This window comes from Micrasema longulum, unplaced genomic scaffold (genome assembly GCF_059751315.1).
Source record: "Micrasema longulum isolate JH-2025_06_02 unplaced genomic scaffold, ASM5975131v1 h1tg002132l, whole genome shotgun sequence".
Taxonomy (NCBI): Eukaryota; Metazoa; Arthropoda; class Insecta; order Trichoptera; family Brachycentridae; genus Micrasema; species Micrasema longulum.
The window spans coordinates 1-63,987 of NW_028279297.1; the positions used below are offsets into that span (position 1 = coordinate 1).

Below are 63,987 nucleotides of genomic sequence, written 5' to 3' on the forward strand. Positions count from 1 at the left end.
TGGGTCCTGTTCCTGCACTGGGGCTGGCGGAGCAGGGCAGCAGGAGCACTACAGCCTGCGCTGCAACAACAAGCGCCCCTCGGTTACTTTCCGGACCCGCGGCTGATGTGTTATTATTCGGGAAAGCCGCTGAAGAATGTACCGGCCGCGGCCTGATGGAATGTGGTCTCCGAACGATTAACAGTGGAAGTAGAATGGGTATGCTATCAATTTGTTTAATTCACCGAACGTATTTTTAATTGTACTTTTCTCACATTAAATTCGAGTTCATTGTTTTAAAAGTATTTTTGGTGATTGCTCGTGAAGTATTCGGAATGTTAAAACCTGAAAAGGTATCACAAACAGTTACGCCAAGTTTAATTTTATCGTCGAGTAATCCGTACGATTATTCAAAATAATCACTTTATCAAAAACCCCCCCGAATCCGTCGCGAAAAACTTTTTATTTTATTTAATGTTTACGAAAAACTCCGAAGTATGAACAGAGTTGAGAGTGAAAAGCGCGCGAAACGCCGACAAAACGTCAAACTTTCGGAGGCGACTTTGACAGATAGCGAAGCTTTCTGGCACCGTGAACTAGAGGCGGGAGTAACGCGTGCGGCTCCGTCGGCTGCCGCGATGCATCTGTCGGCCTTCCTCGGACTGCCAATGGACGCATAATTCCCGGATCCGACGTTAATGAATCCGATTAGACAAAGACGCAAGCGCCGCGACGGTCGTGACGCGAACACGCGCACCCGGCGTCGTCTGTCCCCCTCTACGGCGACCCGGTGGGAAAAGGATGATACTAAACAACCCCCGTCTGATTCTTGTTTTCCGTCTGGTTTTCCGTCTCTTTCGTTCGTACTGGGGTGTCCGAGTAAAAAAGAATCGTACGCGGAGTATCGGTAGGTTCTTGTGGGGGTGTGTCGGGCTAGCCGGCAGAGTGTATGTGGAAGGTGACGCGCGGCGGGCGAACGCGGGAAGGGGTAGGGGTGCAATTAGAAGGAGTGATACGAACCGCGAGGGTGAACTTAAAAATCTCTAAGATTTTGCATGCGTTTAAGAATAACGGAACTGTGGGGGTTCGAGGGGGGTTCGTGCCACCATCTGACAAGTCCAAAAACATCAAATAACAGAACTACCCGTTCTAGGTAAGGGGATGTAAACCGGCTTTGCACCTGCTTGTACGTTCGGTGCCAATAAATACATCACATACACAAAAATATTATCCCATTGTGAAAATTTATTTATTCATCTTTATTGTTGCGTCCACAGCGCGTTATTATTAATATTATTATTAACCTTGATTCATCAACACACAGAAGAGATATTTTCGATCAGATCCTGCTTTACAAAATTGTTAATAATAAATACGATTTCCCAGAACTAATTAATCTGCTTGCTTACCGTGTCCCTCTCCAGACCAACCTGACTGTCTGATATTTTCTGAATTCGTAACATTAAAGCTAATCATCGGAAACAGTCTACCATCCCTCGTAATACATAAAACATAAACCTAATACGTCACCAATTACGTACACTACACAGCATATAATACCAATTTCTAAAGAGGACCAGATGTAATGAGATAAGATGTATATGATTTTATTTGTCTTAATGTCGTTATTGTTTTTTGAAATCGGAATGTGGTGTGTGGATTGTGGTGTATAAAGTTTTATGTTATGGGAGTAGATTTCGTTTGAAAAAAGGGTAAACTCTGCCGTCATTAGCAAAAAAACAATTTTTTGACAAAGGTCACAAAATGAGTTAAATATGAGATAATGTTCTACAAGAAATCTCGGATTTTTTGATATACAGCAATGACCAAAAAAATATATTTCATGAGAAAAATAATCTAATGTTGTTTCTAAGTTAACTAAGCAATAGTAAAATATCTAGAGATTCATCATCAACAACTCAGTGTAGATATGACACACGCCGTTTGTATACTTTAGATACAATTGACATACCGTATTTTTACTTACGATTAATTTTTTATTTTTTTTATTTGCTTAAAGTTGATAATCACTAAAAAGCATTATATCCTAAAATATTACTTTTGCAAATAACTGTCTTTTTGTTTATTATGGCAGAATAAATGTCTATGAGACTCAGCTTTCGTTTCTTTCGGAGAGCTGAGTCGTTGTAAAAGTCCAAAAAGCACATCTTCTCATATTTAAAAAATAATACTAATTGGTCTTGTTAATGGAGATTTTTAAGCCGTTCTGGTGTTGCATTTGTGTCAAAAAAGAGCAACGACATTTATTTAAGAAAGCAAATCGGATAAATAAATAGCACGACTATTTTGACAAATTGTTATTAAGTCATTATTTATAAATACTATTAATGGTGTTGGTAAAATATTTTAACACATGTTAAACATATCCAATATGCCTTTATTACGATTCTTACTCCGCTCACAATGGTGCACAGGGCATTGGAAAAAAATCAACTTTTCGCTTTAAGGACTATAAAATATTGTAGTGTAAAAACATTATCTAAATACATATTTCGTGTCAAACATATGTGAAATCAAACCAGATACCTCTTGCACGGTAGGCAAGTGCTGACCATTAGACCGCGAGGCGGACTTAGGCTACATAAATACAGTTTTCGACGAGATAAAAAAAAATGAAACGTTTTCAAGTCTACTATATAAAAAATACACGAAGCTTTTCAACTTATAAAATACTAATAAAAATCCCTTTCCAGACGGTGATGTTATGTCGAGTTACAGTAAGCAAAAGACCAAATATCTTGAAAGACAGGTATTTAAAAATAAAAAAATAACGCATAATGTATTACATACTGTGTTATAATCTAATTTCCGTAACTTGTAATAATAATAATAAATTTAGCGCTGTTATAGTCAAATACGACTTCGTTATTGAAAAAAAATTAGAGATATTATATCAAGTCTTGTATTCTTTCTTATCTGATATCTAAGAGTAAAAAACCATACATGTAGATATTTTTGGGGGGATTTATTTATTGAAATGTGCTGAGAAGTAACTATGTTTGTATACTGTATAAACAAATTGAAACGTGTCCATTTCACAAAAATGTTAAGATTTTTTTATAATTAGTTCAATTAAAGCATGGCAGATACTCTTAAAATTAATTCTGAAAAAAATCTGAAAAAAATTGACCATTGAACTATTGATTAATCAAAAGTGGCTTAATTAATACAAAAAGAAATATCTGATTTGTGTGTATTAAATTATAAAGACATAATTTAAGCTCGTAAAATTATTATTATTATTATAGTTTCATATAAAAAATGACTTATTCAAATAAATTCAATGAATACATTTACGAAAAGTGATGAAGACTTCGTATATTGCGTAACTACATTAGTGAACAACAGATGGCGCTAGTAATCAACTCACAATGTTCAATAATTCACAATTTATTTAGAAAACTTGTAATGGTATCCGATAGATAAGGTGAATACATTATTTCTAAATATATGATATACGTTTAAAAATGTGTTTTTAGGCATAATAAGTTATTAAAATTGTTGGTATATTCGAGTAAAGCTTAAATAGCCTAGAGCTGGTAATAAATATTTATTACCTACGCCTACGTTAAGGGAGGATTATGATTTTTTATCTTGTTATAAAAGTAAGGGTCGCAGTGAACTTTCGAGAATTGCAATAAAAGATTTTAACGCACAATAAAAGCATATAGATTTTAAATGTTCTTCATACGCCTATGAGCATATTATTATGAATGGTTCCCTTTTACTGAAATCTAGTATTAAGATGTTTATTTATCTATTTATTCATTTACAAATAATTAATTAACTTACATTAAATTAAGACACAAGTTCCAACACTATGGGACTTAAGTCCAGGGTTGAGTTGAGACAAAAATATACTACTATAATATAACATAAATACAGAAAGAACAAAAAAAACAAACATTTTATATACATGAAATAATCAATTCTAATAGTAGGAACTTCATTAATATTATAAATATGGTCATATTTATTGCAGGGTAATATAATAATTTAGCGCGGGAATTTATTCACTATTTTTGGATTACTTATATTGAACACGGCTTGTCATTTTTTGGTGAACAATAAAATGTTGGAATTCGAAAAAATCGTGAGGATGAAAAGTAAAAATATTCTACTTGTATTTAAATAAAAATATTAATAAATTAGAAAGAAATACATAGCTTTAATTTATTATACAATCATTTTGTCTGTCTGCACCCAGAGGTGCAAACGACACTGCATTGGAACTTGTTGTTTATAATAATTTTTTTTATACTTGATAAAAAAATTAAGAATTAAGTGTAAATAAATACAGTAAAATATTGTTTTCAGACAGCCATACAAAATATCTACGATAAAAAAGTATTATGCATATAATTAATTTCTGAAATATTTTTTAAAAAAGGTACAAAATTATGTTTTTTTATGATATGCATCAATTTGAAATTTTTGCTGTTATTGTGACAAGGAAACATGGCATAAAATGGAAATACACGTTATTCGTAAATGTTTGTTTTAATTAAGGGTACTTAGTAAGGGGAAAGGGGAAAAGATTAATTGAAAAACGCGCTCATGGTGTAGGTACTTGTTTCCTAAAACGTTTGAATTATATATGTAATCTACATTGAAAGGATTGTCTTAAAATGCATCCTCGCGAACGGTGCTACCCTAGGGAAAAATCGAGCTATTTGGAAATGAGTGATAAAAAATGACTGTTTTTTAATCCATCGGATATTTTAGTACGAAGTAGGGTGTGATATCTTTCTATTAAACAATTACTGATTTAGAGCAGTGCTTACCTTGACGTATTTTTTACTGTATGATTTGCATTAATCCTCAGAGTTGAATAATTCGTTTTTTTTTTGTATGTATGAAATACACCTATGAAATGACCTTTCAATAGGTGGAATTATAATGTTTTAATCCAACTTTCAAAAAGAGGTAAATACAATAATTATACTTCAGTTATATGCGTATACTTAATCTTCACAGAGGTTATCTATTATTCAAATGTAACTTCTTATTATAAAAAATGTACCGTCTTCCACGTTTTTTTAAATCCCAGAACTATACAATTGACATTACTGCCAAAATACATATTTAAAAAAATATGTATCCTGATTTGTCAAAAAAGGTATTATTTCGATAAATAATTTAAGAGGATATTATAATACCCCCTCCTGCATGTGCAGGCAGTACAGTTTACAAGCACAGTGCGGAAGATATATAGTTATTTGGTAATTCACTAAGGGAGTCCGAAAGTAGTTTATTATCTATCGGCCTGCTTTCGTGTTTTATAATTAAATCATTTTTCCCTGCGCGTTCCGTATCTTTTTTATTCGTTTCTTATTATTTTTTTACAATTTTTACTTAAGCTTTCTTTTTATAAAAAAATACACTTATATTATTTTTGAACTAGTAAATTTTAGACTTGATTATTGTTTTTATTAAATTATGTTTGCCACACATTGCATGCTGTGAACAATTATAAAGAGTGGCGGGTCTGGCTACATGGTAAAATATATTGTACCTATACTGATGTAATATGTATTTACAGTTGTCTGTAATTGTTTCATTGGAAAAAATGTAAAAAACCTAGACTTCAAGGGAATTTTGTGTTTGCCTTATTGGTTTTGGTTGTAATTTTTTTTACAATTTATAATATATAGTTATAATTATAATACACATTACAATAAAAATTAAATTACGGCAACAATTTATAACAAAACTAAAATATAAATAAAGCATTTCTCCTAGTATTACCTCAGTTTAGTATTTGCGGATTTATGTACATTATGTTATTATCGATCATAAATACAATATATTTTCACTTTTTATGACTGAGCTTTCTAGAAATCGTCAAACATCGTGTCAATTAATCACAATGAATTCTTTTCACTCAAAGTTTAATTTGATTACTAGTGATATTAATGGTACAGAATGCGTTAATAAATGGCGTTTGTAAGACTATTGATAAAAGCAATGTTAAAATTCTAAATAAAAGTGTACCGGCGGCATGTAAGATGGAATGTGTGATAGTATAAGAAATTGAGGCAAATCGTACTAGGTTCGGGAATGTCGTTCTGTAGAAGCGGTGAGCCGAAGTACGGCGTGTAACGAATATAGTGCATGTACAACGCCGTATAACTTTGTGAAGTAAAAACATCCCAAACTAAATACTTGCACAGGTACAAAGAATGCATGGAGGCATTAAGCTATTGTAGTATCTTGTATGATATATTCAGTCTACGTGACTCATTCTGAGGAAGAAAAACCCAATATGTTAGAGTGGATATCTTTCACAAGAAAAAGGATATACTTCGAGGTAAAGGCATAAAATAATGTGAATATGAATACGTGGAACACTTGGTACATTATTTACAAATTCAATAAGTTTAGTAATCTGAAGCAATTCAGTTATTATTGGTAACATCATATTTTATCTGTAATACTTGTATATATTTAAAACATTTAAGTTTGTAAGTGAAAATTCTTGATGGAAGTTCATTGTAATTTATTATATAAATAAAACACGAGTGATACTTTAATTCACAAATTTGGAATCTAGGTCCCTATTTAATATATAAACAAGAAATAGTATTTGTTTTTCAATACAATTTTCAATGCCTGTGAAATTGAAAGTAAGAGAGACGAATTTGGTGACAGACGAAATTGAGTAAAACAAATCAAACGTGTTTAAAAATTATTAATGTATCCAGACAATGATTGTTTTTTTACTATGGAGAACTCATGTTTCGCCATTTTTGGAATTTAATAACACTGATTTAAATTGGCAAAAAAAAGTATTGCGATTTGTTTTGTCATCACATGCAACGGATTATATCGGAATTTCAAATGATTTAATAGTTAATTTTGGTGGCCAAGGAAAGAAAAAAAAAGACTAATAATTAAGATTTTTGTGTAATAGCCCGATGACAGGAATTCACTTCAAAACAAACAAATAAGCCAGAAGTCAAACTAAAAAAAAAACTTTCCTGTGAAATACCGATTAACAAAATAAGTAGAAAAAAGAGTTGGAGGGATACCAGTAATTAATAAACTAGCTACTTTTTAACTTCGGTATATACGTTAGTGAACAAATCTTAAATTTTGTGAATATTTGTATAAACGAATGAAATATTTATAATGGCGAAAATCTTAAGAAGTCCTTGAACCTGATACTTATATTAAAAATTGCTCGTTTGCCTTGGGTTGTTTGGTTTTAATGTCATATATATTATCACGTATTTTTGTAAAAAAATAGATAAACAAGCAAGAGTAGAAACAGTAAAACTGAAATGCTTTTAAAAATATTTTTTCTCAATATTACAATAATACCAGAAAATATATTTTTTTTTAAGAAAAGGAATTTTGGTAATTACACTAAAATCTAAATTGTTACTTGCACACACGTAATAATTTCCATTTGGTTAGCGCGTTTGCCAACCATACAAGAGTGTCAACTATTTATAAATCTAATACACATTGAAGTGTATAAGGTTTATCTACGCACTTCTATATTAATTCAGTTTAATCAGACCCTGTTAAATTTATAAAATAGGATTATATTCATTTCTAAATTACACCTTGATAAAAGAGCACGTAAAACTTCGAAACAGGTCGATAATTAGATAAATAACAGGTGGTTAAAAACAAAGTTTACTTTTATTTTGATAATATAATTTTCCGTTTTGAATAAATCATTACGGTATCTTTTACTCGAAAATATTGTCAAAATTAATGAAAAAATGATACACCCATATGCATAAATGTTAAATGTAAAAAAAAAAAATAAGCATTGTAATAGTGACATTGCCATAGTTTAATATAATTTTTTCTACTTACGTGGGAAAAGTGCGCAATTAACATCGCATTAGTGGCGAACAATGACTCGGAATGCTTTTAATTATGGTATTCAAACTTATTAAATAACACTAAAGACTTTGTAATAACAGAAATCAGAACTGAATTTTTAACATGTCGGTTTATTTTTTTAACATAATATGGTAAATTAAAATGAATGTTTTGTGGGTAATATTTGTAAAAACGTCCTGCAGATTTTAATAATTAAATTAAATAACTGTTTTACAAATTTGATTTGATTTATTTATATTATTAAGATTTTAGTCTCGGTGATAAATTAAATTTATTTATTTAAATATCACTCTTCTTTTATTTCTATAATAAATAACAATGAGCTCCTTCTGTTGAAAATTTTCAGCTATATAATTGATTTTAAAGAATTTTTAATATTTTTAGGGAGACTAATAAACTTGTCGCCTTCTACTTTTCCGATTTGTTACCTGCATGAGCGTTTTATTGATCGACAAGATTTAATCGTATTTTGACGATATATTTGAATAGTTTAATTATAAGCCAATCATTAATTAATCAATCGTCATGTATTATTAGTCGGGATCTCAGAGTAAAAACGCATCACAGCTGTAGAGGTGCCCATACTTACTAATATTTAGACACGTTTGTGCAACCCCCTAAAATATGGATAAAATATTCATAATAATAATAATAACAATTAAGTTGAAAGATAAAATTTTTCATGTATTTTTCGCAATGTTTTGAAATCAGATCTATTTCATTGGTATGTTCATGCTTCGTTAATTAAAAAAAAACGATCAGACTAAATTAATGTCATTCATGATCCTTTCCTTTCCTAACTAGAATAATATGTAATATGCTATATGGAATGGTCCATCGGAAACTACAATGTATTTAATTGAGTTGGTTTTATTAATGTGTTTTTTTAACTAAAATTAATTACAGTTACTTTTTTATAAATTAGTATATTTCACTACAATTTTTAGTTAAACGCCACTAGTTTCGAGATTACTAACTCATCATCAGGACACTACTAACTACTAACTTAGAATCACTCGCGACACTATTTATCCTATAAAATATTAAGAGAGAAAAAATAAATAAAGGGAAAAATGTAATATGGATAGACCTGGTTTTAGAAGAGGAGTTGAAGTGAGATTTCATTGATTATTTATTATGGGAAGTTTTTGGTTAATGGCTTTTCTTGTTTTTTATCTTTCAAGGTTATTTAAACACTACATTAATATTTAAAATTTCAATACACAATTCTTTTTGAACAAAAATGTCACACAACTAAGTAAATAATGATTTTGATTCAACTAAAAAAAATACATTAAAATGTAAGATACAAATAATGTAAAATATTATCAAAATAACAAATGCAAAAAGACCACGCAGACATCAAATACTTGTACCTATTCATAGACGTTTATTTAGATTTTATACTTTTAAAGAATACAATTAGGAGCAAAAATAGAAAATCGATTGGAAACATTATGCATACAAAATTTGTGAATAAAAAAAGTTACGCCTGTTTTTTTTCTGATTAAACTTAAAAAACCAAACCAAAAAAAATCGTTTTATATATTGTACATTATTTTAATAACACTGTTAAAATGTACTCTTTAATTAAGTTAAAGTGGCACATTTTAAATTGTGTTTTTATGTTAAAACATCCATAGAAAAAATAAATTATAAGTTTGACGTAACAATACATCATTGAAAATTATAAATATATCATCAGAAAGCTGGACAGAATATATAGATTATAAAAAGGAGACTTGTAGGCAAGTATAACTTGTTTTGTTACATTGTTTTGAGTACTAAGCAATGTATTTTATGAAGGTATTTAAAAGGAGATGCTGAAAAAGTGAAAAATGCAAAAAAAATACCACTTTTTAAAAAATTAATTAGAGCTTACATGTTGGAAAAGTACAACGTAAAATTATGTCTTTTTACATGGTTTAAAACGCAGTTAAGAAATGTCCTAGTAAGAGATGAAATATAAATATATTATATTATTTTTTCTCAAATAATAATAGATGTTTTAAGTCAAATTTATCTGAAAAGCTCAACCACCTGAATCTGGTACGGCTTGTTGTACGTATGTGTTGTATTGGGTGAAATGCTCTATTTTAATTATTTTTTTATAACATTTCGTTTTAGTCATTTTTAACATTTAATTTTTATTTTAATGTGCATAATAAACCTGTATACAATAAAATCTAAAAATATTACAACTAAATTAAAGATAGATCAAATCATTACATTACCAAAAATACAAATCGAGATCTCGTCAGCTTTTATTAAATGGGTACAATTAACAAATACGTAATTGCGTATGTTATATCAGCGCTATTACATTAAGTAATGCTTTTCAATATGAAAACGATTAAAGGTGGGCACAAAAAATAATCGACATGACATGATAATAATCTGAAATTTTTAATTGACAACTTCGTTTAGATAGAGAAGCCATGTTATGGTATTTGTTGTCCTGATTTTAAATTATTGATTACACAGTACTATTTGATATTTAATTATAATGTGCGATACCGTTTTTTTTCTTTCTTTAACATGGGTGCAGCTGATTATTGTTACAAATCCATAAACAAATTCATATTATTTAACAGTTATTGTTTATCTAGTTGTATATAGTTAGTTTTATAATATTTTTTTAGCAATTTTATATTCTGTAAATTTAAGTTTTCAAAGTGAATCGGTGAACGAATATATCAAAATTTCTACAAGTAATTCTCTTCTGACACCATTACAAAATAAATAATGTTTGTATTTTTTTATTTCAACATTCACGCTTATGTTGTTGTATTGTTTTTAATTGTGAGCTCATTCAATTAATTTTGACAAATGAGTATATCAGCAAAGGGTTCGATCAATTAATAATTACCGTCAAAATTAAAAAACATAAAAATGTTTGCATACATAACGATACTTCTTATGATTCGGTTGGAAGAAACGTAAAAAAAAAGTTGAGTCGTTTTTTTATCTAACTAACTTAGCATGTCGATTTTTGTTTCAATTCAACCGGTAATTGATATGGACTGTGAAAATTCCAGAATGTTGTAAAGTCAGCTGACTTATCAGATCAGCGTCAGTGGCAAAGCCGGCGACTTGTTCCCCAGTTCGCGTCCAGTCGCTGCCCGGGTCCGGGGGGTATCTGGAGCGTTTCCTCGCAAAACAGGTTTCCTTTGCCTATATTTGTTATATTTAGTTCCGTTTATATATTCTACGCGTGGGAGATATTCAGATTACCCACTACAATTCCACTTTGCATTCTGCACATCGAGATGCAAGAACGATCTCGGAACGACTATTTAAAAGAGAAAAAAGTGTTTTTATTTTTAAAATATCGCCTATCTAGATCGCAACTGATTGTCATGTTTCGTGAGTTGACACGGCATTATTTATAGGTCAAAAGATTAACCGCTCGTTTAATCATAAAAAGGTTTTACATTTTTTTACACAATTATTAATGATAAGGACATTGTTAACAGTTACATAATAATTTATAGCGTTTTTTTCTTGTATTACAACGTCGAAAGAGTAAATTACAAACATGCAACGAGTTGGGAATGAATAATAACTTATCTTAATTGATAGCGTAATTAAACGTTACGTGAAGTATAACAATAAAGCTCATTAGCAAGATGTCTGAAGAGAAAGGTGTTAATATTTTTAAACAATTCTAACGCAAAATTTGCATGCGAGAGTAGAGAGGTCGGATTCGTGTATCGTTAATCGTTAGCAGACCTTTCCTTATTTCTTGTCGTTCTCTATGTAGTCTAGCGGTGTATAATTACGCGATGTAACAAACGAAAACACTCATTGTTCCCATCTGACATTCACATGGAATTTCGGCTCTTGTGACAGTACGTTGTAATTATAAATTATTAACGAAAAAATTACCTCTCTTTCCGACTTTTTAATGGGCGAAACACCTTTGTTTAGATACAGCTCTGTTCGAATTGCCGCTTCTTTGGGGGAGGATGCAAATTCCTCAATTAATTTCTGTCGCGTAAACACACGTACATCACTCGAGTATCTTCGCACGGCACTCGGTAATTTGGACACAGGTCAGTATTTATTTACATCCTCGAGTCTCGAATCACAAAAATAAATCTAACACTTATAAAATCTGACGAAGTCGATAACACGTGTGATAACAAAATGTTCACTGCGTAAATGTCACTTCGATTGTCGGTGGCGCACTTTCGAAAAAGGAACGAAAAATAACACGCTGGGCGCGTAGGGTGGTATTGACACTTGTTAGCGGAACTTCGTATCGTGCGCGCGGGGAACGCGGCGGCGGCGAGTGACGCGGTGCAGGCCCTCTGACCACCGGACAGCGTTTGGCGAAGGCGACCGGAGAGCGAGTCTCGGGTCTGTAGTCTGCAGCCTGTAGTCCGTAGGCTCTAGGCTCTAGTCTCTAGTCTCCGGCCGGGCCGGCCCGCGGAGGGGTGTCCGGCGGCGCGGCCAATGGCGGGCCGGCCCCGCGGGGAGGGCCCCCCCGCCACGGCGCGGGTGGAGATGGACAGATGAATGTCGCGAGTGAACGTGTCGCCGCCGCCGCCCCCCGCGCCCCCGACGAAAGAAAATCGCGGACAAGACGTTTTTCTTCGAAAGTTTCAAACTTTTTTCTAGGTTACTCAACTAAATGAATGCATTACCATCGCCAGTATACTAGTTATTAGTAGTGGGGACAGTTGAATCAATGATTACCGAAATTTATGAAATTTATCTAGTAGCTCTTAGTGAAGATAAACATATTTTTAATAGTAGTCTAATGGTTAAGATGCTTGCCTCCGCTCAAGAGAAAATATTTTATCATGCCTGGCCGTACTGCGCTATATTTCGCCAATGATGTAATTGGGATTCTTGAATTGCTGTTGAGTGTAAAATTAAGTGAAAATTGATACATTGCAGATCATTTTTAGCTTGTATGTATTAGGCCGGGATGTTTAATCATTAGTAATAGTTAAAAATTACATGTAACAGTAAAGTTTTAAAAAAACTGTTTCTTTTATCTCGCAAAAAAATTTAGTTTTTAAAATTATTACTATTGATTTCATTATTCTCGGTTTTTTACTATTACTAACGATCAAACAACCCAGCCTTAGTATTATTTAAATTTTTATGAAAAATGTAGAAATAATGAATCTTAATAACTATATTCTTTGGTGAATTTATAATACTGGATAGGTTTATCTAATACCTGATTTGTATAGTGGCGTTTGCATACAAATTCGACAAAATCATGGACAAAACATAATATCATAACACATTTAAAACGTTTTAAGGAAATTGAGGTTTTATGTTTTTGATGTTTTTTTATTTACCGAATATTTATCAAAACTGTTTATTTGTGATATTTCGAGGTAATTATTAGATTAAATTGAGTAGAAGGATTACAATTATTTATAAGGTGGCATTAAAAAACACACAGCTTTTATTTTTTGCTAGATACTGGATCTTTGCTTGAAATGGCAGTGTAGTTGTTTCTACATTCAAAATATTGAAAAAATTACAATAAATATGTATATTTAACTAGTCTTGTGGCAAATGTTAAAATGTCATTTTAATACATACAACTATATTTAAAATCTAAAACAATAATGATTTATTTTTAAAGTACAATATGATAAAATAGGAGATCTTTGTGACCTTTTTAAATGCAGCTATGTTAACATTGCTGATTTTGCCCTTAGTTAGCGATCTTTATAGGGACAGCGACTAATAATTATCGTTCGCCATACTAATTATATACCATACTGCTCTTTTACTGTCAACATTATGTTTTATTCATTATTCACTAATAGAAAACGTTCTGAAAAATTTATATTGGATACCCATTACATAACTATTCTTTTTCATAAATAATATATTATCGTGTTCGTCTACCATTTTTAAGGTCCCGGGTTTGATTCCTGGCAGTATGAACGCAAATTATTGATTTAATTATTTTTTTAAACTGCAATATTTTATTGTTCCTGGACTGGCACCTGAAGCGTAAGACTGATCACCTTACCTTAGAGTGACATATGATCTAACTACGCTGCATTTAGTTTACTAATGCAGGGCCATATGTACTACTGGATGCGAAAAAGGCAATGATGGTATATTTTTACACTGAGCATATTTATGCATTTAAAAAACATTTTATTTACTAATATAAAAAAAACACTAGCAACAATTTTCTCATAATAAATGTTTCGTTTAATTCATAGGCGATTATTTTAAAAATTTAAACAAAAACGTATACCACGTGGATAATTAAAAGTAATTACCATAAGCAAGTTGGTATTATACATTTTTTTTAGTTTAGATGGAAGGTATGCACGATATACCTAAAAATACAGCAGGTACCTTTACCTACCTGTCTGTATTTGCCAAAAAAGTCTAGGTAGATAGATAATAACTTTCTTATCTTTTATACATTTTTAACTGGTAACTACTCTTTTGGAATTTTCCTACGATAATTATTTAAAAAAAAAAAAATCTTACATGTCTTTAGGTTCTTAGAACGTCTAGGTCCTTTCTTGTGTTTTTTTAGTTCTTTGATTTGATTTAGCTTATTTTTATCATTGTAATTAAATCAAATGAATATAAAATTTTATATTAGAATGCACTAACTGTGGCTGTAGTCTGCGATTAAATTATAAAAGTAAATAATATGGTATAAATTAATTAGTATTACTAAATTGTGCATTGATAAGGAAGCTTGAGAAGCTTCAAAACTGGTCGGTAATAAGATATAAAATAAATGGTTAAAAACTAAGTTGTCTGATTATAATTTTATGAATATTATTTTGTTTAGTTTTTCCACCATTACAGGCCGAGAGGCAAGCTTAGCCATTGCACCACGCGGAATATTTTTGTATTATATGTTATATACCAACAAAACCATTCATTGATACCGAGATTGCGTATGTAAGGTAACACTTATGGAACGGCTGCAGATATTCTGTCCAATTCTTTATTATCTTATAAGTCCACAATATCAAGTTTATTTGTAGTTGCTCGTCAAACTATTATTGACAATTCAATTCCATAAATTGAAAAAAATACCTACTTGTTTATTTTTATTACCATATACTCGTTTTTTAATTTTTTACTGTTATATCAAATTGGATTGTAGTATTGGCAAATACGCATTTCAAACATAAATATTTTTATTTCTTCTTTTTTCGCGATAATACATATATGCTAGCTTGTTTATTAATTTGACTTAAATTTGTCTTTCTTGCTTACCGTAACACTTTATTAACTTTGTTTGCTTTACAGAATTTATTTCACAAGCTTATATCTTTGCATTTTTTTGTTAATATGCTTACTGGTTTTTCTTGCATTCCTTTGTTATTGTTGTTTTTTTTTACTTTGCAAAACTTTTTATTATATCCTTTCTAACTAATTTCACACATTTTTTCTTTATATTCAGTGTTTATTCTTTAGTATGTTAGCATGTATTTTATTTTTATTTTTTTAAAATGCCTTTTAGGCGTTAAAGAAAAAAAAATAAAAAAATCCTTGTATAATATTTGTACCTTAAGGAATAAACCACGGAAGTCACATTTAATGAAAAAATCAGAAAACAAGCTTTTGTTTTTGAGCGATTTTCAAAACATCATATCTTTGAACCGAATGAGATAATTTCATATTTAAATTTATTTCAACAGAGAGGGAAAAAGTTTTCGAGGAGAAATTTGGAAGTCTAGGCATTTACAGGGCTTATGACCTGTCATTGGCTGGTTTAAGTGGCCACTTTACACACTGTGTAACATTCACCATTCTGCCCATGTTTGAACATCCACATTTCCTCAACTCTTCCATCTGTTGACTTTTGTGAAGTTTTCCCTCTCTGTTGAAATAAATTTAAATATGAACAACTCCCTAGGGAGGAAATCCAGCCAGTCTGCAAGCATTTGGACATAATCAAACATTGTTGAGATAATTTCAATTTACAAAGATCTTTGAATGAAATATATTTATTATTGAGATTATAATAGTGTTTATTAAAGTAGCGTATCAGGGACTACTGGTGTTTTTTGCATTAAAACAATGTGGACCTCAGATTTTTATTTCAACTTAAAAAAAGCATTGATATGACGAAAGTGGACTTCCGGTTACGGATTAAAAAAAAAAAACGTTTTTATATCATATTTGATACAAGATTTTTTCGATGTTTTGTTATTATAGAATAACAATTTAATTCGTTATTCGCAATAAATTATTTACACATGTAATTGCTGATGGGTACGATACAGTGAGTTTGAATGTTCAAGATGCCTATGTTAATGTGTTGGTGCCTATCGGTAAATATTCAAATTTCGTTTGCGTTAGTAAGCAAACTAGAATACCTTTATCATTTAAAAACCGTCTGCCACGCACACATAAGCATAGTTTATTAAAGATTTGAACGGAATTTACTAACTCGTACCATATGACTTTTGGTGTGTTTTATGAAAAAACTTATTAATTTTACAAATTATATAAATAATGCGTATTTGTATTGTCAAGCCACAAAATCGGAAAAAATGAGTTAATGTCAGAATCATGAGTAAAAATATATATTCTTTCTTTATAAAATAATTTGATTAGTCCTAATCTACAAATTCTCTGTAATACCTCGATGTTTTAACCAAAGACCACGCAAGTGGACTTAACATAATGTAGGCTGCTTTAAGATGCTTAACGTATTTTTGCGAATTAAGATCAATGTGTGACTAACATGATAACAATATTTAAAATATGTATTAACACCGCAAAATACGATTTATTCGAGAAAATTGCCGACATGTTTTTTATAACAAACGGATATTTTCTAATTTGTAGCTTCACATTAGAAGTGAATCGGGTTGTCTTGCGGACTCACGATTCTGTGGTCTGGAGGTACGAACCCCACTCTACCCCAACCTAATTTCCTTTTTTTTAGTAGTGAGTTATTTACAACTCGTTGAAAACGGCCACAAAAATTAAAATATTTCGGTAAATTACAAGAACGCTAATATTTAATTTTATATAATTTTTTTAATATTTTTTTATTTATGTCAATTTTTTTGGAGAAGAAACGTTGTTTAAAATATTTTTGCGTTATTATTATTTCAAAGCTAATACTTTTTAAGGTGTTATGTAAGAATGTGTTATGCCACTTTTTTGTTAATTTTTTGTAGGAAAAAATAATAAATATATTTTTCTTATCGCCAATTTTTGTTCTTTTCAGTACTATTTATCTAGTAAACTTAACAGCGAAGGAAAAAAATGATTATCTTTTTAAAAAAACATCTTTCGTTTGAGGTTGGCTTGGATTAACACATTTTTGAAAAACACCATCCATTAATATGGTTGTAGAAATATTATTATTTTAATTTGATTTGGATCGGAATAAATTCAAATTAGTAATTTATTCAACAATATTTTGAGAACTGGATTTTACTTCTCTAAAACTCCTCTTAAAATCCTCTATGCATTCTTCGTTAAGGTGTCATCTATCTATCAGGATTTATTATTTTTGAAATTTGACGTTATCTATACACATGTTTTTTCGTCAATATTATCATAACACAAAGGTCTATTAAGAAAAAAAGGAGAAAAAAGAACAAGAAAGTTTGGTTCGACCATGGTGGGCTTTAAAGTGTATGTGTTGGAAGTTGACGTGTGTGTATTCCGTATGCATGTGATACATTACACTAATATATTTTTAGCGAGCACCCGACGCAATAAAACGTTGATTTAAAATAACGATCCGCCTTGTAAAATAGTTGAAACGATTAAACGTTAGCGCCGAGTCGTGGATTTCGTGGCTTGGGGTGGAAATATAGCTTCTTTTTGATTACTCACGAACCCTCTTAATTTCCTACATACAACCCCCTTCATTTCCTAAGACCCCCCCAAAGTCACCCCAAACAACACACATGCTGAAAACTTTACAACGGTTAAAGAAGATCGATAAAGAACACCAGTACTTACCTACATACAGTCCGACTTATTAATCACTACTTACTCGTACTTCGTAGACAAAAAATATTGTATCGACGCAACTCAGCTAAAATACGCTATGCCAGCATAAATATGCTTATATAAATACACTACAACTGCATTTTGTATTCCTTAAAAAAGTTAGGTTATGTAATAAATAATGTTAAAATACTCTACAAGAATGTTTACACCATTATTCGTCGGCTTATTATATTCGCAAATAATTCAAATAAATATTATCCTCACACTTGAACATCAAGAGTTAAGGATATAAAGGATTAATGTACATTTTTTTGTGTTTTAAATTAATAATGGCAACTGACGGCAGTTTGCATGATCTACATTTATGTTGAATAAAATTTTACTTTACGGCTCTATTTTCCAAGATACCTGAACAAAAATGAAAACAAATATTGGAAACAAAGCGACAATTTAATATCAATGTTGAGGAAGTTCTTTTGTGTTATTTATAAGTTTATTTAAATGTCCACCAGGTTTGAAAACTTTTATCTTAAAACCTCAGAAATTCATATTTTATATATTGTACCCTTCACATAATGGTGTTTTTTGAATCCTTGCGATAACACAATTATTTCAACAATGTTTTGAGTTTTTCCGAATTTTTGTAGACATGGACTGGATTCAACTCCCTGCGGAGCTGTTTTTATTAACATATTACACACACACAAACAGAGATAAAGAACATTTAAGAGAAGGTAATATAGAAGTTTAGGCATCTACAGGGCATATGACCTTAGGGCCTATGACCTTAAGGAATAAACCACGGAAGTCACATTTAATGAAAAGTTTAGAAAACAAGCTTTTGTGTTTATATGATTTCCAAAATATCATATCTTTGAACCGAATGAGATAATTTCAATCTATAAAGATCTTTAAATTTAAAATATTGATTTTTGGGATAATAAAAGTATTATTAATATTTAAAGCATTAACTTTGTGGTCAAAAATTTTACTAAATGTTATTAAATATTTGTATATAACCACTTACCGACTTTTCTACGTCTACCGGTTCCAACCAACATGCAAACCGACATGCAAAACCCACTATACACGTTAACCTAATCAGTGCATGTGCTGATTAAAATGCATGCCGTGTTGGTTTTATATTTTTGTGCAACAACTATGGTGGAGGTGTATAGTGGGTTTTGCATGTTGGTTTAATTGGTGTCCTGACGAAGAGGCGGGTACGTCTCGAAACCAGTAGACATAGAAAAGTCGGTAAGTGGTTATATAAAAATATTTAATAACATTTAGTAATAATAGTACCCATTAAAGTAGCGTATCGGGGACTACTGATGTTTTTGCACTAAAACAATGTGGACCTCTGATTTTTGTTTCATACGTAATCATAGTTCATTAAAAGTTTGAATGGAATTTACTAACTCGTACTATTTGATTTTTGGTGTGTTTTATAGGCCTATGACCTTAGGGCCTATGCCTTAGGGCTTATGAACAGGGCTTATGACTTCTATATTACCTTCTCTTAAATGTTCTTCATCTCTGTTGTAATAAGTTAACAATTATTTCAGTTTATTTGGAAACAAACTGTTATATTTTTTGCGTAAAAAAAATGTATTGACTCAGAACAACTAATACAGGATGCCAAAAATTATACAATATAGTCTTAGTGAAGATATGTAATACGTCATAGTCACATAATAAAATAGAGGCATAATACATATTTGTACCTGTAAACCGAAGGTAATAAGACGAAGAGTCCCCATTGTGTCGATTTAAGAAGTAGAATAATTTAGCATTCATTTAAAATGTTGCTTGTTGTTTCAAAGACGGTGTACGCACTTCTTTAAAATATGAAGCAAACATAATAAAAAACCCAAATTAATAATTTTATTTAGAATAGGAAAAAATCCACTGAAAATCCGACGTTATATTCCACTTAAAGGTATGCGCAAAACCCACGAAAATTTTTAATTCGGTGTCCCGACCGGCTGAAGAACCACCCTAAATATAACCCTCCCTCGCACCCCATTGCATGTGTGCCCTTAATGAAGGAATCAGACAGAGCACGTGATTCTCGATGTAAGAAACATAGATAAGTCATACATAGCAAGGGGACGAGGACGGGTCTGGCCACATGCAAAGGAAAAATATCGCAGATGAATTTAAATTGCTTCAAAATTTCTGAATTTTAGGGTTTCGTAAGTCGTTCTGTGAGTGATGGGTATATGTTTCAAGTTGTAGCGTGTGCAGTAGGTTATATGAATAAATTTTCTTTGAACTTTGAGGAAACATTTTTGATAAATAAGAATATGACACCTGATAAAGAATTTACTTTTTTATGGCGAAATGTGAGAAGGCAAAACAATAAGACTGGTTCTAATAATTGAATGCAAATAAGTTCATTGTTCTATCGTTCTTTCCTCAGAACAGAGAACTGAATTAAATTAAAATATTCGAGTTTGTCAGTCAACAATATTAGGAAAAATTCATAATAATTTATTATTGAAATTAAATACTCGTACGATCGATATTTTAATCCGCAAATACGTGAATTCCGCAAATAATTTTATTGATTTATAATAATAATTAAGATATAATTTGGATATTATATTTTAAGATTTCTATGGGTACATTTTAAATTTTAATATACTACAATATTTTTGTTGTTGATGCTGTACCTCTCCAAAAAGGGACAAGCCCTTTGCTTGGCGAATTTATAAAAAATATGGAATTTTTGTAATTTTTCTATTGTTCTTTATATCATATTTAGTTTACTCGAACAGGAATCGATCACTATGTTAGCATGTGGAATAACTGGTGAACGACTATTATGTATGCATAAATGTAAAGTGAAATAAAGATGGAATAGGTAACATAATATAAATGAATGATATGTACAAACTTAATATAAATGTATAAAATATAATATGTAAATGTATGCGCGAATATAATAATGTATGTGTGTGCATTTGTATGTATGTTTATGAATGCATTACAAGTGCTCCGACTCAACACGAATTTTCTAGCGAGTCGGAGCAAGTTCACAGACATGAGTTGTTCCTGATTGTATCACTATAAACTGTCTCTCTATCCCTAATAAGTGTATGGTCAAAATTTAGAAAGAAAACTAATGTATTATAAATGCTGTTGTTTTTTTTTCAAGTGTTCCTTAAAATGAATTTTTAATTTCTATCTCTTATTTCTTTAATTACTTCCTTTTATATAATTTTAAGTTCTCAATTCTTATTGTTTTTGTAAAAACACATTTAATTTTATAGTAAAGATATCAGTCTCGAAGATGTCGCGAAAGAGATGAAACCGGTTAGCGTTAGTCCATAATTTTTAGACTAAAGTAATGACTTTGATTTCTCAAGCGAAATGTTTTTTTAAATATTTATGTACGCCTTACAATGTAAATAGTGCCTAACAGCGAGTTCTTAAAAATAAAATCAATAATGCAAAATTTTATTCATCTCAATTATCTGTCAATAGGTAGGGTAAAACAATCTCAACATTTTTTATAGATCGCTGATCGTCTTGTCGCGTTGTCTGAAAAAAAAAAGTTTTTCGCCATACTAATTAATTTCAAATTAAGATGAAGTCGTATTATGCTGCAATTTGTAAGCGAGGTAAAGACTTGGTCCATTTTTTAATCCTAAATCTCGGTAAAAAAATATTTTATCGATAGTAACATTTCTATTGATTGATACGTACAATATTATTTTACACATAAATCTAATGAAAGTAGGTAGATATACAAGGTGTTTTTTAAACTCTGTCACATCCGAAACCACGATGATCAGTATGAGCAAGAAAACATATTGGCACATTGAAATATTTTTTTAGAACGACTAAAAACTTAAAAATAAAATATAGAAAAAAACAAATGGTTGTTTACTTCTGCAAAGGAGAAGCGAGGAGAGGGGATGGGGGAGTCTGATACACCGTCAACAACATGGCCACGCCCTCCTCGCTTCTCCCCTGCAGAAGTAAGCAACCATTTGTTTTTTTAAATATTTTATTTAAAAAAAAATCTGCGTTCTAAATATTGTTTTAAATATGCTAATATGTCTTCTTGCCCATACTGATCATCGTGGTTTCGGATGTGACAGGGCTTAAAAAACACCCTGTATAGCTAATTTTCAAATCACTGTTTACGTTCAGCTTAAGATACTTAATAACCCGTCATTGGAGTATAGACGACATCTTAGAAAATAGAAAACAAGTTGTGGTAGAGCGGGGCTCAAATTCTGCGACACTACTGTAGAATCACAACCTGTCTCATTACAGACGGAATTATAATATCAGGTAGATAACAATACTCGTGCCAGATTTGTTACTATACTAAGATTAATTGGTGACAGCTTACCGTTCTTTGGTAGGCACACGTACTTTAAAGGTTTTCCCAACTGCCCAAGTAATGGAACGCGGGTGGAAAACGATATGGTACTATAATTTTCAAAGATAGCTATGATTTTCTCTAATACAATTTCTCACTGGAAGAATTGATCCCTTTACATTTAATCTAAAGGTAAAATCGGTCACACTTATCCAAAAGTATTTTAGATTAAAGGTAGGTGCACGCCGTACACGCTTATCACCATAATGTAGGATGTCAAAAGAAAATATTTTCTTTACATTTGAATATAAATAGGTTTGAATCAAAACTGAAATAAAAATATCTCACACCATATCAATGTTAAAAATTCCCCAGTAAAAAGTGGAGCCATCCACAATTTCAATACCTGTTTGTTATCACGCACGTAATATTTTTAATCAACCCCAGAATAAGTTGATTCGAGATTGTGAAGTCGGGGAGGGTGGGTCCTGTCAAGGGTGGCGGGTGTTGAGAGGTGCTGTAGGGAGACGGGGAGTAGGGGTAGTTTCGTGTATGACGACCGGTGTCTGTAATAATTCTATACCCACGAGTCATGAAGATTTCCACGTATGCACAGTAGATTACTAGCCACGCAATCAAAACGCAAGGCAGTATCCTAATGTCCCACCTTGGTTAGTTTATTATAATTATTTTTTAAAAGTAATCACAAATTTATACTACTAACACTACGTATGGTAGTCATTTCTTCGCACGACTTAGGGTCAGTTGTAAGTTGAAAAATGGTAAAGGTCAGGGTTAGTTGAAAAATCTTTAATGTTAAAAAAAATATTGTGTCCTTATCAAACCCGCGGGCTCACGTCTTCTTCGTAGGTTTGGAGAGTTTTTCGGCTACAAAAGAACTAAGAGACGCACGGTTGACGTGGAAAGAGGCAAGAGTGCCTGCTGGGGATATGGTCTCCTGGAGACGTCTGATGATGCCCACATGCTCTAATTCTTAGGAGCGGATGTGCAAAAGAAGAATAAGTAATGTTGGGTTTCCATGAAAAAAGAAAAAAAAAAAAGTGTTCTTATAATTTAACCATTAAAAAAAAAAAAAATGGGGGCTATTTTCAACGAGTTGTACGTTCCACTGTTGTAGAACCACGTTCTGCTACCAGTCGGCCTCGTAGTGTAATGGTCAGCGCATTTGTCTACCATGCAAGAGGTCTCGGGTTCAATTCCCGACATGTTTGTTACGAAATATTTATTTAACAGAGTGTTTTCACACTGGAATATTTCATAGTCCCTGGACTGGTACTTGAAGCGTAAGACTGATCATCCTACTTTCATGAAACAAAAATAATCCAGATACGCTGCGATTGATGTACCGACGCAGTTCCCTATGCACCATTTGGTTCGAAAAGGGAATGATGATGATGAAAATAGCTCACTCTTAAAAATGGGAATCAAGTTGTGGTAGAGGGGAATTTGAGTAAGGTGAAAGTAAAGTTTTATTATTTTTGTTTGTTATACTAAGTATAATAATAGCATCTAGTGGTAGTGTCACGAATTCACAGATCAGACATCCTAAGTTCGAATCCCGATCTACCACAATGTATTACAATTTTGCTAATTTATTTACGACTAACGGAAAATGGCTTCAAAATAGAATTATTTTTTAAAACCATGAATACTAAAATACAACTTTTATTTATCAAAAATAATCTAACGATTGGATGATATAAATTAAGTGTTTTATTTTGCTTGATTACAGAACATCTAAGCTAAAAAAATAAATTATTTTACTACCAGGAAACGAACTCTCTTAGAGATAAAGAAGCGTCTTAGCTAGGTCAAAACGGGGTGTTTCTTAAGTTAAGCTGTGGCATTAATGCAGTGGTGATGTAATTTTAGAATGACAGTGCCTTAGAGGTTAATATGTAAATATTCTTTCTTATACCTGTAACTGTCTGCACGCTACGCGGCCACGTGTGATGTGTGTGTGTGTGTTCTTTACACGTGTCTTGCAAGCTACACACACATGGAACCCGCTATCTACAGTATAAAATATATGATTCTCACACGTGATATTTTGTAATTTAGCGTTTTTGTACGATTCGTTATAAACAAATTTATGATCTTAAAAGATAAAATATATTGCGAAACGTAAAACGTTAAGTTAAAAAAGTTCAAATATAAATAATTTACTGATGCGTTTTTAAAAAAAAACAAAACAAAATGCGTTGTTTAAGAATATTTTTTTTGTAACCAGCTTTGGTCATTTCAATGAAATAACGACTTACAAAGATACCTGATGTAAAGTTACGACTAGGAACAGTGGCAGAATAAGTATGGGAATACCGCAGGGGCGAATCGTTTATATAAGCGATTATGCGGAGTTATCATTGTAGTTTACTGTATATAATATTTTTTTATGGTAACTATATTTATGGGAGACAAAAATAATATTTTTATTTATTATTAATCACCGCCATCGCTTATATATTCCTCCAAAAATATAAATATTTATAAAGCACACCCAGCACCAAAAAGTTCTCAGTGTATGAAGTAACTAGCCGATTATTTAAGCTAATTTTATAAAAAAATCTATTCTTTATTTTACATCTTAACTCATTTGCAGTATTTTTGTACTAAAACAAGCTTGCAGATTATAAGAATATTTTTTGAAGATTCTCTATTTCGAAAATATTATATCCTTTGGACTATTTTCCTTTGATATGCTGCAGTTGATATATGGCATTTGACATTTCACTAAAAATAGAAATTTGTATACTCAATGTCATTTTGTTAATATATTTTATATTAACTTTTTGTACTTTGTGTAGAATATATATACCTGATATCGAGAAGTCAATGATAATTGCTGTTTGATTTTATTTGATAAATTATTGGTAATAGTCGTCTGTTTTCAATAGTTGAAATAGACACACGATGTTCATAAAACTACAGCAAAAATCGCCATTAATATGCAGGTACAAATTTATGAACATTTTTTGTAGCTTACCAATAGAAAACTCACCGTTCGTTACTGGAATACTATGTGCCACTATGCCCAGACGTAACTTCTATGCCCAGGCGTAAATTTATACTAGGTTTATCTTTAAACTTTCAACATGTTTTTGGACGCATTTTCAAAATATAGGTTACAATATTTTTTTATTTTTTTTAGTCATGTTTGAAGGCTTAAGTAAGCCCTAATAGATTGGATTAATCTAAACAGTCTTAAAATCTACTGAAATTTACAAAATGTATAATTAACAAAAGATATAAAATATTAAATTAAATTAATTCTCACATGGCTACATAAACTTTTTAACTTGTGTCTCAAGGAGGAAAGGACTCCACCTGATTGGAGGAGGGCAGTTGTTATGCCGTTATACAAGGGAAAGGGTTCTAAGGTGGAGTGTGGGAATTACAGAGCTATCAGTCTTCTGAGCGTTGTCGGCAAAATGTATGGAAGAATACTGATAGAAAGAGTAAGAAACGTGACCAAGGAGAAAGTATGGGATGTACAGAGTGGATTTATGAATGGTAGAGGATGTATGGATCAAATATTTGCATTACGCAATATGACAGAAAAGTTTGTGGCGAAAAACCAGAAGCTTTTTTGCGCTTTTGTTGATTTGCAAAAAGCATTTGATCGAGTTGATAGGAAAAAATTATGGATGGTTCTATCGGAGTATGGAGTGAGTGACAACCTTGTCCGCGCTATTGCTTCCTTGTACAAAGATAGTGTAGCGTGTGTAAGGGTAAATGGGTCATTAACTTCCTGGTTTGACATCCCTAAAGGAGTCAAACAGGGATGTGTAATGTCACCGTGGTTATTCAACATATACATGGATAAATGTATGAGAGAATTGAAAAGTATGGATGTGGGAGCGAAAATGAGTAATCTTACTGTCAGTTGCCTTCTGTACGCCGATGACGCAGTCCTCCTAGCTGACAGCGAAGAGGAACTGCAATCCTTGGTTACAAAGGTTTACGAAGTGTGCAAGGAGAGTGATTTGCTAATGAATGTGCAAAAGTCGAACGTCATGGTCTTTGAAAGAAATGTAACTATGACTGAATGTAAGATTGTAGTAAATGGAGATAGTTTGAAACAGGTCGAAGAATTTGTATATCTGGGTAGTATGTTTACTAGAGATGGAAATATGGACAAGGATATTGAAAGGAGGGTTAGTGCCGGTAACAGAGTTAATGGTGCCTTAAAGTCTGTCGTAGCAAATAAGTGTCTATCGCAAGAGGCTAAATTAGCAGTTCATAATGGAGTTCTGGTACCAACCCTAATGTATGGAAGCGAAGCATGGAGTTGGAAAAAAAGGGACGAAAGTAGACTGAATGCTGTTGAAATGCGATCCCTCAGGCGAATGTGCGGAAAAACAATGTATGATAGGTGCCCTAATGTCGAAATTAGAGCAGAATGCAAGGCTGAGTTAAGCATTATCGACAAAATTAAGAAAGGTCTTTTGCGATGGTTCGGTCATGTGGAGCGAATGAATGATGAAAGAACGGCTAAAAAGATTTATGATGCAAATGTGTCTGGTTGTAGAAGTTGAGGAAGGCCGAGAAAGACATGGCATGATCAAGTACAACAAATTCTTGAAAGTGGTCATGTGAAAAGTCGGAATAATCGACGTGCGTGCATGAGAAGATGTATGAATGTGAAGGAAGCAAAGGAAGTGTGCCAGGACAGAGTGGTGTGGCGTTCTATCCTCTCTGCCTACCCCTCTGGGGAAATGGCGTGATGGTTAGTTAGTTAGTTAGTTATAAAATATGGCATAGTCTAGGCGGAAAAGGCAAGTTTATTTAAATAACAATATCTTTTTTTTGCATTGATAATTTTATTATCTGATAAATTCATTTTTGCCAACCAAGTTAATATTTTAACAATAAAAATACTATATAGTTGTAAATTTGTTGCAACAGAGAAGGAAAACAAACATTAAACAGGTCATAAGCCCTGTAAATGCCTAGACTCCCATGTTCCCTTTTCAAAAATGTTTTCCCTCTCCGTTGCAACAAATTTAAATATGCACAACTTCCTAGGGAGATAATCCAGCCAGTCTGCAAGCATTTCTACATACTCATAACATTGTTTTATAGTTTTTGCCAGTGACCGGGTTTCGTCGTGACCGACATCATTAGACTGGTGAGAGACTAAACAAATGTTTGTATTACATAAATATTTTTAGTATTAAGGAAAAATAATTGTACGACTTTAAGTTATTAAAGTTAAAGTTAAAAGTCAAAGTATTTAAACATATTTTTAAAAATTAAATACTTAAGTTTATTTTAATAATAATGTTATTTAAATTAATAAAGTAACCCCTGCTTGCACTTGTATATAACATTTGTTTAGTCTCTCACCAGTCTGACGATGTCGGTCACAACGAAACCCGGTCACTGGTACAAATTATAAATAAAAGTAGAATAAAATTTTATATGTATTTTTATTATTATAATAAAGATATACACCAATAAATGTCAGCAGAAAAACACAATCTATCAAGTAAATAATCGTTTGAACTTAAATAATATATTTACAAAACTGTCATAAACATTCATATTGATAACATGTGCGTGGTTCAAGAACTGAGGTCGAGAGTTTTGCAAAACATCAATAAATTAAAAATCGTATTTATTAAAAATGCCTTATTTATAATGGATTAAAACTGTACAATGAGGTTCTGTAAAATATGCGATTTTAAGAATATTGGAAGAACTCAATCACCAATTTTTTGTAATTGATAATATTTTGTATAATCTTTAAGTAATCAATAATCTTTTGAGTAATCAATAATATTATTAGTAATCAATAATATTTTTATTAATCACTAATATTTTTAGTGATCAATAATATTTTTAGTAATCAGTAATATTTTAAGTAGATAATCGTCAATATTTTGAGTAATCAATAATGTTTTTAATAATCAATAATATTTTTAGACTTCCATAATATTTTTAGTCTTTAACAATAATAATTAAACGATTTAACACTGTTTTCAGTACATAACCATATTTTGAGTAATCAAAAATGTTTTGAATAATCAATAACAATTTCAATAGGCAACAACATTTTGAGTACCAAATCAACAATATTTTGAGTAAATAATAAACTTTTAAATAATCAACAATATATGCTCTTATGTATAAAACAATCATACGTCCACACATAAATTACTGTTCTTCTATTCTTTTTTTATGTAATGAAGAAGAAATTGAAAATATACAAATTCTTCAAAATAAGACGATGAGGATTTTTCTCAAACAAATATCTATTCTAATGTAGAAAGAATTCATAAAGGAACTGGCTTGCTCGCAGTAAAGCAGCAAATAAAATATAATGTAGCAATTTTTATACATTAAATATTTAAAGGGATGCATAAAATAAAAACAATGATAAAATTTAACTAACAATACCATAAATATGAAACAAGAGATAAAAAAAGATAGATTACCAATGAGGAGAAAAACAGAATCTCAAAACTCATTGTACACGGGATTGAAGCTGTACAGTGAGTAACCTGAAGAAATGAAGGAGATAGAAAAGATCGAAATATTTAAAAATTAATTTGAAAAATATTTTATTGGAAAATTTTGATAAAAAAATTGCAACGTTATAAAAAGTTCATATTAGTTCTTAAGATGTTATGAACTAACTTAATAAAGCATAAATAAATATAACTGATTTGTATTTTTAAAAAAAAGTATTCGTGTTCTAATGATTTACACAAATATTTTAATTGTGGGGGCATTTTCAAAGAGTTTCAAATAACTCACTATTAGAAAATTGGAATCTACTTGGGGAAGAGTGAGGTTCAAATCATGGACCTCTGATCCGTGAGTCTGCGACAATAGTTGCGGGACCGCAACCCAATTCCAGTAGATTAAATTTTCTAAAAACACACACTCAACATTTGTCGAATTGAGTTGTTGAACGCAAGTTCACACATTTTACAGTTATTTTTGTAATAAAGTACAATTTTAATTAGCATTTTAATTTGAACGTCACTGACTTAGATACGAATAAACATGCAATTAGCGAGTTACTAAAATGAATATATAATCACTACGTTTTATCAATATTTTGTCATATCATCAGTGAATAAAGACAGTACGAGAAGCTTTATAATACAAACATCCATTAAAGGTAAAATAACGCATTTCTTCATACTCATTTAATTTGGAAATCATAATATCTTAAACCTCCTTTAGATTTTTAAAATTGCACGGTATTCATTAATATTTTTCATTTGTTTAAAACCAATATAAACGAGCATAAGCTCAAAATGTAATGTTTCAATTAAGATTAATTAAAAAAATATAACATCATAATTAAGTAACTAAACATCATATTTTCCTTTTTAAACCCAATTGTTAAGGGTTCACCAAATGCAGCGCGTCAATAAATAATCGACAATAATATATATTTTTTAATGAATTGTTGAGAAATTCACTAGCGCGGGTCGTTTCTGGTCATCGTATCAAGTCTTTGAATACAAATTTCAAGCCAGACTTTTCGTGGATTAAACCTGGGACCTCATGCATGGTAGCCAAATGTGGTAGTTTCAACGTAACAGGCGGACGAACAGAGGGTCAGCTAATTTAAATTTTCACGTTTTTTTACAACAATGTAACAAAACATTACCGGGTTCAGAGTTTTAGGTGAAATAATATTTCCTCTTTACCTTTTTCATAAGGCAAAACAAATCATTTAAAGACAAATTTTACCAAGAGGTATGATTTTAAATTAGTATCAATACAAAATCATCAATACTATGCAGTAAAATATCTTAATTACAGTTTTGGATGATAAACTAATTGGTCCATATTTGAAGAATGCTTTGTTTAAGATCTTATTTAATCCCTTATCATCGATGAAGTCTTATTTGATGATGCTTACCTAAAATCATATTTTATATCATTAAACTTCTAAGTGCTGTTTTCTGAATGCAGATGTTGTCCCTGGACATTTTGGACGTATCTCTAATTCTGGTCGGGATTTGTAAGTCTTGTGTTACTGTTCGACAAGTGGGAAGATGGTTATTTTAAGCGGAGAGGAATAAAAAGTCCCCCTTGTGGTATTATCCCGTTCGCGGGAAATCTCACGGACTGTCTTATAGGGCGAAAACATTATAAAGACATAATTCAACATTTCTACGATATGTTTCCAGATGAAAAGTAAGTACAGAAGACTTTTCAAAATATTACCAATACAATAACTAGAAAAAACTTCAGGTATACAGTATACATTAGGAGTGAATTTTAATCCTGTACCTAATAGCTAAGTACTCTTCTTCTTATGTTTTCTCTCCTCGATGGAGGTTGAAAAATATTGCTGCAATTATAACATTGTTGGCAGCTGCTTTGAACATGAACTGAGTGCTGCAATGAAACTAGCCAAGCAAGTTCTTTAGCTAAGAGATACGCCTTCTATCTGCACTGCGTCTTCCTTCAATCCTTCCCTGTAGAATATATTTTTTGTTTCTCATCACATGCCAGAGTACTCAAGTTTTCTTTCCTTTATTGTCTTCAGTACCTCTTTATCTTTTTGCGTCCGTCAGAAAACGTCATTGTTTAGAACTCTGTCCACCCAGGATATTATTAATGTCCTTCTGTAACACCACATTTCAAAGGTTTCGATCTTTTTTGAAGTGGTTTGGGTGAGTGTCCAAGTTTTGACGCGTTAAAAAAAGTATCGAGTCAAAACATCGTACAATGCGTATTCGGAAGGTTAACATTGAAGTTTTTAGTGCAAAAGAGGTCTTGCATCCTGAAAAAGCAGCTGGTTCCGCCACATTTACTTTGTTGTATTTATTTGCTGCATACTGGGCCCTGGTAAAATGTTGCGTTTCTTACTGTGAGTAGGTACCATATTTTTGTCTCCGGCCCAACATGTTCAATATTTAAAATTACACAAATGCATTTAACAAAAGTACAATTGTTAAAATAATAGAACTGTAAGGATTCATGAGTTTAGATATCTTTTCTTCTTCTCACCGCGATCGCGAACTAGTTATCCACTGTATCGTGAAATAATTATAATCAAGAAACCATCTCAAGTGCCTCTCCTTCATGACCCCACGTTCTAATTTGATCCTGACTGCCGCAAGACAAGTTACAAACAATAAGATACCAGAACCCCAGTGGAAGGTAAGAATTGCATTAATTATATTTAGGGTTCAGTTGGCAAAGTAAATAAAGGATAACACATCCCGCGAACCAGCAACTTCGAGCGTGCATCTGCTAACGGGCAAGTGGCGCGATCAGCTGTTTCGCGCCCTCTCTATTCTGACTGTGATCTCTTGTGAGTGACCCTATTAATCATTCAGCCAGCATACTGAGTATTTATATTGATGGATTTGCTCAATAACCTGAGATTCATTTTTTATAGCCACTCGGAAAGTTTGTGGCTTTTTCCGAATAACCATACATTTGGTGTAGGAAATATTTATTTCTAGCCCTTTTTTCAAACTAGTCTTGTATACTTTATCCAACAATAGCTGTAAACTTTCCATACTATCTGCTATAAGGACTGTATCATCCGCGTATCCACGTATCTGATATTATTTATTATTTGATCATTTATGCTAATGCCGTCAATTAATTTAAATGCATATTTAAATAAGGTACTGTACCTAGTAGATATAGCTCGTTTTTAGGATAATGACTAAGAAGCTTTTCTCACTCACTCGCTACGGGGCTTCGAGTATCATTCCCAAATAGATTACAATTATTGGATTGAATAATTTCGCGTTTATTGTAAATATTTCCAGATGAGCTGATCAATTTGATACCAGTGACAAAAAAGTAACATGATGGGAGAGGTATGTTTTGAGTGTTTTGTGTCATAACTCACCAACGTGATTGGGTCTTTAAAAAGTGATTTGTAAATCATGTTTACATAATCAAATTGCAACTTTTTACAGATATTTTGGACTAAAGAATTTTCGTAGTCCTCTGATAGTTATCAAAGACTTAGAATTAATAAAGAAAATAACAATTAAAGACTTTGAATATTTCTCTGAGCATTTGGTTTTCCTGAATTGGGACACAGATCCGCTCTTTGGTCAAAATTTGTTTCAACTTGGAGGTAAGAAAAACTTTAATATATTAAACCATTATAAGTGGTATCATTCTAATCTTTAAATCAAAGACTGATTTCAGTTTACTAATTTCATTAACTTATTTTTTTAACATGAAACTGGATAGTTGTTTCGCTTTGTAAGGGCATTTTCAAACGAATGTTTGGATTTGAATACAACAATTACGATATAGAGTTCTACAAAATAAACGCCAACTAAATAAATAATTGTTACAGCTGAGTGTTTCTATGTTTTCAATTTTAACCCTGATTGGACTCCTGACTTGCCATCGTAGACGTATTATTTGTAACTTATTTTGGGATTGGTTAGCACTAAACACCCGCATCTCAATCTCCATTAATCGCGGTACTCAAAATTCAATCAAATTCATATTATAGTTTGTCTATCAATGATTTAGTGCCAATACCACAAATTATGTCTAGTATTTTATTACTTGTAATGAGATCTCTTTACTATTAAATGTCAATATATTTTTTGTAAAATCTAGGAGAAATACACTATTGACTAATGTTTCGTATTTTTTTTTTATTGTGTCGTCTTCTTGTTCTCTTTGTTTTGAGAAAAATGGACACAACTATATTAATAAAAACAAATAAGTCAATAATTTATAGTAGCTTCACCGTAGACTACGCGAATGTCGCGAGCAGCATTGGCAGCTTTGCTCCCTCGATTGAACATGGACAAAAAGAGGTGTCGAAAATGTTTAATTTTGAAGGCTTGTAATCATCAATAAAATAAAATAATATTAACTGTTAGTTTTCCGAAATAAAATGGAATAAAACAAAATAAAATAAAATAAAATAAAATACAATAAAATAAAATAAAATAAAATAAAATAAAATAAAATAAAATAAAATAAAATAAAATAAAATAAAATAAAATAAAATAAAATAAAATAAAATAAAATAAAATAAAATAAAATAAATAAATAAAATAAAATAAAATAAAATAAAATAAAATAAAATAAAATAAAATAAAATAAAATAAAATAAAATAAAATAAAATAAAATAAAATAAAATAAATAAAATAAAATAAAATAAAATAAAATAAAATAAAATAAAATAAAATAAAATAAAATAAAATAAAATAAAATAAAATTAAATAAAATTAAATAAAATTAAATAAAATTAAATAAAATTAAATAATATAAAATACAATATAAAAATATCTTGTAAAACAGAAATTTTTATTTTGAATGACGTGTAACTCTTATCATATATTCAGATTCACTTGACATTAACACCCAATACAATATTTTAATTCCAAATTTTTCTCCCTGATCGTGTAATATCTATGACGCTTGCCTAACGCACCGGGTATGGGTTTATTTTTAATCACTATGAGTTGATATTTGACTAATTAAGTATGACTTTCATTTTAATAAGACAATCTTGTGTTTGCTATTCCAGAAAAGAAATGGCGAGAGATGAGACCTACTTTGAGTCCAGCTTTTACTAGCTCCAAAATGAAAGGAATGTTCAACTTTGTTACTGAGTGTGCGGAGCTATTGGCTGATTTCTACCAACAAGATATAAATAAATTCCCCGATAAAGGTATTATTAAAATTTTCAATTAAAATAGTTTAGAGATATACAATTTCCGTGATTATTGATATTTGATTATTTCAGTAACTGGCGAGGCAGGTTTGAAAAGAAAAGTTTCAAAATCTGCGTTTAAATTCCGTACATCATAAGTTCTTTGCATGGGTTTTTTTCTTTTAACAATAAACATTACAAAAACAAAATACAGTAGAACTCAAGTCATACGGATCACCAAATATCTAAATTGTTATCAGGAAATAAACAAATAAAGGTTGCCTCGATGCTCATAAACGAGTTTCTTCAACTTTGCGGGACATGTTTCAGTAATTCGCTGTATTATTTCAAAAGCAATATAAAAGTGATATTAGAGTATTTTTTTGCGCTTCCTTTCAAAACATTGCTGTAATTTAATGGTTAGTCCAATTATCCAGATTTCTGCATATCCGGATAAGGTTAGGCACTAATCAATCCAGATACTTGGAGTTTTATTGTACACTATTACATTAAAAATAAAACAAAGAAAATCTTCTTCTTCGTCTATTTTCTCTAGGACTGCGTCCTGTTACTGCTCGGAGCCTGCTCCTAGGATGCGGACGTCCAACTGTCCCGCCATCTTTTTTGGCCTTTTTTGGCCTTTGGTCTGCTGCCAGCTGGTATTGCACCTGCCACTATATTCACCACTCTCTGAATCTACTCTCTCCTGAAACGTTTTCTTGATCTTCTCCATCGCACAACATATTCGACGTCGCGGATCCCTCATATTTCGGAGTTTCTAACTCTGTCTCGGATTGTCGATTCCGCAGAGGGTCGGAGAGTTTTCATTTCACTCGTTCTTACGAGGCTTTTTGTTATAGTGATGTCGGCCCTTGTGTCAATGCCGTATGTCATGATAGGTCTAATGCAGGTTTTAAAAATCCGTATTTTGCTCTCCTTCGGCATATGTTTGTTTTTTCCATACAGCATTTCTTAAACATCCAGCCACAATGCCAAATATCAAAAATTTAAATTTAAATATAAAAAATAAAAATAATCTTTATATTATATACCTACAACCTACAAATTAAAATTAAGATTTGTGAGTGATAATGATTTGAAAAATTACTACGGTACAAAATTTGCGTAGATGTGTATAAAAACGATTTTTTTCGTCCATTTTTAAGGTTTTTCTCTAGTTTTGCTCTAAAAATAATGTTTGAATTGTAATTATGTCCAAAAAAAGATTCGTAAAATCCAGTTCAATCTAGTCTAACTCATTCTGAAATGCAATATTACTCGTATTACTACTGCAGTAAAATATTACGATATTTCTACACCTACTCGTAAAATAGTAATATTATCTATCACCGGGGTCAATGATATTGATCTTGTATTAATATTAACATTAGGGTTTAACTGGTAAACGACATTTTTCCTTCAAGAAAAATATCACTCATGTATATATAAAAACTGTCCGTTCATTATCTAATGCTCAGCGCATTTGCCTACCATGCAAGAGGTCTCGAGTTCGAAAAAAAAAAATCAGGGAAGTAAAATTTTAATATTTAAGTACGTAATTTAGCCTTCATGGTTTTGTAATATTGTACATGTCAACGTGTACATACATTATGGGGGAACTTTGGCCAAATTTTAAAAAAACTAACGTTTTTATTTATTTAATTAATTATTTCTTTCTTCTTCCTCTTGGTCTAAGTCGTCTTACCAGTTTGTGACGGTGGGCTGTCCTGGGACGATGACCAGCGATCCAGCTGTCTTTCCATCTTTTTGGCGGCCTTCCTGGTAGTCTTCTGCTGCAGGAGCTTTCACAGATAATAATTTAAGCAAGCTGCTTCCATCTTTTTTGGTTCAGTGAACAGGGGTTTAAACTGTCAGAAGGGGCGCAGTGAGTCACATCTTGCTTGAGGATGTGATTCTTTTAAATGATGCGAACGCCTAGTTGCATTCCACCTGCAACACTACTGACTAGTCTAACTCGTTAGCGTCCACGTCGCAAACTCTGGGCAATCGGATCACACTCATAACGGTGTGATCACATCAGATAACGAGAGGAAGAAAGGCGAGTTTTTGGCTCCTCAAAACCAAAACCAACCAGCTAAGGGAAGATAACCCCAACAGAAAAGTCCCTGGATTGGCACCGGAAGCGTAATACTAATTATCTTACCTTTATGTCACAACAATAATCAAGATACTTTACAGTTGGTGTAACAATGTAGTGCCATAGGGCACCATAAGGTGTAGAAAAGGAACGATGATGATATATATGTCGCCGCTAAACAGTTAAATCAGCTGTTTATCAAATGACGGAATTCAACTGAATACCTATGCTATTCATTGAATGAACGATTAACGAAAGAGAAACTCAGCATCTTTAATTTATAAACAATTATAATAATAATTTGATTTATTTTTTAGTTTATTTTGTCATGTGAAGTTAGGTTAGTTTAAGATAGGTTGGGTTACGTTTAGTAGTAATGAAAAATAGTTATCATACTTACCTTTATCCTTAACTACACAGTTAGTCCTGAACTGAACTTAACTTAATAATTCATTCTAAACTTTACCGAATAGGTTAGGAAAAAAAATATAAAAATATTGTTTTAATTATTAAACTTAACTTAACCAATCCTAACTTACCTATCCTAGCTTTTAGTTCGGTCATTTGAGCCAACTCGTTGAACCGTCTTGAGCTATCTTAATTTATTCAACGAACGGCCTAGTAATTCAGTTGAATGCTGGCATTTGATAAACAGTCTAGCCGCTTTGTTGAGTGGCTAATTGAACTATTTGGTGGCCACAAATATACAATAAATTCAACCATTTCATTTATATTATTTCAGAAAATGCAGTTATTGAAATCGAACTTAAAGACTTATTTTCAAGATACGCTAATGACGTCATAGCTACTTGTGCATTTGGTATAAAAGTAGATTCATTAAGAGAAAGAAATAATGATTTTTACAGACATGGATTAAACTTGGTCAATTTCAACTCGATTGAAATGTTACGAGTATATTTTATTTCCTCCTTCCGTCAAATTGCCAAGGTAAATATAGTAAATTATATAAAAAAATACAATATTTGGTAAGCCTCATTTACTATGGATGATACTTAAAATCTTTTGCTGTACGTTTCTGCGAAGCAATTTAGAATTTACATCACAGATATTTATTTCCATATATAAGTTTATTGTACATTATTTGAGACCATAAGTCCCAACTCCTGTGTTGAGATGGGACGAGCAATTATATGACACAGATACATGAGTATATCAGTACAAATATAGGATAAGAAACAAAAAATAATTACAAAAAATAAAAATAATAAATATATATGGCACGTCAATATGGTACACAGTAAACTTAAGCATTCGGAAAATCATCAAGAAGATTCCTACTGAAATCCCTCCCACTAAGGAAAATCCAGTCCTTAACTCCTTTCTTGAAAATAATTTTTGTCCCTGAGAGCTTAATACGCTCTTCCAAAATATTGAACACACTCGGTGCGATAAATGAGAGATGTTTCAGAGCAAAAGTCGTACGGAATATGGAATTCTATGTACATTGTGCAGATATCACGCATTGAAAATAAAAAAATAATATTGCCAAGTACGTGTGTTTTTGGTTGAAACATGATTTTAAATCAGATCAATATGTAAATGTAAATGTAAAAAACATATATCTCGCGTCAGAACGTGAACGTCGCGAAATAGCTGACAAAATTTATTTATTGAAAATTGCACCTTGTTCAATTGACTGCCCTGAATTACTATCCAAGCTTTCTATTAACGTTCCCCCTAAAGTTTTTAGGAATAACCCTGTTCTTCACGCTTCTCTTGTTTCATGTAGTTTAAGGCAAAATTTTAATACAATGGTTCTCCATTGTATTTCTATACTGCCCTGGGAAATTAAATATAAAAAAATATTTTCTCGATGCGGTAAAAATTAGGGCATTTAATTGTACGGCGAAGATACTGGAAGATGTAAGAACAAATAAAAGTGTAAAGTGGCCACTTAAACCAACCAATAATAGTTCATAAGCCCTGTCTAGACTTCCATATTCCCTTCTTCAAAGTATTCTCCATCCCCATAGTAATTTGTTAAAATAAAATAATTTTTACAAAAATAAGCTGTTTTGAACTACGTCATAAGTTCTTCCGAATCAGCTTTTGATAGAGAATTGTGATAGATTTACGGTTTACAGGAAGCCAAATCACCAATCATCAGAACTCATCGTCTAGAACTTGTGACGTCAGACGCGGAGTAATTTCAAAAATACAAAACTTAAAAAAATCATAGCGCCGATGCATTAAAATATTTTTTTTTTAATTGACTTTGGTAGTATACTAACAAATGAAAAAAAAACTGAATTTCTTCATTACTACATTTTAATTGCTTATGAAAACTTGTGATTTCGTTTTTTCTTGCTATTTATATTTAGTAATTGTAGCTATTAATTGTCCAAATAAAGAATGAAAGCTTGTGGAGCAATATTTAAATCTCTTTGCACCTAGATATTGATTTCAAAATACTCATTGATTTTCAGCTGATTAAACTACCAGTGATAAATGAAGACACAAGAAAGTTCTTTAAATCAATTGTATTATCTTGTATCGACACTAGAGAGAAAGATAATATATTTAGACCAGATATGATACAGTTGCTGATTGAAGCCAAGAAAGGAAAATTGAACTTCACGGATAGTGATGATGAAGAACAAGATACAGGGTTTTCTACGGTAAAGGAATCTACCTGGGGAAAAGACAGCTCAAGTTCCATAAAAAGTTAGAAGTTTTTACTTAATAATTGTCTGTATCCGGGCGAATGAAGAATAGAGGGTCCAAAGGAAATAATTTGTTTAAAAGATGCTTTAACCCTGCAAAATTTTACTTTCCCTTCTCAACTGGAATGCACATGTTATCTTGTATTCTTGCTTTGCGGAAGTGGTCTTCGGATTCTCTGCCTCTATTCGCATAGGGAGTCCTTCTTAATTCAAGGCCGTTCTCTCACTCTAAATAATCATTTTTTGTTATTGTTTGTTGTAATTTGTAAAAATACGCACCTTCATCTTGTTTATTTGTAAATCTGAAATATGTTTAATTTCTGTTTATGTATTGATGTTTTTGTATTTTTTTTAACAGTACGGTATGTTATGCTGATTTGTTTTTTTTTCAATGCATTTGTTTTATTTATCAAAACATGTTTTTACTGTGTCCTTTGTTACTGTGGCCTTGAGTCATTATTATTTTATAGGTTTATTTTTGAAAATTATTTGTAAATTTTTTGCACACTTTATTTTTTAATAAGACATTGAAGGGATCCTGACGGGTGAAGATAACGTGTTGGCCTCTGTCAATTCATCCACTTATTTATCTGCATAGAGTTTTCATTCCTAGGGAATATTTTTGAAAACATTCTTCGGGTTCCCCGGGAGTTCCCCGGGACTCTATAATCGGCTCTAAATAGTGGACTTCAGGATCCTCTTAATGCAAATTTAACGGTCCCTGAATTAGTACCTGAACCGTAAGATTGATGACCTTACCTTCCAGTAATACAAAATCTCGATGAACTTAATGTAAATGTTCTATGGATCATCAGGTGCCGATAAGGGTTAGATGATGATGATTTTTTTTATGGTAGTGAAAGTATACGTAATAAACAGAACTGAGAAAAAAGTAATGTAAAGGTATGTGCGTATGTATTCATGCTATGAAGCAAATGTATGGTGAAAAAACAGCTTAAATATTAGGATCATGCTTTTTTGGTCTGAGTTTTCTTCACTTAAACGTATTCCCCAATTTTCTTCATGATTAATGGCACTAAATCAGTTATTATTCACACTATACATAATATGTATTTACCATCGGCGTGTCCCAATCATTTTATTTTTTGATACATTATTTACAATGATAAATAGGACCACCCAAAAAAACCTTAAAAGCGTTTAGTTTTATCTGCCATCTTCGGATGTACAGTTTACAAATATGATTACTATTTTTGGAAAACGCAAAAGGATACCGACACAGTAAATTTCATTCTGATTCGGTTTCTTAAAAAAACAACCAAACCGTTTAGTTTTGGGATGTAAAAAGCGGGACAACGAAACGTCGATTTTAGTTAGGCATCGCCAGTCTGACGTGCGTTGTTATTTTTGATCAGTATTGGGGAGGCATTTGCATGAGAACGACAAAAAACAATGTTCAAATACCTGTTCATCAAAATTACCAGCACCGCAAATCCTCTTAACAATGCGAATATCGATAGATGCAAAAGCTCAGAAAGATCGAGAAAGATACGGCACGATTATGTCTCAGAGATTCTTGTGAGTGAGTATGTCGAAAATTTGAATATTGGCATGCTTTCGTGATGCATAAATATGCCTATGAAAGATGCGCGCATATTATGTTGAGCTACAGTTGATTGGTTCTATGCTCTAGCCTCTCTGCCTATTGCTGCAGAGTGTGTCGTGATGCTTACTTAATCAAAAATTTTGGTAATATTTTACTATGTATTGCACATTATTCGTGTTATTTTCGGATGTTTTTTTGCACCACAACAGGCTAAGAGGCTTGAGTGAAAATAACATTTTATTTTTTTAAAGCGTCGGTGATCCCGCGTAACTAGTTTAAAAAAAATGTAGTAAAACAAATTCGTCATATGGACAAAAAGCCATTACATTTTAAGTATTGCTCTTTTCACTCTTAATGATAGTCTTTCTGATACTCCAAAAGCATTTTTGGTTGATTTAAATCACTGAAGAGATAATTTAAATCGTAAGTAATATACAACTGATAATAATAACTACAACCATTTAACTTTTAAATCAGCATTTATAGTGGGTAATTCGAAAACGCTGATTTTGAAATTACGTAGTTCTGGTAATTACTTATCGATAATATAATTACGGAAGTATTTGTTTTGTGCAAAATCAATCAATTAAAATCAATATGACGCCTGGTTCCGGAACCAGACCGTTTCTTAAATCTAAAAACTAACGGGTTTAATTATTTTCACAATGAAATTTATTATTTTTATACAAAATACACTGTTTAATTTTTATAGATTGGTCGGACGATACCTTAGTGGCCCAAGCTTTGGTTTTTGTGCTAGCTGGATTAGATACATCTTCTGCAGTTCAATCTTTCTTGGCGTATGAGCTGATCGCCAACCCAGGTGTACAAAGGATATTACAGAAGGAAGTCGATGAGTTGTTGGAGAAGAAAAATGGGAAAGCAACCTACACGGATATTCACTCCATGAAATATATGGACATGGTAGTTTCTGGTAAAACTAAACAACAATCAATATAAGCGTTGGTATTATATATCCATTGGAAGAGTATCCGCATTATATATCCCTGGGTTTTTACATAAATTATGACAGTTTTTTTTTAAATGAAAGGAATAAGAAAAAAACTAAAAAAAACTATTCCCTAGATTGAACGGGAACAAAATGAGGTATCGAAAATCATCTACTTGACACTCTATTTTGGAGGCTTGTAATAAAATAAAAAAATATCGATAACGTAGAAGCAAACACATTATCTTGTAGATGAGGAAATTCTTCTTCTGGATGATGAATAACCTTTGAACAAATGCAAGTCTATTTTCAAATATCTTGTATGTATTCGTCCAGTTTTTCTCACGAAAAAAAAACATCCGGGTTCAATTCACGGCGAGTTCACAAAAAATAAAAATTTGATTTTTCTGAAGCCCGGATGTTCTGTTATTAAAACAGTATCATCTACAAACTTAAAAATATTTCCTTTTGTCTGTAAGCTCTGCATAGATCGTTAACATACGTTAGAAATAATATTGGTCCCTACACACTAACTTGAGGTACACCATAAGTGATTTGACGAGTGAACTTGTGTGGTTACCAATTTTTACACATTGTTGACGTTCAGTCATACAGTTTTTAAATGGCTTAAGTGTTTAATTGGATATCCCTTTTTTTGCCGATTTGGAGAATACAATATTATGAATACCATTTTGTTGTACTTTTGGTGTTCATTTTTAAATTTGGAAAAAAACAGACACAGCTTATGTTAAGACCTAAAATTTTTTTTGGAATGTATATTTAATGAAATGTATGTTTAATGATTGAATGAATGTAAACTATTAATGTTTAAAGCATTAACTTTGTGTTCAAACATTTCAGTAAATGTTACTAAAGATTTGTATATGACCATTTACCTACTTTTCTTTGTCTACCGGTTTTGAGACGTACCCGTCTCTTTGCCAGGACACTAATTACATCAAAATACAAGTCTCACTATAACCTTCACCATTACCATTTTACTAAATTATGTTTTCATAATGACTTTTAAAAATATATTAAATTTAAATCATTGCATGCAAATAATTAAAGCTTCGAAGGATAGTAAATATTACGAAAATATGTCAGTCTTAAGTTTGTTTCATCAAATATCCTTTCAATACAGCCTAGTATACGACGTTTCATAGTAAAAGTCACCTTATTAAGAGATCACAAGATTTTAGTTTTTTTATTTAAATCAGCTTACGTTGGCGTTTGCTCCTAATTGCAGGTGTCATATAAGCATGTTGGTTTCATATGTTTGTGCAAATAATAATTACATAGAAATATTAAGTAACATTTAAAAAAAAATACATTTAATTAAAGTTTGTTGCAACGGTGAGAAAAACATTTTTCAGAAGGGAATAATGAAGTCTAATCATTACAATGACCTGTCATTGGCTGTTTTAAAGGGCCATTTTACTCACTGTGTAACATTCACCATGCTGCCTTTGTTTAAACATCCACATTACTTCAACCCCTCTATCTGTTTACTTTTGTGTCATGTGGGTGAGATTAATCTGGCAGAACTATTTCACCTCTAAGGCAACGCCTGAAAACAAATTTTTAATTTTTATACTTGGTCTTATACTAGTTAGTATAATCAGCAATTTTTTGAGTATGTCCAAATGATTGTAGACAGACTGGATTGCTTCCCTTAGAAGTTATTTAGATCTAAATTTGTTGCTGCGTTAGTGCGAGAGGGAAATCCATGTTTCCATCCTAAAAAAAATTTTCTTCTCTGTTGCATTTTTAAAAATCTAAATCCAGCATGTCTACAAACATTTAAACATACCCGAAACATTGTTGATTACATTTGAACTGTTCACATTGCCTCAATAAATATATTTTTTATAGAAACTCTTAGGCTTTGGCCCCAAGCAGTGAGATTAGACAGAAAATGTGTTAAAGACTATGTTCTACCTCCGCCCAATAAATACTCGTCTAAATTTATCACGGTAAGGTTAGAAATATTATAATTTATGATCGAATATGTTAAATCTATCTAATGAATATCGTATAAATGTAAAAATTGTCGCTGAAAACACAGATACGAATATCATGTTCTATTATTTCTTTAAATTTTTGACTATATTTTAGAAATTTATTTATTATAAAAAAATGAATATTTATTTTATTATGTGTCCGGGCGCATTAAAACACAGTTCTGGGTATACAAATGAACCAGAATCCTGGATGAGCGATTTCAACGCGACGGCTACACTCAGATAAAAATCCGTAAAACGGAAAAAAAGTGAAGATAAGTCCGCCTCTTTGCGAAGCAAAGTGTCTGCTTACCATTTTCCTGGTCCTGGATTCGATTTCTGGGGTGCAATTATGAATCTTCTCTATCCCCTAGGCCTAAGGAGTGGTTAATTTGGGGACATTTTTATGCGATTAATTTTTGCTTTATAAATGCCCACACTGATGATAAAACGCCAAAAAATATAAACAGGTGAAATCAAACATGATGATTTTTATTGAGAACATTATTGCGACTTTAAGCAATACATAAAATACTTAATCAGATTGAATTGACCAAACTGTATTAGTTTTGTTTCCGTTTTTGAAGCAGTTTTATACACCATTTGAGGTTTAATCATTACTGTAGCCATTATATGAACAAAACAAAAAAAAACTTCAAATTAATCACTCTCAAGGGGGTAGAAAAGATCCAGAATACCATCACTGGCAGAGTGGACATACATTTTAGTTTTACACTACAATATTTCAATGGCAGAGATGCACTGACAGTGATAGACTCATAAAGCAGTAAATTCTAAATAATGCAAATCTTTTATTAACAAATAGTATTTAAAAAAAGAGTGGTTGATTGTTAATTTATTAGAAGTTCAAAAAATGTTCAAAAAAACAGAACACAAGACTTCTTAAATGGAGAAGGGTGAGTTAAGGTGGCCTTTAATGTTCCTGATCACCCTATCTTCAATTTTACAAAAACTATCTAGATACGTTGCAATTCAACATCATGTTGATCATATTCAAACAGAAGTTTAAAAAATATGTGTTAAATAACTTATAAAAATATATAAAAAATATCGATGAGCCATATGTTGATTTTTAAATTATTATTGTGTTTCTGATTCTATATATTATTTTAAGTGATATATGTCTGTGTTAACTTATTGTTTGTCCCAACTAAACACAGAACTTTTGGTCTCATGCAGTTAGGACTTATCAAAAAGTTGGTTATGTATCAAAAAAATGTGTAATAAACTGTACAAAAATAAATAAAATAAATTGGAGTTCCAATGTAGTGCCCTATGCAAAAGAAGGTGCGGTTGGGGAAATGATGATGCTGATTAACAAAATGAATAAAACCTATAGTTGACATTTGTTTGATTTTAGATTAAAAAAGGAGACGGTATTATAATACCAGCACATGCTATTCATCACGACCCCAAGTATTATGAAAATCCGGATAAGTTTTACCCGGAGAGATTTTCGGACGAAAACAAAAAGAGAATAGACCCAATGACCTATATGCCATTTGGATTTGGGCCTCGAAATTGCATAGGTAACTTTCTATGGAATCTATAATAAATTTATAAAATCTACAAAAATAAAAATCTATTATTGCCTAATGTGTACTCCCATGTTATCTACAAATTAGGCAATAATATCTATTGTATAAATTACAACAGGGATGAAGAATACATGAAAAAAAGAAATATGCGAGTCCAGGCATTTACAGGGCTTATGATCTGTCATTATCTGATTTAAATGGCCGCTTTACACACCGTGTAACATTCACCATTTTGCCTATGTTTCAACATCCTTATTTCTTCAATTCTTCTATTTGTTGCTGAAAAGCAACGCAGCAAAGCAGCTGAAACCTTTTTGACAACAATCATTTGGACAAACCCAAATATTATAATAAAACAAACGGGTCCAAGAAGAAGTTTAAAAATTGGAAAACTGTTTTTAGGCGTTGCCTAGTATGTGAAATAATTCAGTCAGATGAATCTCTTCACAACAATAAAGGTAACAATAAAATAATAAAATATGTATGTTCAAACATAAGGAAAATGGTGAATGTTACACAGTGTGTAAAGTAGCCACTTAAACCAGCCAATGACAGGTCATAAGCCCTATCGCCCACTATCACCCACTATCGCCCAGACTTCCATATTTCCTTCTTTAAGGTATTCTCCATCCCTGTTGTAATTTGTTAATCTTAATGACTCCCGAGGGGGTAAAATCCAGTCTTTTGTCTACAAAAATTTGGACAAACTCAAATATTGTAGTTCTATAAATATTGTTATGTTTTTGTTTTCAGAGACACGATATTTCAATATAATTAATGCATAAATCTGTAAATAAATTATCAGCTCTACTTTAGCAAAACTTAATTTGTCAGCATGCGTCAAACTTAAACTATGAAAACACATTGATAAATGATTACAACACCTGGGCTGCTATTCTTAACGCTCTCGCGACCGTGGAAAACGCTTGTATAGCGCATATTTAGTACGTATATCTGCGCTACAAAAGCGTTTTTTACAGTCGCATGACCGTCCAAAATAGCAACGCAGGCTGACTGGTATGGAAAGGCCAGCTGTTTCTAGATATTGTAACAAATATGGCAAAAAACACCGTATACCTAAAATATGTAACATTATAAAGAATAGTGAGTTATATACAAGAGTGAGACATATGCTCAAATTGCAGCTAATGGAGAAAATATATAAAATTGTTATAATTTTGAATATACAATAGAATGTTAAAAAAATGTAATCTTTTCAAATGAAATTATTATATATGCAAATGTAGTGGTTTGTTAAAAATTTAGAAGGGCTTTAATTCAAAGATTATTCTGTAAATATTTTTGGAAATAATATTTTTTTTTCTGTTTAAAAATAAAAGAAAAATTTAACGTTAATCCCGAATCAAATGACATTGTACAAATTAAAATATTCATTAACTATTTTTTTATTAGTTTTTTCTTGCTTTTTAACTTCAAACTGCATTCCATGCTTTTTAAAAATATTACGTACATAATTTATTTAAATACAAAAAAAACAATACATACAGTCCTTTTGAATTTTATTTATGCACACCGTCAGTAGGTGCTTTTAACTATAATCTTTTATATTCAAATATTTCTTAATTCTACAACAGTAGTAAAATTTCATTTCTCTAAACAAAGTTTGTTTTTAATACATTTGATTGTTTTTACAGTTTTTGTATGAAACTTTGCCTGGCTTACAAGGGTATACACTTTACACCCCGTTCTAAGCCAAGCAATTATATTTTAATATTAAATTATTTAAATAAAAACATATTTTTAAAAGAAACTAAAAAAAAAAGGCAAAGAATAACAAATTGCAAAATAGTATAGTTAAATTTACAGTTTAATATTTTAATTTATTTTTATCAGTTATCATCAAATCAACTTTTGGAACTCTTCACGATCAATGTCATGAAAGAGCGAGGTCAACACTTCGGCTTAACATCACTATCACTTTTCCACAATTGACGTAATAGAGATGCCATTTTGCCAACGCAGGGTTAACCCCATCTATTAATATCTGATCCTTAATAGAGGATCTCGTGTTTTAATTGTGGTTGACAGTTGGGTATTCGTCTCTATTTTAGTGTACTACCATTACAGTTCTCAATATGTACCGATAAACTTTAAGGACTTTGAATTCTTTAAAAAGCAAGTCACTTAGATATCGGAATGTTTTTATTGAATATCGTACATAATATTTCTGTGTAGCTACTGTCGGTTTAAAGGTGGTCTCAGTGCAACCTCTATCCTATTACGCAGACCGTACGTCATAATATAATTTATATTACGAATTATACTTACGCACATTCATTTTACAAAAATAATACATAGTTTTTTATTCACACTCTGTTGTTGATAATTATATTGCTTACACCTTTTGAAATCTTTGTCCGAGTCTTTTGTTTAGTTTTCTCTGGTAATTTATTGTACAATTTCAGCCCCTGATTTATAAGTCTCTAGATTGTCCTTGTCTTGTTTTAAAATACCGTATGTGATATTGTTTATATATTCTTGTATTATGTCTTTGTTTACTACATTTTTTTTCAAGTTTTAGGTCTTTGTCTACAATGATATCAGTGGCTAACTTATTAATAAATTTTAAAGATTCTATTTGAAAAAGTTCATTTACATTTGATTGTTTAGTTTTTTTGAGAGTTCTTTAGTTGGTGTTAAATAAAGGAGGTCATATTCTTGCGTCTATATTTTATTTTGCTGTCGTTGTAGTCTGTTTATGTCATTTTGGATTTCTGTTCCCAGTATTTGTTGCATATAACATATTTGAGATTTGACATGGGCTTCATACTTCCGTTTTTGGAACAAAATTTTAGATTTTTGAAAAAAGACTTGATAATGTTGATATATTGCTAATTAAATTCAAACATGAATGAAATTCATACATGCACGTAAATTTACGCGTACAAGATGGGAAATGATAAAATTAGAAACAATATTATATAAATACTCTTTAATGGCGGTAATTATTTTACAGGTTCTCGATTCGCTTTAATGGAAATTAAAGTCGTCACTTTCTACTTGCTGGCCAAATTTGATTTGATCCCTACAGCCAAAACCCAAATCCCCCTTAAAATAAAGAAGACTCAATTTATTATGGGCCCATCGAATGGATTTTGGGCCGGTTTAAGATTGAGAAATAAACACCGACCTTAACTCAATTTATGTTATTTATTGACAATTCTTGGTGGAATTCCATTATAAATTTATAACAACCTAAATAACTAGTTTAAAGATGCCTAATAGAGGGAAAGTTCTAATTGGTCAAATAAATAATAAATAAATATGAATAACACATGTAATGTATTTATTTTTCTTTACTCTATAGTGCGTATGAAGGGCAACGATGGGGTCCCAATATTTTATTTTCACTGCACGATTTCACTTTCTTATAAGAAACTAGAATAAAATGAATAATCAAACCACGTGTATTTGATTGATTACATTTTGGCTATACGGTAGTGAGAAATATAATCTGCCTTTAAAGTTTAAAGTACTGTTTTTTTGGCGGTTTATTTGTAAAGAAATGTTGAATTTTCCTTAAATCAGTAGTGTATAAAAAATTTATTGTGAACGTGCAAATCTGAAGAATGATACTTGTCTTGTAGTAAAAGGCAGACGTTTCCATTATGCTCCTATGTATTTGCTAATTCCAAACAATAATTTAAGTTTAGTTTACTTGAACAGCAAAACGTTGTTCGTTTACTTGAACAGCAAATTTCACAAAACATACATGGTTGCCAGTGCATATCTTAAGTAGTAACAACAATAATTATACTATTGATATTTAAAGCCTTAAATTTTGTGGTCAAACATTTTACTAAATGTTATTAAATATTTGTATATAACCACTTACCGACTTTTCTATATCTGCCGGTTTCACAATAGTACTTTCTCTGAATTCGCAAATCACCTAATCAATTTTAGTCATGACTTTAATAAAAATACTGGATTTAAAATCTTACATACAAATAATAAAGGGTTAAAAGTAAATAATATGGAAATATTTAACATTAGGAAAGCTTTAGAAAATAATGTTCCTTTAATCAATAATCAAGCAAACTTCCAATATAGCCCTTTATACGATGTTCCACTGTAGTGGTCACCCTATAAAACCTATTATGCTTATCCCCTCCCTCCATCCCCTGTACTTTTTTCATTTATTCTCATACAAGAGAACATTTTCATAATTTAATCAGTGCATGTTTGTCTTAATCAGTGCATGTGCTTATTAAAATGCATGCCGTGTTGGTTTTATATCTTTGTGCAACAACTATGGTGAAGGTGTATAGTGGGTTTTGCATGTTGGTTCGCATGTTGGTTTAATCGGTGTCCTGACGAAGAGACGGGTACGTATCGAAACCGGTAGACATAGGAAAGTCGGTAAGTGGTTATATACAAATATTTAATAACAATAATTATAATTATTATCAAAATAATACAAATTAATTATAGTGAATATTGTGGCATATATTATTATACATTAAAATCATTCCGCTTTCCGCACCCAGTGATGCACAGCGCATTGCATAAGTTAACCAAATGCAGCGTATAGTCATCTCTTACATGAAGGTAAGGTGATCAGTCCTACGTTTCAGGTGCCAGTCCAGAGCCAATGAAATATTGCAGTTTAAACAACCTTTGAAATCAATATTATTTCACATCCACCCTGCAAGACCTGATTTATCTTCATGCTACAGATTATGAAATGAAACTGCTTTTTGTATTCCAATAAAGTAAACTGCGCACCATCGAATGCAGATAATATGAAATGATGATGAAATATTAAATATACCCCTTGATTTAGGCGTTGTCGACGCCTGATACTAAAAAGAAGAAAATAAAGTGAAAAGCACGAAATGAAATTCAAAAAACTTTTTCATACCCCGAGTAATAGAAAATTTAATGATAACAATGATATATTCCACACGTCTTCTGAGGATAATGAACCTCTGCTGTCAGCTCACTCGTGACGTCAGAGGAGGGATAACCCGTAAACAGTCTCGAGGTAAAGTGATATTTTTTAAACAAATCCGCAAATGGGTGGCATAAATTTGGGATTTTCACAAAGGAGTGTGTTATTCGGGAGCGAGGGGCTCTAATGAAATGGCGGGGAATATTCATACATATGTATTCATTTCAAGGCAAGGGAGCTGATTTTTTAATTTTGTTGGTTTCGTGAGCCGCGCTTTTCTCCTCTGCGTTATACATCGTCGGCGTCGGTATCCGGATAAAACCCTCTAAATACATTATTGAATATACTAAAAAAAAACATTAAAATTTTATTTTTTAAAAGAAAAAAAATACTCTATACTGTAATACTATAAAAAGGAGATGAAAGACATTTCACAGAAGATAATATAGAACTCTAGGCATTTACAAAACGAAATATTTGAATAAAGGAAACAAAAGAATAGAAGTAACGCCGTCAATCGTAGTAGATAATGAAAAACTGAATGAAATGAAATATTTGGGTGTAATGATGGATTCAAAATTTGCATTTCATCAAAATACTAAGATGGCAACGAAAAAAATGTTTTTTTCAATTTTTAGGAAGAATTAAGAGATATGTTGATAAGGAAACACATGTTCTACTGTAGCAGCATAATATTTTGATCAATTCAAGAAAATTTAAATAACCTAACCATAATAAAAAATCTCCACCTTAGAACAGACTGAGCCATGTTAGATGGAGATAGTAGACATAACCAGAGAACGCTCTGTATTCATTTTGTCCTTCACAACTTTCATATAGATTCTCTAGTATTAAATATGTAGTTATTTATGCAAAAAATTTATAAATAAATAATGATAATATAATAACAAAACTTTGATAATCATTTTCATGAAGAAAAACAGTCATCAAAACTCAAGTAGTAGGTTAAGGAATGAGCGTTTGGCAACTTTCAACAAATTGATTCATTTTTGAATTAAATACATGTGCATTGTTATTATAAGAGCACACATAAAAATATGTTTATATGCCTAATTTCAATATTCAAAATAAAATAAGCTCTGAAAATTTCATACCCATTACTGCATTTTTACGTTGTTTTCTCAAATTATGCCATTTAGAGGGTTTTATCAATATACCGACGGCATTTTCCCGTATTTGCAAAGTCGTTATCTCCGCGTGCTTTCACAAACACACAAAAATACAAATATTGGAGTGTGATGTTTGTCAATGTGTGCAGTAGGTTACGTATGGCTTTCACTACCATAAGTAAGATTTCGGGTAAGACTCCAGAGAAGGTCGACTTAATTGTTAGTAATTATTTTCATATAATCACCTGTCAAATTTTATGACGCAACGGCGATAAAATAATAATATAAATTTAAAAAATGAATACATTTTTCGTATACGTACGTAACTGAAATGAGATTTTAAAAACACTGTTACGAATCAAAACAAAAAAACCCAAATACAGGTTTAAATAAATTTTTGGTTATGTATCCTATTGGATCTCATTTTTTTTCATGAACTAAAACGCGAGTGAAACATCATTCAGTTATAACTGATTAATCATAGTTTTCTCCATCAAATGAATAAAAACATATTTTTTCGTTCTGCCTAAATAAGGGTTAATTAAACCAACGGGTTTTACATGTTTTCAAATTTGAAAATTGTTTTTAGGCGTTATCTAGTGTAGGTAAATTGGTTTAGCCGGATAAATCTTAACCGCACGATAAAGGTTTCAGCTCTTTTATTTTACAAAAGTCAACAATAAAAGCACCCGCCTCTTGCCAGAAACTGTTCGTAAAGAATTCAATTTTTCTTTAAAATCAAACCGCGGAAATAAACAAAACAAAGAAACTTTAAAAGCTTTCATTGTACCCCTTACTGCAGAATTGTCAATTTGTGATCAATTAAAAAAATATGGTCTGTACAATTACCTTTTTCTGATTTCCCAGTATGACAGTGGAGGAATACAGTGTTAGTTCCATATTGAGACCGTGGCCGCATGCTCCAGATCCCGCCTCGGAAAGGAAGAAGAACGTAGCAAATAAAAATAACATAAACAAATTAACAAAAGCCAACGGATGAAAGTGTTGAGGAAATGTGGATGCTTAAACATGTGGGGAATGGTGAATGTTACAGAGTGTGTAAAATGGCCACTTAAACCAGCCAATGACAGATCATAAGCCCAATCTTAAAATGGTTTTTTCTCTCTGTTGCAACAAATTTCGATCTAAAGAACTCCCTAGGGAGGAAATTTAGCCTTTCTACAAACATTTGGACTTACTCAAAACATCGTTAAATTTTTTTCACTTAAACCAGTCACTAAAAATCCGTAAGCCCTATAAATGCCCAGACTTACATTCTTAATTCTCAAAAATATTTTCTATTCTTGTGGCAACATTATGTCAAATATAAATACCTAAACATCAAAAGGAAAATAATTATAGTAGGTCACAGCGCGTCTGAACGCTTAATAAGGCTATGTTAATGTGAATAGCTTATCGGTGAACCAAGAAAACATTCTAATTTTGTTTATGTTGGTATGCATTCAAGAAATTTTTTTTTTGAAAACGCTCTGTCACGCACATATAGATTTACTTAAGATGTTAATGGGCTATTCCTATTACAAAACCCTTCACTCAAGTAGCGAATGCCGAATCAAAATCAACGATGTTGTGACAGATTGGTTTGAGGTCACCACCGGAGTTTGTCAAGGTTTTGTCCTTGCACCGTTATTTTTTACAATCCTTATGAACTTCATCCTAAAAAATACAATTTCATAAGATCAAGGAATATTCAAATCTTCCTACTTAAAACTCTGCGATCTAGAGTATGCTGATGATGCGGTTATAACTGACGATTCAGTCAGGGGTCTTCAGGTTATTTTAGATAAGCTAAATGCTACTGCGGACGCATGGGTTTAAAAATCAATATTGCGAAATCCATGTGCTGTGTAACATTTTGTGCCTTGATGCTCAAAATCCAAAGAGTCTGTCAAACCAAATCATCGAAAGGTTCAAAAGTTTCAAATACCTGGGAGTATATATTATAGAACATGGCAGCTTTCAAAAAGAACTGTGAGTGCGGCTAGGAGTAGCAGGCGCCACATTCAACAGTATGAAGGCTGCTAGAGATCGGATATTTACTCAATGAAAATCAAATGCCGCATATATTACGCCTGCATAATACCTATTCTCTTCTATGGAAGCGAATCGTGGCACATCACTAGAGCCGAAAACAGAAAAATACTGAGTTTTGAGTATAGGTCCCAAAAGAATCTTGAGTGTGCGGTGGGTTGATTTGGTAAGGAATAAAGTAATAAAAAAACGGATGTAGAAAACTCTGGTGACAACTATCATCAAGCAGAGGCGATCAGCTTGGCTGGGACATATACTGCGGATGCCTCCCGAGAACCTTAATCACGCTTGCCTACTTTACAAGGCATTAGGTTCTCTATGTCCTGGACGTCCGTTGCTGACTGTTCGCAAGCAGTTTATGTCAGAACTACAGGACGCGAACCTGACTTGGGAGGTCGCACAGAATCTGGCAACCGATAGAGATGCACTGAGCCTCTTTGTGGACACGTAATGATGATGTATCTATTTTACAAATAAGAACATGATACAAAGTAGCTTTATGCAATTAGACGTTTTTCAAAACATTTAAGTTTGTTAGTCAAAATTTTTGGTGGAAGTCCATTGTAATTTACTATAGAAATTAAAGACGCGTGGTTCTTATTTATGTTATTTTGAAGTCTCAATCTTTACTGTTGTATAAATACCATTGCATTTTACAATAAAGATACCAGTCTCAAATATGTGGCGAAAGCGATGAATCCGTTCACCGTTTATTCCAAATTTATGGATTTATGTATCACTAGTCTTTTATTTTATAATAAATACCTGTATATTTTTTTACATCTGTATTTTTTTACATCTGTTTTTTTTTTCACTTCATTCTAAAAAAATTATCGTTAAATTCACTGAAGAATAGTTGCAATACTAATTGTTGAAACTTAGATGCATTTATATGGTCGGTACGTCTCTGACCTTTAAATTACCGCAAATCACGACTTTGCTTCAAATGCCGTCGTGTTTAGTACAAAATAATTTGTTTTTATAAAGATCTGAGAGCGTTTAAAATTAATATTCCTCAATAAGTTGCAATTATTCAACAATTTTGCGAATTACAGGAAAAAAAACTTTAACTTGGGTTATTATTGTGCGTTTATTTGAGTAGATACTACAAATCCGGTTTATTAATCTAAGCGTTAAATTTAATTCTTTTATGCATTTTTACACCTGCTTTTTTAGAGTAATTTGTAAACCTGTGAATATTTTTTTAATGTGTAGGATAAAAGCAATACAGTGGCTTTGAAATCCCTCTGCGAATTTTTTTTTATCATCTCAATCAAGTCAAAATGTTTTCCGCAAAGGGGTAATTTGAGTGGAAGATGAAAAAGTCACATGGAACCAAATCAGGTGAATGCGGTGTATGGGGCACGACTTTTACGTTGTTTTTGGGCAAATTATCGCGTACAAGGAGAGATATCGGCGCATTATCATGATGAAATAACGAAGAGTTTCTTCTTTCAAGAGAATCTTCCATAAATCAGTCAAAATCATCTTTTCAGAGATATATTTAGGTTATACTTTTTGAAAAAATTAAGCGATCTTGTCACAAGTCGCATCGCAACACGTCTCATGTCCAAAATATGCTGTTTGCTTCCAAAATTGATGTGGCAGAACGACGAGGATGAGGCAAGTCTTCAACTACATATTGGCCCGGTTTGAACGCTTTGTACCACGCGAAATTTTGGTAGAAAAATAAAATTGAATGCGAATCCTTTCCTCAACAAATTTCGATTTAGTTAAATTCACAAAACACACCAAAGGTCGTCTTGTTTACACAGCTGCCACAAAAAACTACCCCACAGATTGCGCTAAAAATCAACAACTATATGTACGACAGCCTTACCAACCTTATAAAAAATTTCAATATCTTCAGCCGTTTTTTTACGTCATAAATTTTGGTTCATATTTGAGTATATAACATTATCGTTATACCGTTCCCATTTTTCCATAAAGAATCACATGAAAAATGAAAAGTTTTGGTGATGCGTCGTATCTAAATGCGCTAACCACTACAACACAAGATAGACAAATAATACGAAACACCAAATAATATGCGTTTTTAGGGTGGTTCCCGTGATGTAATTACCGAGACTAATTTTGATTGTTTCAAATATTGAATAAAATAATATACAAAAAAAAATATGTGGTCAAAAATATTTTTTATTGAATTCATCATCATCATTTCCTTACCGCACCCAATGGTGGATAGGGCACTGCATCGGTACGTAAATTGCAGCATATCATTTTTGTTACATAAATAGTAAGGTGCCGGTCCAGGAACGTTAAATTATTGAAGTACCAATATCTTGAGCACTCGCTTTACTTATAAAGTTGGTATAGTGATTACTAAAATAAGCACCAATTAGCAGTAGAACATTGAATTATATTGTACCTCACATTTTTAATTTAATTCTAACTGACCTTAGATTTAATAATATATTTATAAGAAAAAAATTCGAAATTAGCTTCTTAATCAAGAGTTTTAAAATTAATATTCAATAAATAATGCGTTAAAATTTGATTTAGATGTATATATTTTTTTTTTTATGATATATTTGTTTTTCTTGTTATTTTTTCTTTTTTCGATTGAGTGGATACAGTCTTAATACTGCTCTTTATTTTTACTTTAATTGCTCATGCAAAGGTATTATTTTTAATTACGATTAATTAAAAAAAATATAGGTAAACTTTACCAACAAGCTACAATAAGTGGCTTGGTGAGATTTTTGTAATCATTAGGTGTACTTCTTTTTTACGTATCTTAATTTTTATCGTATCTTTAGGACTAATATCAAATGTATAATAAAGCATCCGGCCTGCCTAGAATCGAATCTAGGATCTCAAAAATAATAGGTGAATACGACAAACACTACAAAACGAAGCGGATTTAAATCGATTTCCCCTTTCCGGATTTTTATCTGAGAGTAGTCATCCAGTCAAAAACGCTCGTCCAAGGTTCTGGTTATATTTTGAAATCAAAACCAAATGCTTCATCCGCCCGGATACAGAATTTAATTGAAGTTATTTTCGCACACATGCTTCTAAGAAATAAAAAAAAATGCTATCCGCGTCAATGATTTTAGTTCGTGATTGAATGTACATACTCGAAATACAACGAGGCTAGCTACCTATGCTTCGACTGTGACATCTCTAGATTCTGAACATTTTTTTGATAATGTCTTGAAACGAAAATACAGTTACCAATACCGTGTTCTTATTATAACATGGGCATAAAAAGTCATTCATCAAAACTGCGATTTTAACTTTTTAAATTGAAATAGGTTACACAAAACACAGCTTTTTCTGCTTTTGTATTCGAAACCGAACGGTTTTATATTTTGTTCTTTAGCTTGATTATTTTTCAAGCAGTGAATTATCGAAGTACTCGATGAATAAGTAAATTAATAAAATACTACAATAATTTAATGCAAACGCAGAGTTTGTAATTATTAGTGCAAATGTTTTTTTATAGTTGAATATAAGGCAAACGTTTTTGAGGGAATTGCTTTCGCTGTCAATTTTTCTCATGAGTTGGTTTAAACTGTAAGTAAGTTTAAACTGACTATTAATATTTCGAGAGAGATAGATGACCTCTTTTAGACAAAATTTTAAGCAAAATTTTTTTGAGCAACAATGTTATGAGTTTGTCCGATTTTTTGTATGCAAGAACTGGATTCAACCCCCTAGGGAGCTGTTAATATTTACATATTACAAAAGAGATAAAGAACATTTCAGGGAAAGGAATATAGAAGTCTACGCATTTACAGGGCTCATGACCGGTTTGCCGCTGACCGCTCATTGGCTGGTTTAAATGGCTACTCTACTGTGTAACATTCATAATTATGCCAATATTTAAACAATCCCTAGTATGAAGGTGAAATAATTTATTTAGATGAATCTCACCCGCATAAACGAAGGTTTTAGCTCTATTACTTCAAAAAAATTTTAGCCCATTTACCCTACCAAAACCAATCTTTTGAAGAATTTAATAAATAAAATCATTCAAATAAAGGCATAGTGGTAAATGTTAAAAAAGGAACATTGTGAATATGTTTCTTTTTTGGGTGATCACCCGAAAAAAAAAAAATTGATAACAGTGAGCGTGAAAACCTTCGCACCTATTCAAGTATATTGTGTTTAGTAATTTAAATTAGCCAATGACAGATCCATTTAAAAACAGGAATTTTTACAGGCCAGACTCAATAACAGTTGGGAGTTTTAAAGCACGTAACAGCAGCGGTTAATAAAATTTATGTTTTTTGTTGATTTTTATGTGTATAAAACTATAACAAATATTCAAGATTAAAAAGTTTTTTTTCTTCCGCCTAAGCAAGTCTTCAAGACTGATAAATCGCACATGACATTTTTAATTTTTGTACATTTCTTTGTGAGATAAGAATATAAGGTAAGTTTTTCTTTACAAGTCTTTAAAAAACCTGTAAAATATATAATATGAATGAAATATATTGTTAACGATTTTCCAGTCCTTAAGATGCTATCTTAGACGAAAGTACTCATTGGTCAAATAAAACAAAATAATTAAACTTAACTGTGGAATTTTATTGATAGTTATATCAAAATCATTACAGGAGCTCAAAAAAATTCAACCAGGAACTCCCGTGTGCCTGGCGTCTTTGCTTTATTTTTACTAATTATTATTAATTTGTTTTTCTACAAAGATATTCATGTTTTTTGTTAATCGTCTACCTAATGTTAAATACTACTTCAAAAAAATCTGCTACCTGTTTTATTTTGAATATACTATTTAAATAAATAAATAAAAATGCTTGCCATTACACCCTAAAGGGGTTTATAATTATTCCATATTTTGTATTCACTTCTCATCAAGTTTCTCTCTTTCTCATCGTCAACCCAAGATGTCATTTAACATTTATATTACGAGCATGTTTTTAGAAATAACCCGTTGTCAGTTCCATTCAGTATCAAATTATATACACTATTATATAAGAAGGCGCAGTAGAAACACACAACATATAAATTGCATTTATAATGCAGGTATTATCACACAAACGCATTGTGTCAGCGAATGTTGTCAGAACAACAGACATTATGAGAATCAAGTCACGTTTTCCAGTGAATATGGTTTAGCTTATCGTAATATGTATACAGTTCCCGTTTACTCTTAAAATGGTCAAAATCAATTGCATGACTACCAACGTAACATAAATTTTATATGACATGATATTACTATTAATTAAATAGTTTTCAAAATATTCACGTGGTTCTGATGAAGCCGAATTTTCTTTTCGGGTTTTCCTAGCACAAAGCGCTTTTGTTAGTCTAAGCAGGGCTGTTTGATCGTTTTTTTTCTTTTATTAGGGCTTTCTACCAAAACATGATAACATCGGGCAAAAACAAGTTACATTAATTTATAATAAACACAAGAACAACACAAACAGAAGGAAATAACAATATAGATACAAACAATAGACAACAAAAATATATGTGCAAGAATAACATAAAATAATAATGATTATAATAAACATATAACTAAATTAACAAAACTTCAACATAAATTGAAATAAGCACTAACAGAAAAAACCCACTAAAAACTAATAGCGCCTATTAAACAGAAAAAAGAAACTTACAGTAAAATATTAGAAAGAAAATAGAACCTAATATCTAGAAAAATTACAAGAAAATAATCAAAATATTAACAAACATAATCTTATGTTAATAATAAATTTTAACTAGTGAAATAAAAAAATAAATATAAACGCCAGGGAGTAATAATCAAGTTAAAGTATTTTATATAAACTTAAAAATGTAAGATAAATTTATTGTTAAAAAATGAAGAATTAATTTAAACATAATTATTTAAATGAAACAAATGTTACAAATCATAAGGGGGAACAGATCGTTAGTAATAGTTAAAAATCGAAAATAATAGTAACAATATAATAAAATAAATAAAACAACTTTTTTACCACTAATTTTTATTTTTCACTGACCGGTTTCAAAGCAAACAAGCAAAGTTGTTTTATTTATTTTATTATAATGAATGACCACAAAGTTAGTGCTTCAAATATAAACTTTATAATAGTAACAATTTTAAAAACAGAATCTTTTTTGCATAAAATTTAATACTTTTGATTTTTAATTATTTCTACTAACTAAACAACCAGCCTTAGTAATTCTTTAAGATTATTTAGATTCTTCGAAATGATGATTTATATATTGGTTTCGATTCGATAATTTAAATAAGTATAACTTACATTAAAAAAGATTAGCTATAAATGCCATAATTTAACAAGTTATAATCAATAATACATAGTACGCACTAAGCCCTTTAGAACACTTACATCCACTATCATATTTTTTTAATGCGTTTTTATAATTAAACGTAGTTAAGCAGAAAGCAGCCAGTTTTGAAAAAATGCGATATTGGTGTTATAGGGTGCAGTAAGTCAATTCTATGTTCTGCTTAAAAGAGCCAGACCGCGTTTATACAACAATTGTAATAATCACCTCCTGAAAATAGTGTAGATCACGAAGACGGCATTATTTCTTAATTTGCAGAAAATACTAACAGCACTCGAAAAATCTTACGGTACTTTAAAAATCATTAAAACTGGTATAATACATAATAAAATTCTTGTTTGTAATATAAAAAACAGATGTATTTATCAACATATTACAACAGACATGAAGAACATTTAAGAGAAGGTAATATGGAAGTCTAGGCATCTACAGGGCTTATGACCTGTCAATGGCTGGTTTAAGTGGCCACTTTACGCACTGTGTAACATTCACCATTCTGCCTATATTTGAACATCTATATTCCTTCAATTCTTTCATCTGTTGATGTTTGTGAAGTTAAAGAGCTGAAACCTTTATTTATGCGGGTGAGATTCATCCAATTGAATTATTTCACCTACATACTAGGCAACGCCTGAAAATATTATTTTTTCAATTTCTATACTTCTTCATAAACAGCTCCCCGGGGAGTTAAATCCAGTTCTTGTCTACAAAAATTTGGACCTACTCAAACTATTGTAGATGTATTTATTGTTTGTCGTTTGTCAAAGTCAATAACACTCTAACTTTTGTGTTAATTTGATTATTTACTCTTTTCACAAATGTAATATTATCTCAATTTCACTTTTCAAGGGCTGGATGCTTTCTGCATATCTAAGTTCCATTATTATTTAGACTTCATATTTTATGATAACAATTTATAAAGTAATACATTGATAATATAAAAAATACCTTTTTTTGAAAAATTGACATTATTTCTCTTTTTACACTATTACAAAAACGTTTATAATAAAATAATTATTCTTTTCAAAATTTAGTTAACACACACGTCATCAAAAAAGAACATATTGATAACGGTGGTCGTGAAAATATTCGCTCCTAATTATGATGAATAATCAATGTGACATTATTCTGTCTGTAGTATTTTCGAAACATCACCAAAAACATAAATAAAGTTTTTTTTGCATCTTGATAATGCTACAATTTTAAAAGAAAACTAACTGTGAAATTTTCTTTAGGAAATAATAAAACAATCTTCTCTCGAACAGAGAATATTTTAAAATCAACCCTCTTTTAAAAAGCTAAAAGACGTGGCTGAGGGCTGTACTGGGTGCTTTGCGTATCTGTTATCTCGAGTAAGGGCTGCGATTGACCTGATAAAGCTATAAACCCGAAGCGTCACTTTACCCACCTACTGGCGCGCGATTCACACTTTATACTGATGCTAACTCCACTTTTACTGGCCAATTTGAAAGTACACTCTTTATACAACCCCTCGGATAACTATGATTTTTCAACAAGGGTTGTTGATAATTTGTATTACGTGTTATGTTTTGATTAGTAGATGTATTTAATAACTTTATAATTGCGTGTTTAGTACGAAAATGTAAACGAAATCGTAGTAATGGTCTTCCTAAATCTGAGGCCTGTGATTTTCTAACATTTTGGACACTAAAATAGATTAGGATTTTTTTCTGAAATGAAGTAGTTGAGATATTTTATTAATTGCTACAATTTTTTTTGATTAATTTATTTGTATTGAATTTAACTACACACACGTGTTGAGAATAAAAAAATAAACGTAAACATAAAAACCTCTCCAATACTTTTACACTGAACGAACAAAAACAAGTAAAATATTTATAAAATCATACAAAAAAATGAAAAACATTTCAAATCTTTAGTGTGAACTATATATTTTATATAAAAATAACTGATACACATAAGAAGTTAAACTAATCACGCCTTTGAAAAAAACGTCCAAAAATGTGGGTTATGGAATGAGATGTTCTTGGTTAGTCTAGCTAAATTGTCAGAAAAACAGGTTTATTTTTTTATAATTTATTTTTTATTTTTATTATAAATAATATATGTGTGTGTGTATTTATATATTTGGACGCATTTGTACCTATGTTTGTGTAAATTTGTACATACGAGTACATACGTTTATGCTAACTGAATAAATCAGGATACCCACCCCACGCATATGACGGATTTTTTTCATTGTTGTATATCCTGTTTTTTATGCAAATAAGTGTAAGAGCAAAAATTGCATAAAAAAAATATATAAATGAGTGATGTTAAATGCTCGTTCGAATCCAATAGATGTTTGATGTAATTAACTTATTCACTCAATTCTCTAAAGGCTCTAGAGGAACATTGTTTGATTAATAATTATTACGTACCTGTATAGGTTAGCTTTAAAAAAAGATATTCAAGTGGCACATTTGGCACGAAAGTCCCGAGTGAGTTGCATGTGAAGATGTATTGATGTCTGATATTATTTAGTTTGGTACTGCTGTATGTGAGTTGAGTGTTTTCACTATCGCCCATTGAGTGGTGTCCGGTGGTTGCTGTAGGTGTTGATCGCTAGATAACGAACTAGAGTATGAGTGGGTGATATTCCGCGCTCCTACTTGCCTAGTACTAGCGATCAAACTGCTTTCAAAAGTACTTCCATCCGCAAATGTAAAAAAGTGTTAATAATCCAACGGGATTGCGAAAAACATAATTGCAATGATTACGCCCTTTCGAGAAACTGGAAGACAAGCTTAATACGCCTGAATAAAGGTAAGTGTGAAAACTGGTGTTGATCGCGTGCTAAGTCGCCAAAGCCTTTAACATGATCGCCGCAGTTCAAAAAATCTGTTAAGTAACCAAACGTATGATCAAAACTACTTTTCAAAATTTCCACAGCACTTTGTTACTTCTTTTATGACTAAAAACCTTTTTATTCGGTACGGGGTTAATTTTATAGTCGTTTTAGTTTTCAAGATCGCCCCTTATCTCGATCACCTACATGCTCTGAAATGTGTAACAATTTACTAGAAAAGGTTGCCACACTCATTAATATATTACACTTAATGGGGAGACTAAGAAACCAACTGTAAAACGGAGCTGGTTAGTGGGAAGGTTACAGGATTATTTATGTCCTCAACCGACCACACCATAAATTTTAATTCCCTCATTTTTCTGTCACTACTAGTCTTGATAATGCTCCCGACGTCTAAATAACCTATAATATTACTTTAAAGAAACTACTTTCGTTTCTTAATTAATTTAGAAGGCGTCTAGAATGTGAACCAAAGTACCAATACGTACCAATTTAAATCAAAAGTTTTATCAAACAATATAACACGTAAAAAGTTTAATTATATGATTTTTAATAATAGAACTCACGAGAACAGTGGTAAATCTAAAATTCGTGGCATTCCTAATGAAGCTGATGGCGAAGTAATTATCGTATATTTATAATAATAAGCATTTACATCCCGCACTCTTACATTGTTAATAAGTACAGTAATCAGGTTAAAGAGAATTAACACTTAACATATACCCAATAATTATAATTACAATGATTAAAACGCATTCTCATCTAATTAATTGGATTAAAATAAATTAGATTCTTAACAATAAGAAACCCTTCGTTTTCCAAATCGGCCGCAATTATTAATGTGTGTGAACACGCGTAGAATAGGTGAAATAAATATTCTAATTTACCGACTAGAGAAACGGTTATTAAATCTAGTTCAATTACTTGAAGTAGTTTATGCAAATGGTGTGATGTTAATGCAATTCGATAAAGAAATTCACGGAATATGAAGTGGTTTATTTGGGTAATTTTCCAAGTTTCGGCGGTTCTGGCGCGATGGCGGAGCGCGGGAAAACACGTTCCGTGTCACTCAGATCAGCCGCACTGCCACATAATACACGTCCGCGGTGAAAGTTTCCGAATTTACCCAAATACCGTGTAAATTCCGTCAAAACTGTTGTCGTGTGTTATTTATTATTGTCCAGAAACTTCAGTGTGTGTCGAATCCGACACGAGAAATTTATTATGGCCGATTGGCCGCGCCCGTCGCGCGTCGTGTGTGAATATTCCGACGGAAGCTAATTTCGCCGTAAAGCTATATTCGACACCTTTTTATACCAAATAATAGGGCCGGACCGTGTTTGATTCAATTTGAAAGAGTATGAAAGTCTACACGATATCATGTCGTGCAATTATTGTTTTTGCCGTTCGCAACTACACGAATAAAAGAATCACGATTTCGGACATATAATATCAGAATTTGTGTAAAAATGGAAGGAAACGATTTCTTAATTTGTTTTGGATAATGTGTCGAAATATATGTTCGATTTCGGTTGCACGTTTTACGTATTATCCGCACAAACGATCATAAATAGACATTCTGGCGTATTGTCATTGACAAATAGACGCAGTTTACAATGCAATCGTTAGTAAAGCTAACGTCCAACATCGTCAGATATCTCCCAACGGTAAATACGGATTAAAGACAATATTTCATGGCAAACGCAAAGTCGAGTATTTCTAACTCTACCAATATCTATAATCTACACATCTGCACGTTTTATTAAACGGATAATCGATTCATTCAGAGAATCTTATAGGAAGCGTTTCTGTAAAACATTATTCTGTAATACTGACAGCTTAAAAGACTTATCACACTACGAGGATTAACGTCACATCAGTTTGTTGACGCAAAGAAAGAATTCCGATTGTTACATCAAAAGTTCCATCTGACAAGAAGACTCCGGAGTAGACACAATAGTGGCAGTCGCGAGCCGCAACAGGCCGCACTCGGTTGCGGCCGAATTCCGGTGTCGATCCTTTGACCCGCGCTCGCGGACATCATCTTGTTTGATCGAACAATGTATAAAACATGTAAAAAAAGAACACTCGATCGATCTTAAATCCAAGCTCGGACCCAGGGAAAACTGATTCATAAGCACACA

General features: G+C 31.5%; 1 protein-coding gene across 4 annotated transcripts; it reads left to right on the plus strand.

The window, feature by feature from the left end:
• The first annotated feature begins 29,167 nt into the window (after nt 1-29,167).
• LOC148272975 (cytochrome P450 9e2-like) lies at nt 29,168-47,934 on the plus strand. 4 transcript variants are annotated; one of them, XM_088239319.1, is made up of 11 exons: nt 29,168-29,285; nt 30,092-31,288; nt 31,912-31,962; nt 32,065-32,228; nt 33,652-33,795; nt 36,618-36,823; nt 38,323-38,560; nt 40,839-41,060; nt 42,951-43,051; nt 44,460-44,628; nt 47,615-47,934. In XM_088239319.1, the coding sequence occupies exons 5-11, from the start codon at nt 33,669-33,671 to the stop codon at nt 47,791-47,793; spliced, it is 1,242 nt and encodes a 413-aa protein (XP_088095445.1). In that variant the 5' UTR covers nt 29,168-29,285; nt 30,092-31,288; nt 31,912-31,962; nt 32,065-32,228; nt 33,652-33,668; the 3' UTR covers nt 47,794-47,934. The 4 variants fall into 4 exon arrangements, 3 of the variants coding, with proteins under 3 accessions (XP_088095445.1, XP_088095444.1, XP_088095443.1); XR_015824717.1 differs by lacking the exon at nt 31,912-31,962 and having other exon boundaries at nt 30,092-30,316; nt 42,951-43,056; XM_088239318.1 differs by having other exon boundaries at nt 30,092-31,962.
• Nucleotides 47,935-63,987: the final 16,053 nt, after the last annotated feature.

Coding starts and splice junctions, on each gene's coding strand:
- LOC148272975 (XM_088239317.1), top strand. Junction 32,229..33,651: donor AAATTTGTTTCAACTTGGAG/GTAAGAAAAACT, acceptor TTGCTATTCCAG/AAAAGAAATGGCGAGAGATG. Junction 33,796..36,617: donor AAATAAATTCCCCGATAAAG/GTATTATTAAAA, acceptor ATATTATTTCAG/AAAATGCAGTTATTGAAATC.